Below are 60,948 nucleotides of genomic sequence, written 5' to 3'. Positions count from 1 at the left end.
CTAGTGGCTTTGTTTTGTGTTTTTTTTTTTGTTTTCGTTCATTTAGACATATTTTATGCTGATCATTTTTTTATTATTCAGAGCAAAACGTATTGTATTTATTACATGGGTCACATAGACAGTTTCTGAGCTGCAAACAAAAACAAAGGGAAATGCTTTTATTCTATAACCACAAACAATCAAAACATTCAGAAGAATGAATTTAAATATATATATATATATATATATATATATATATATATATATATATATATATATATATATATATATATATATTATCTTGCTGCAGCTAAAAATAACTGGTTAAAGGTAATACATGTGTCAGGCTTTTGACAGAGAGATGAGGAGATAATAATAATGCGTGAGTCTGATCTGAAAATGAAGAACAATAGCACAATGCATCAGCCCTGCTCTGTTTCATATACACTCAGGCCTCTAGCCAGATTTCTGAATAAATCAATAAGGCTGGGAAGTGACTTTATACAGTTTTAATAAAAAAGAGCCTGCATCTGTGCCATCACTTTATGTATGACTGCAAACCTTTCTGCTAATGCTTTCACATGAGTCGTGACTTTATTTCATTTTTAAAGAGTTTGCTAGTCTTTTTGCGATGTTTGCAATCATTCATATTGTTGGACGAAACAGACACATATTTTGATAAGTCTGTATTAAGGAGTTCAGGATCTGCACTTCAGCTGTAGCTGTCATAGACACATCGTTATATTAGTAAGCAGCAGCACAATCAGGTGCACAGCAGTGTATTATATACCCATCGCAGAATACCTGAAAACAACACAAAAAGGGAAAACAGCTGTAAAAATGATATATTTGACTCTATTCAGCGTGAGCCACAGTGTTAATCAAAATGAAAGAACAGGGTTTCTCTCGTTCTCTTTTCAGTTACCAAATGTTTATTAATAAACAAACATACAAAAGAAACTTGTCTGCGTTTGCTCCACATTTTTACAGTCAGTTGTTGTTTTGTGTCTTCACTGTGACCTGTACTGTTTTGTTAATGCAACACCGAGTGTTTGTTTCCCTTCTCCAAGTCCTCATTTGGGGCCCAGTTTCTGTCCGAAGTCCTTGATGGCGTCAGTTGCTTTTCCGGACGCTGTGTTGATGGCACTCTGAGTCTGTCTGCTGGCCTCGTCTGCAGCTGGAGAGCAAACAGACACAGTCAGAGTGTCGGGTTATTGATGGTAAACACAGGGTCATATTCACAAAGCTCAAGAGGCTACTGCTACTGCTACTTACACCTTCATTACTTCTTGTGGGGCTGTGGATGATTTCATGCATTGTGAATATTGTTAACTGCACAGGGGCTAGCTGGTGCAAAGCTGCCCACAGACTGCACCACTGAAGGCCAGGGTGTTGGGTTACTTGATGATATACACAGGGCTCTATTTGCAAAGTATTTACTGAGTTGATGCTCCAGAGCTTCAGATAGGTAACTCAATGGGTGCATTGAAGAACAACTACTTACGCCTTAGTGGATGATTTCAAACACTGTCAATAATGTTAACTGCACAGCGCTCCAATTCACAAGCCCTGCACCTCTGAAGGTCAAGGTTTTTGAAGCTCATGTCACGAATAACTTTGCTGCTCTCAAATTAGCCCCTCGCAGTGACATAAGGTTTGAGAGTGGGCGTTCAGGATAGGAAATGAAGAGCGCTCATAGGGCAGTGCAGGAATGTAATAAACCTCCACAGTAATGCTAAGTGCATTGTGTGGCTCGTTATCACATTAACCGCATCGGAGGTCCTAAAGTGGCTGCAGTACACCTAAGCAAGCCACTTTTCACTTCCAGTATTCAGGCAGAACAGTGATGCTGCTAAAGCTGTCATGATGGGGAGACACTCACCTGCTTTGGTTGTATCTTTAGAGGACTCTGCTACCTGCTGTACAGCCTCCTGTGCAGCTTGAACTGGAATTGAAATAGACAGTGACTCAGAGAAAGGGAGTTATCTGGTATCTTTATAACCAGGAGTGTGTTATTTGTATTCTATTAATGCTGGACCTACACATGTGGCAGAGCACTCTTTGGAATTCCAGGAATGCTCCGTGCTGCTGTTATAAACTGGGGAGGTTCTTCTGCTGGTTCAAGATTTTAATAATAATTAAAGCAAATATTGCATACTAATTATGTTCTGTATGCAGCTTTAATGACTTGAGACTCTCCAACTGCATAGCAGTCAGTGCCGCTACAGACTTGCTTTGACTGCAACTTCGATGTTTGTCTAAACTGTAACAGACCACTCCACCCCCAGATACAAATGCTCCTGCCCAAATGCAAACGCACGCAGTTTTGCTGCCTGGTACTTAAGCCCATGAATCTGAGACCAGAGAACCTTTACTAACATCAAAACCATATGGGCTTCTTTCAAAGCAAACAGCTCTCCATTGTGTATATCACATCTTCTTTATTTCTGTCCTTTTACTAGAAGCAGGGTCACATTCAAAGCCAAGTTCTCTGAAAATAATAAACAACTCAGGAAAACACCTGCAACTAAAGTTGTCTCTTGTCCTGTTGTCCTGTTACAGTTTTTTTTGTTTTGTCTTTGCACCTGCATCGAAATGTTAGTTTAAATATGTATTCTGCTGTGAAATGTTCCTAATGGTTAATCCTTTAGGTTTGCAAACATTCATAAAAATGTAAATAGAAGCCTTTGGGAAAAGGGTTTGCTTCCAAATGAATCACTGATACTGGAGAACCTGCAGTATTTCAAATACAACAGAGGAAAGTTAGGTTTATGAAGCAATTATCGTGCAGATTTAATTACCATTACTGGCGTAATAATTCTTATGAATTAGCAGCGCTAAAAGGAGTCTAGTGGTACATTACAAGCCCTGGCTTTAAGGATTATCTTCGGGCCAGATCCACGAAGCATTTACTTACTTCAATGCAGTATCTAATTCTATCAGAAGACATACATTCCTCCCACCACATCTTCTCCCCTACATATACCTATGCTCTAACATGAGGGTCCAGGGGACCCGCAATCTGAGAGGACTTGACTCCAGTGGTTCCTATCACATGATCATTAATAGTAATTCATACATTTTTCAAATTTCTTGTGTTGTGTCCTGAACAAACTCATATCGTATTTAACTATAACCGTCACACGAGAAAACATTTGGCTTAAAAAAAAAAAAAGCACACAAGCAGGCATAAAACACAACATTTTTCTTTATTCTTTCATTTACAGATATTTTGCCTTCCTTGACACTCAGACATTTTCCTGTTTATTAGCTCCTGCGTTTGACATGAAGCACAGGTTCAGTTGACACAGCTGTTTCACTCGATATTTCTTGTGAGACACATTTACACCCATTTTTTAATTAGAATCGTGGTTTCGTTACGCACACTCACATATTATTAATATATATATTTTTTTTGTAAATTTTATTTTTTTTTGGTCTAAGGATTCTTCACTGGAATGATTTTACGAACATCTGTAAAGATACAATGTAGAAAACACCAAATAAATAAAGGGGTACATAAAAAAGATAACCCGCACATACAAGCAATGTACAGCTCTACAGGAGTCATGTTTGTATATCGGCATCTCTGAGGTTATTCTTCTTGTTTTTACTAGGAGATAGGAAACATCTAAACCACACACATGTACACCAACACTAGTTTACACACAGCGAGCGCAGGTCTCATTTCATTGGGAGGGAGTCAAGGCAATGAGACCCAGCTAATGCAATTGAACATCAGTTACTAGAACAAGCACATTACACAAAACATGAAGATCCAAATGTATTAGAGAAAGAGCATTTTGTCCTTTTTTTCTTTAAGGAAGAACATATTCATAGATATATTTCTTTTGCACCAGGGGTCACTGTGAGGGTTGGGGTGTTGATATTATTATTATTATGATTATTAACAGTATTATTTTTAGTAGTAGTAGTAGTAGTATTTTTAGTAGTATTGTGCTGTAGCTGGTTGGACTGGCCTGGGAGACCCGGTCAGCTTTATGCTTCTGGTTCATACTCTTGATAATCTTCCTGTAACGATAAAAAGAGAAAAAAAGGATACATTGAGTGAATTATACATAGATACTTCTGGGACATTTACTTTCTTGTTGTTATAAAAGTTTTTTTTTTTTTAATAAAACATGTCTACCTGCATGTTCCCAAGTCAGGCTGTCCTGTGTACTCTTGTAATTCTCCCCTGATACCACAAGAGGGCGATATCAGATGCTAAATGCATACAGCATCACTGCAGAGCAGAGCCTGAATTAACAAGACAGTGCCACCATCAGCCCCTGCTAACGCCCAGTGATTTCTGTCTAACCTGTGCTCATGTGGCAGGATGAAGGGAGCTGTAGGATAGGGAGTAGAGGGGTGGTTATTGCTGTCCTAAGCTCTTGTTACTGTGTGGCATGGTTAGAGCTGTGTTTGTTTTTTTGTTTTTTTTTTTAGTAGGATTCTGTTCACAGACAAGCACAGCGGCTGTACTGTCTCTTATCATTTCCCAGATTGCACTGGGGTGTTTGCATCACACCCACACCCACACACTCAGTAACAGCTGGCTGAGGGACAGTGAGAGAGAGGCATACACACAGAGAGGTGGGGGGTGGAACAACAGGAGGAAGAGAATGCGGGAGAGAGGACCCATTTCAACCTCAAGTACTGTCCGTATACTGTGCTATAACATAGTATACTACAGTATGTCTACAGTTACCTAGTAAACTACACTGTGTTCAGATGGTACTATCAGAGCTAAAGGAGAGTTCCCTCGGCACTCTTTGCTGTCTTATCTGAACATGCCTGTCATTGTAGCTACCCATGAAGAATATGTGTTGATTTTTAAAGCGTCACCAGTATTTACTTTCCACTTTACATTGTGTATATGTGTACGTACACCCTTTTAGTCGTAGTATGCTGAATTATACAGGACAATATCCAGACAACAGAAATCTGCACAGGGCTGCTAAGCCAGATATTCGATAAACCACGGTGGTATCACAAAGGCTGGTTGTGATATAGTGACGTTCTGATGACAAGGGAAAGTGTTTGAGGTGGACACGGTTTACCATGTACTGTGCCTAGCACAGTCTGGCAACAGCTAACCATGGTAAAGAGGGCTGAATGAGTGCTGAACATGTTACCAGTCCATTGCTGAAGCACATTAAAAACGATTTAAATCCTGGACACGCGCTGAGTATGTTACACACAGTGGAGTCAGGGCGGGAGACAGGAATCAAGCCCGACTCCAAAGCCATCGCTCTGCCAATCCTTTGCTAATCCACTCACAGCCCAGTCGGCACTGCCTAGCTCATTGTGTGCTGGGACAGCTGCCCTGCTCGTCTATTGATTTGGATCAGTCAGCCTGTTATTATCCATTCTTGGAAAGGAAGGTTGCTGAGAAATTGCTGGTTACAGAGCATCTGTGAACAGGGATCAGGTGCCTGCTGTCTGCTTGTGAGCACGCGCGTGTTTGAAGCTGTACTCAATAGCAGCCAGCTCAAAAGCAGCTGGTGTATCTTGCAGTAAGTGAATCCTGGTATGTAATGAAAGTCTTTAAGAACTGTGTTTAGTGCAGGATTTCCAATCAAGGTGCTGGAGGGCCATTCCTCACAGGTGAAATGAAATAATCAACTACTTTAGGGTCTGGTTGGAGGGTTATTATTATTGGAACAAAGACCAGGACTGGAATGGCCAACTTTGGCCACCCCTGGTCTAGTACAGCACATGTGGCTCCTACAGAGCGCCAATGCACCACTGTGGTTGTCTGCCTGTGTGCATGTACAGGGATGGAAGAGTAGCAGTTTCACCCATTACAGGTTTTACTAGGAGCTTGATTAGTGCATCGGTAACACGTTCAGGTGTGTCTGATTAAACTCAGGAATTGATCAAGTCTTCTTTCCATCCCTGGTGTAGGAGTTGGGAGTCACCCCCTTCCTCAGTGGACTCACCTGTGGGGCCTCTTCGTAGGTCTCCCTCTCGGGCTCCAGGAGTGACTCTCCCAGGGGCTCCTCTGTCGCCTCCTGCCCCAGCTCCTCAGGCTGTGGAGACACACACACACACACACGCTCAGTAACAGAACACAGAACAGTGCCCCACGCAGGTCGGGGGTGTACACATCAATCATAGGGAGAGCAATCAAATACTAACTCAGGGACATATTTTGTGGTCTGTTAGGCTCACAAAGGGAAACTTGATCAAATGGAGAAATAAATGGCAATGCACAATTACACAATTAATCAGGAGCTAACACAGCCTCTGATAAGATAATTGACGAGAGCCGAGAGGAATCCCAGAATCTGGCAGTCACTATCCCAGCTGTATATAGAGCGCGTGGATGTAATAAGTGCGTTTGAAGTAAACAGGGTGCAAATGAATGTGTATAAATTGTAACATTAACCAGCGTTCTCTTTTAAGAAAATGTGGGTTTGTTCATTCTGTAATGCTCTACGGTATTAAAACACAGCTAGCCCTGTTTTTGGCCCTCCCCATTGAACACTGTAATTGAGAGTACCGTCTTGTAATAAAGCTGCTTTGAACTGATAATAGAGCTCAGCCAGTAGTATAAATCATGATAGCGGGTCTGTGAGATGATACCTACAGTGAGTCAGTGATAATACCCTGGCACCGAGGCAATTGCTAGAGATTACAAAGCCACGCCCTGGTCCGTAATGGGACAGATATGAAGGTGTCATGCGCGTGACATCAAATGGCATCTAAATGGAGCAACAGAGACATCTGGTGGATACACAAGTGTATTGCAACCATTGGAGATTCCTTTATTGGAGTTCAGTGTAAAAAATTACCCCTTTGTAGATCATTCTGATATGCACCCCTCAACCCCTGCACACAAATATGCAAGCATGGAAAGCAATGGTATCACTGGGGCCACCTTACAATCATCTTCGTAACAGTGCTTCATTGTGAATCTGAATCATTCAGACGAATCTGACCGGAGACATATAGAACAAGACTCTCTAATTAAACTCATTTGTCATCAAGAGAGAAGACGTGATTAAGGAAAAGAAAAAGTGCACTGCAGCACAAACCTTATCTCCAACTTCTACATTAACAGATTTGAGCTATTAATCATCTTTGCATGGTACTTAAACAGGTGATATTATTTAAAAACAAACGGCTCTGCAAACTGCAGATGTCTCCCTGACTAAAGCCTATCAAAAGCGTCACAGCTCCTGAGCAGCAGTAGGGTTGTTCTCCACTGCAGCGTGTCCCGCTTTTGCTTGCTTTTGAGTGTGGCTCTGAATCGAGGTCCCTGTGCAGTGCAAGTCACTGTTAATTCCAGGTGAGATCCTGCGAGCCCGTGTCTGGTGCAAGGCTGCGTTCACTGACAGGGGAGCTCTGAAGAGCTTGAGCCTCATTTCCTTGTCTGCTATTTTCAGACCAGCTCTGAGAATAAAAGCTAAAGTATCTTGGGCTATCGGCTTCTTTATTTTTAACCTCAGCTAATCAAATCAATTAGGTCACCTTGACATTGAATGTAACCCTAGGAATCCCAGAGCTTGCCAGATTAGGGTACAAGCATTTCATGTTAGGCAGAGGGCTGGTGCTCCAGAAGGTGGTTTTAATGAGATTTCATGCAGCCAGAAACCAAGGCAGGGAGAAACCCTTTGGAAAGGTCTGTCCTGTGCTAATGAGGGTGAAGTGCAGCAGGCAATACTCTTCCTCGGAGCTTGTAGTGCCCAAGGTCAGCAGTGCTGCCTCGTTATTCTTCTATCTGACTTACAGGAAATATCGAAGACAGTGAAGGGTGTTTACACAGTGTAGTACATGTAGTACAAAACCCAGAGACTTAACCCAATATGTGAATTATGATCTGACTGTGAAATACAGAGGAAGCAACGCAGAACTATTGCTCCACACACGTCTCCATGACTTTCCTTTTCACTTCTGTTATTAACAATGTTGCTACATAGCAATGGTGCAATAAACTAGACCAGTGCAGCTACTTTATCAGTCCCATTGAGAACGACGAGTTTCACTGACAGGTTCTAGTCTGATTACGTTCCAGAATTCTATCTGGATCGGTCTCATACCTTGCCTACGGTTTAAAACACATACTTGTGAATCTTTGTTAAGGTGAGATGACAAGTTCCTGTACTAATTATGAACAGGGTTCAGTGTCAGACATGAACAAACCTGGGTCCCTAAGCACTGAGTGCATCATTATCACGGCTGGCATATGAATGTATTATGGTATTGGATTACATAGAGGTGCCGGGCCAGTGCAGTGTTTCCAAATGCTTCTTTCAAACAACTTCTCAGCATGCTGTACAGGTTAAACTAGTTTGAAAAACTACCACTACAAAACAAAAATACAAAATGAAAATAATGAAGTTGAAGGACTCTAAGCGGGGACAGCTTGGCTGGCTCTTGATTTGGTAAAAGTCTTTTTTAATCTCACCCAGCCTCTCTGCTCTTACTCTCTCTGTTTTATCTGCTAGTCTCCACACGCTGCTCAAATCTCATTTTCTCCAGGCTGAAACCCTTCCTACGCGTCCATGAAGAACACATTCAGTACATAAGCTGTAGAGATGATTTATGAATTGTCACCGCACAATGCCTTATACAACAGGGAGCTGGATTCAAAAGTAACAAAAATACTGCCAAGTAATGTCCTTAAAACCCTAGTTAAAGTGGTCTGGTCTTGTTCGGTCTAGCTGTAAACATAGCTCCGGTCAGCTTGCCACAGCCGCTTCGACTTTCCTGCTTTTAATAATGGGCTAAGTAACGCTAAACCACTGCCACTGTCAAAGGCTACCACTAACTGATTCATTAAGGCTAATCAATTAGCAGAGCTTGTAGACTTTCTTAAGAGAGAGCTGCCAAGGTCACGTTGCCAGAAAGGAGGAGACGTTAGCCACAAGGGGATGTCTGATAATCCCACTGAAATGCATGTTCACTCGAAGTTTCTTGCTGTGTGTCACTAAAAACGTCAGACAACTGTCCGAATTGGCTAACTCTGTGCTTACCTTCATGTCAGTGGGGAATTCGTCCTTCTTTACCAGGCCTGTGGCTGCTGCGATGTTACCTGCTCCAGAGAAAACAGCGCCCCCTAGCTGGGAGGCCTGCTCCTTTGTTTTCTCTGCCACTGTAAGAGAGCACAGGGAGTGTGATACTAATTGGCGATAATGACAAACCCTTACTACATTGACATGCATGCAAGCCACTGCAGACACTTGTAATGAAATGATCTTGAGAATCATGCGCTATTCATAAGTATTCAATATATTCAAAATTACTGTTTCACCGACATGAAATTAATGCAAATTGAGTGTGTCTGGTGCACTCTGCATGACTCACAACTCAATAGTCGCTCTATTGGCAGGGAAGAACCAGAAGCTCAATTAAAGAGCAAAGAACAGAACAAGAAAAGAGGCCATTTTCAAGGCTTTGGGCCCTATTAACAAAACCTAAGTACACTTTGATTAATTTAATAATGTTTAAGGACTATTTTAGTATGCTCTACATTTTATGTGGCACATCCAAGTAACCTCTTTTCAGCTGTTTTAGAGAGGGTAATGAGCTATTAAACGGAATGATTATAAATTCATTTAACAAAAAAAAAAAAAAAAAAAACAGGCCTTAGAAAACATTCCTAAACGCAGTCTTTAAAATTGATCCTGGGTCTAGTTCTTAAGGAAATAACAAACTTATTTGCTGAAACTATGAATTCAGATCTCAGAATCGAAATGCAAAAGCCTCATCGCTATGAAAAAGACGCAGTAGGTTTGCAGTAATACTGAAAAATACCCATGAAAGACATGCATTAACACTGCATTAAAAAAATGACAGTGTTTAATGATGCAATCTGTATTTTTAGGGCTCTCCCCCCAGTTCTGTTACATTAGCAGTGTGCAGCTTTTGCTTTACCTGCAAACCTGTCCTTGCACAGGTCCACTGCTGCAGACATGCTTCACCTCAAAGCTACACCCTCAAGAACCCTCACTGGCATCATACTTTCACAGTCCAAAATCATCAGACTCTCTCCCCCGGGGGTGCGATCAAAGGAAACCCCCCCCCATCAAGAAATGGAACGCTCTGTCACACCCAGGCAGCTCCACTGTGGCTGTGATGCTGGGCACAGCTGTGAGACAGTAATTGTGGAGTTTGTCTCCTTGGAAAGCAACCATATGTAACCCCCCCCCCCCCACACCAAGAAGGTAATCTAAGATGGAGGTGGAGATGGATATTTCAGAATGCGGTAGCTGTCTCATGAGCAGCTGTCCATTATATAAACTGAGAACTTTCCTCCACCAATCAGGAAGGGATCCAGTAATGACCTCTCTCCAGGGTTCTATTGCTTTAGAAAATATCTCCACTTACCGGAAGTGACACCGTGCACCACTCCTTCCTTGGTCATGCTCCCTGAAAACAGAAGAGGACTCTCGATTAGTGAGAAAGCTACAGTGTAGTGTGTAAAACCAAGGGTAGCAGTCTTTCATTTGCTTTGTGACCCATCAAAATGTCACACTACTTTTAAAGTAAACACAACTTCGAATACAGAAGCACCATGCATCATTTATGTGCATTTCCTGCGTAATGAGACACACACCCACGCACGCACACACACACACACACACACACACACACACACAGACGCCGTTATCAGGTTATCTGTATTCCTCCGAGCGGTTTCCAAAGATCGATAAGTCAAAGTGTCCATTTACTACCTGCTGATGCCTGCTGTTAAGCTGTTAACAAGATTTCTGAGATTTTAAAACACACAGCAACAGCAGCGCGGCTTGCAGATGAGAGAATCATTAAACCACAAGGCTGGCTTTATAACACCTTGATGAAATAACCAGAATTATCTAAAGATTGAGAGTAAAGATTCTCATTCAAATTGTTATTTACCAGGGCATTACACAGGTCAGCATACATACAATACATCTTTTCACATCTAGTTTATACCTTGTCTTTGCTTGAAAATGTGGCCTGCATTCTTTACTGTACACAGAGTGAACACACTCAACATAAGGTTCAATATAACATTGCATCATTTTGCTCCATATGGTGGCAGCTGTGGTCCAGGCTGTTCATGCCACAGGACAAGGTTTATTGATCTTCGCTGTGCTCCAGATGAATGAGATCTCTGAAGGAGGGGACCAGACTTTTCTGCAAAGTAGCCATTCCATTTCAGTGCAGATGGCCTACAACTATCTACACTCTCAAAGTGACAGAGTACACAGCTAAACCTGCTCTGAGAATCTCTAGGCTGCCCCTTTAAAAAAAGATGAACCGGTTTAATGTTGGCCATGATGATGTTAATGAGATTTAAGAGGCTAGGATGAGTTGTGACTGATGAAGCAGATCGTACCACTCTGAAAGACAGAAAGGGGGGGGGGGGGGGTGATGCTCACATTAAGACACAAGCTGACAGACTGCATCAGCAAACGGAGGTCACATGCACGCACGCACGCACGCACGCACGCACGCACACACACACACACACACACACGCACGCACAAACACACAGTAGCACAAGCATCCGATTACCAGGTTTTTTTTTTCTTTTCTGGCTGTTCCTTAAATCTTCTTTGAAAATGTTCTTGTTATCTTGTCAACTTGTAACAGACCGTCCTTTGAACGTCACTGCAGTAGCATACTGTGCTCTAGCACTATCTACGGCCATTATAGTGCAATTATAATACAATTCAATTACAGTTGCTGCATTGTAGCTGCACACTGCCCTGGATGGGCTGTCTTATTGTGGATAACTTCTAAAAGGGTGGACAGGAGAAAGATGGAGAAAGGAGAACACTTCAGTAGTATTTTGTTTTTTTGTAGCAGTTTGTAAGGGTGGGGGTTTGCAAATGAGATCTAGGTATTTTAGACCCATAGATAACTCTGTGCTTGCAGAAAGCACACCATTTTCAATTGTCACTTATTAAAATGAATGAAAATATATAGATGGATAAGCCTGTCCAGGGGTGATAAGGAGCTTTGGGATTATCATGTATAATCACATCCTCTTTGATCATTGAATAGATTACGCACAGAATTTTAATATCTGAATAACTATGTTAGTAGCAGCAAGCTTCATGTTGCTAGATAATGTATACAACACATTACAGAAATACAGATTTTTCTTTTTAAACAACATTTTACTGCAGAAGCATCCCAATAGAGGGTTTCATTTTTCCTTTTCTGAGACAAAATCCTTGCAATCAGAAGCTGCGAAAGAAACAAAACCTTATGGAAAGCCCATCTGTCCGCAAACAAACAGACCCCGAGAGGGAGACTGAGAACATAAACAGAGCCTATAGCTCTCCTCTATACCCAGAAACACACATTAAAGCACACCAGTGCCCTGCATCCATCAGTGCTGTCTGACGTCAGGTCTTTATTTACTACGAACGGGGGAGGCTCACCAGCTCCTTCACTGTCACCTTCAAACTGCTGCAGAGGTCACTGCCACACAGCCTGCCTGGCTGCCAGAGAGACTCCGCCCCCCTGTGTGACGCCGAAGCACCACACAGAGAGACTCCGCCCCCCTGTGTGACGCAGAAGCACCAAACAGAGAGACTCCACCCCTTGTGTGGCTGCCAGACTCCGCCCCTCTGTGTGGCTGCCAGAGAGACTCCACCCCGTGTGATACAGAAGCACCAGTCGGATTCACCGAGACAAGATCATGCCATTTTATACAGGTGTACAATAGTTTATCTCAGCTCTCACTCTCTATACACATTTCCTTTATTTAGCATTACTATTCATATCAGCTAAACCAGTCTCTGTCTCTCTAAATATAGGTGAGAATTCATAAATGAAAATGTTATAGATTTCTATTTTAATCAGACCTCTGTTACTGATTGCTGTCCTAGAACTGACCCCACTGGCAGCCGCAGCCTCTATACCTTGGGTACCTGGACACTGTGAACGGCTCAATTGTTTCACATTATAAAGGGGCACTGTCCTTTTATTAGTACCCACCCCAGCCAGAAAAGAAGCCATGCATTAGATTCACCTATCTGGATCTTCCCTGCATCACACCTCACCCCTCCCCCATGAAACAGAGTGGCCCAACAGTAATGATCACATGGAGGTCGAGCTTCCCTATCTATGAAGCTGCGTAAAGAGCTCTGTGAATCTGAAATGAGGAAGGCTGGGGTCGTATCGGAGCATTTTTATCATTCCCAGAGCCAGAACCAGCATGACCACCGCTGACTGAAACGTCTCCAGCTGGATGGCAGCACAGAAAACAGCACTTACCACAAGGAGACTGCCAGAAGAGGGTGTAATAATGGGATGGGCAACACATCATCAGACAAGCAACCAGTATCCAGCCAGATGACATGCCACTGATTAACTCATGATGCATATTTAGAGATATATTGGCAAAAGAGTACATCGGTGTACTGTATACTGTACATGGCGTGTGAATCAATGACATATAAAAACCATGGCTCATAATTCAACACCAGATAATGATCAACAAGTCGGGATAAAAATCACATTCAATCACATGACCTCAACACCGTCTATTTCTAACACTCATGTTTTATTTATGCAATTATTTTGTCTCCGACTCAAAATACTCAGCTTTCGAAGACCCATCGAATAGCTTATCAACGCCTGTCCTATTTATAGATATGCATGCATAAAACGGTATTATAAAGCTTGCCTAACTGTAATTGTGTGGTTTTTCCTACAGACCTTAACATTGTTACTGCACTGAGTTTATAATAACAGCATGGCACTGGTGAAATACACACCCAAATCAAGGAATTTAATGATTCTGAGGAAAGCGGTTAACCTGATCCAGTCTTGTGCATAGTTTAGATAGATAGATAGATAGATAGATAGATAGATAGATAGATAGATAGATAGATAGATAGATAGATAGATAGATAGAGATTGTTATTCTGAGATGCAGTTTATTCAGTTGTAAATTTCTAAACTTTGATCCCTGGCTTGGACTGACTTATCCAAGGATGCACAGTCTGTCAGTGGCTGATTCAAATCAGTTTGTTATGTAGAGCCTGTCTGCCAACCTTGAAATGAACAGTGTTTTGCCAGAGTCTCATCAAACCTTATGCTGCTCATTATAGCCAACCTGAAGCTTCTGAACCAAAAACACAGGTCGCAGATTTTGCAGAAGCATTTGCATAAATGGATGTCGGGGATGGTTCTGTGAAGGGGCACTGCAGACTGTATAAATCTCCTGGCTCTACTTTTAGGACGTGTGCCAGCTATTACACTCTCACTAATCAAATCAAATGCAAGGCCTTAGCGCGTTACCCTTTGGAAGATGCCTCTATTAAAAGCTCTTTACAGTGCCCTGATGAGATTGATTATATGACTTCACTTGGTGTTTACAATCGAGCGCGGGTGAATATTGGCTGACAGCGAACAGTATTGGAAACCTGGGCCGCCCGCATTGACTGGTAAAAAGCATGCCTTCCAATATGGCCAGTTTCAGCTTGAATCTAAACGGTCTGTAGTTTTGATGTGTGGCGCAAGGACTTGTAAGAAAACATTAGTACGTGCACAAGCTTGCAGCTCACATACTGTTTTTATATATTTTCTTGTAAGGATTTTGGTGGGGGAACGAAACGCGAAGCACAACTGAGGATTACTGTAACAGTGCGTTCCCACAATTCCCTGAAAACCCCACCCAGTTGGGTCTTAGAGGATCCAAGTGATTCTGCCTCAGCAACATAAGTAGGTAACCTATTCCACCCCCTCACCACTCTCTATGTGCAGAAGTGTCTCCTCCTCTCTGTACTAAGCCTCTCTCCACTTAATATCCAACTGTGTCCTCGGGTCCTGGTTTCTGTACCGCACTTCAAGTTTTGGTTTGGTTTAACTATGTTAACTCCTTTTCAGATTTTAAAGACTTCAATCAAGTCCCCCTTAATTCTTCTTTGTTCTTTAAACAGATTCGGTTCCTTCAGCCTATCTTCGCAGCTCATTCCATTAAGAAGGCTGTATTAAGCTCTGCTGCTCAGTTTGCTTGACTGCACAAAAATAATGAGGCAGTTGGATGTGACATGCAATACAGGTTATCTATTTACTCTACCTGAGTTAATAGTGAAGCTGGCAGAGTGGGACAGTGATGCTGTTAACACAGGTAGAGTAGGACAGTGATGCTGTTAACACAGGTAGAGTGGGACAGTGATGCTGTTAACACAGGTAGAGTGGGACAGTGATGCTGTTAACTCAGGCAGAGTGGGACAGTGATGCTGTTAACACAGGTAGAGTGGGACAGTGATACTGTTAACTCAGGCAGAGTGGGACAGTGATGCGACAGTTTCTAGGGCAGATGTTTCCAGTAGTGTCTGCACTGAAAATGCCAGGACATGCCTCCACTCATGGGAAAGAAACAGATGCAGTTAAAGGGCATTCACTGCATAATGTAGTCAGGCTGAATTGTAGTTTATTTTAGTATTTCTACATGTCTGCATTTTAACTGCTCTGGAGCTGAAAGTGATGGATCTACTGTATAGATAAAAACAGGATGACCTTTAAAACAGAACTCAGAACATGGAATATTGAGTTGCAAATGCTGAGAGTCTTGTTTTACATTTAATAGGTTTCTTCCTGTTATCATTAAGAACGCTAACATTTTGTCAGTAGAATTACCAGTGATGTGTGTGAATTAAGGTGGCCATGCTACATTATGGTTGCAGCTACCTGAAATATATGCCATTACCTCCTTAAATAGCCACCATATATCTGGAATAAACGAGGGAGGAAGGTGTCAAATGAACTCATACATAACAGGTTTGTTCTACCTGTGGAATAAGCAGATTTCAGCATCATTTGCATATGATTTATTCATCTTCCCATTCGCTCATGTGATACATGAAGCAGGTGTCTGGAGTGGAATGCTCAGCATGTCTCCACCGACAACGAGAAAGATCACACAGAAAGTCAGCAACACTGAAGCGATGGTAATGTGGATACTGAAATCATCTTTAGTGGCTTGTTCACCAAATGCAAAGCAATGCTGACAAAACCCAGCTTAGGGCACATTGTGGGGTGTTGCACTAAACACAAAAGAACATGGTTTCTGCTCATTCTAATGATCTCACTTATTTATTCTATGATTCCCCTTAAGCACTGTCTTAGTGGAATGGACATAAAACCAGTTTCTTTTTCTGCTATTCAATCAAACTGTTTATAACATGTACTGGACAGGGGTGTCCTGTACCTACCAGTTTGAATGAAAATAACAAAGAAAAACCCTGAAAAAACCCACAGGTTACATATGCCATTCATTCATTAGGATCCACTGTATCCCAAACCACCCCCACATGGAAACACACAACTGGCTTAGAGTACTAAGAAAACCAACAGGGAGCCCGCTGTAGCACCAACTAAATTATTTACAGTTCATGCAAACCGGCGACATAAAGGGTGTTCGGATCAAACTGGGTCTTTTGATGAATGTGTATCAATGGATTACAGGTGAATGGGTTTGGGTAATCAGGAGTTTTGGATAATCAAGTTTTGGTCACAGAGAAACCTAGGGACTGTATTTGCCAGTATTTATTACACTTTTAAATGTGTAGTCTCACTCACCCACAAAGGTCACAATCTGTTGAAGCTGTACTGCAAAGCCAATTACACAGCATGCAACATGCATCTGCAGCACCAGCTCCCAGTGGTATAACCCAAGTGTCTTCAGCTGAACTTGTTTTACTGCTGCCATCAAATGAAAGGAAACCCTGTCTCCATTAATTAACAAGCCAGACTTGACTTCCCCTAATGACAGTTCCTTTAAATATACTGATTGGGTCATTTGTGAATGAGTAAAGTAATCTCTTTTCTGTGACTCTGTTTTTTGACCATAGAGAATGCGCCAGGGCTCTCTGCAAGGGTTACTTAATTGGAATCTGCAAGCATGTGACCACAGCAAATGGTTTTCAACAGCAGGGCTCCCAAAAGAGAAAATTACAGCATTTATTCCTGTCACTTCGCTCAAGCCCAGCGAGCTTGCTCAGTCTCTCAGGTTTAACATTCATATAGAAAGGGGGGGGGGGAGTAGCCATGCCAACTAGCTACTCCAGCTCATCTTTGAACAAGCGTTAAACTAGAGACCATGAAAAGAGGACTTATTCCACCCCATAAACCTAGGGAGCTGCACTATACCTTATCCAACACTGTTACAAAGCCTTTACCACTGGAGTAATAACCAAGGATTTGCAGTGGCCTATTCTTGTGTTAAACTGCACTATTGCATCACTGGACTGTACAACCAGCTTTTGATGCAGTTCCAGTTTCAATTGCTTTCTTGTTAAACAATTTAAGTCTCTGTTATTGGTCTACCCATAAAAACATGCATTTTAACAGCCACTAAAGTCATCTGAATGGGATGAATAACTGCAGGGTGCTGGCTGTGTTTTTAACTGTGTTAGGATAAAGAGCGCCACTATTGCCATTGCCATGCAAAAATGATCGCAAAGTGCCTTAGTAATGTTATTATGCAGAGAAACAGCAGATTACAGGACGGTGAAAATGCAGACTTGTTAACAAGATGCTATGAAGACAAAAATAACATTTTTTTGTAACTATATTAACAAAACTGTAAACAGAAATATAAACAGAAAAAAAAAACATTCAAATACAATGGATTTTCTGACACACATTTCTGACCTTCGTTGCCCACCCCACCACGCTCAACCCCACCCAACTCAACCCAACCCCAACCCCCACCCCACCCCGCTCAACCCCAACCCCCGCCCCGCTCAACCCCACCCCACTCCACCCCGCCCAACCCCGCACAACCCCACCCCACCCCGCTTTACCTTTTTCTGCTCAGCTTGCATCTGCTCTCTCCAGCACCAGTAGCCAGCATCTGAGACTGTCTGGCTGACTGGGTCACAGCACCTGCAGGGCTCTTTCATGCTACACATCACTAACCGACAAATGCATGGCGACAGCTACCGAGCAGCTTCCAAACTCCACTACTGCTAATGAAGGCATCCTATACTACTCAGCCATCTTCAATTCCAGCCTCGTGAAACCCCCTGAGGTAGAAGTGCAGTAAAAGCAATACAGTAACCAGCACACCGTAACAGAAGTTGCTCAGCTACACTGCACTCACACTGTGAACACATTGGATACTTATAATCACAATGTGGGCCAAGTCTTATACAGGCGCAAAATACGATGCTGAACAGTCCTCCGTCTTTGCCCTGGCTATTGCAACAGAACCACAACATTAAATATCCACCAAACGTGGCTCTAGGTTGTGTGTGGATACTGTACGTTGTGTGTTTGGTGTCTCTTACTGATTAAGAGATGTCATCTCATACAGTTTGGACGAGAGGTCTGCAAAGCTGGTCGAACTGTGATATGAGATACTCTATACACGACTTATTAAGTTATCAAAAATAGACTAAATTGTATTAGAAACATATAAAGAGAGTATTTTTTTTAAATAAAACATGCAGATCACATTAGCTGTTCTCCATTTCAGAAATGTAGTCTGTATCTGTCATGAATCAAACTTAATATAAATACACGTAAAGCCATAACAAATCACACTGTAATTGAGAACTGCATTCAAACACACCCTGTCTCTCTGTGCTCTCCACTGAGAACTGCATTCAAACACACCCTGTCTCTCTGTGCTCTCCAGTGAGAACTGCATTCAAACACACCCTGTCTCTCTGTGCTCTCCACTGAGAACTGCATTCAAACACACCCTGTCTCTCTGTGCTCTCCACTGAGAACTGCATTCAAACACACCCTGTCTCTCTGTGCTCTCCACTGAGAACTGCATTCAAACACACCCTGTCTCTCTGTGCTCTCCACTGAGAACTGCATTCAAACACACCCTGTCTCTCTTTCTTTTGAAGGTTTTCCTTTAAGTGAATCTGTTCTTGGTTTGTGGAGTCTGTTACCGTCCCACAGCTCTCTAGCTACTGTAAAGGGTTCACATGGAGCCTTTGCGTTGAAACACCATCAATGTCTGCTATTTTGTATTTATGTTTTTATGTAGCATAACTGCTTTGACAACTGGACTGAGGAATAATGTAGGACGCAAGTCAAGCCAATAAACAATCGTTCCATCCAGCCTGGGCATTTCATTCATTTAAACTGTGTTGTATCCGAACGTGAGCGCCGTGTAAATCATAAAAAGACAAGGACCCTTTGTCCAAACTCGAACAGGAACTTGTGTTTCTCTAGTGTGCTTCCAGCCTCTTCCATCTAGAAACGTTAATCTAATACCAGGGTTGATCCTATTTTTAATTCAGATGAATTGAATCGATAACCCTGCTTTTGTTCACTCAAAATGGCTCTCGCTGGAGAATGGGCTGCCTTTCATGTTCAGTTTTTTTTCCAGTGTACACAAACACACAGAAATCCATTAGGGCGTCTTCACTCCGCACCTGGCTCATGTGACTTGATTAGACAGTGTGTAAACAAATTTGCAATGTACAGCCATACTCCAGGACAATGCACTTACTTCACTGTACAGCTTCCTCCTCTGGGCATTTGATTAGACTGCATATATATATCTTCTGAAACGCTGCCAACTGGATCAGCCAGAAACTTACAACACACTGTACTGTATTATAATTGTGTTATCTAAGAGCCATGTTTTATAGGAGACCCTACAAACAACTCAAATATCACTTTCCCATTGTTAGGTTTCACATTAAGATGACTCTGCTACAGTGTTTTAAAAGCATAAAACAGCTGGACTGAACAAACAAGATTGTGCTAAGCCATGAATCTGGTTCTAATAGAGCTCCTTTTTGTATGTACGCCTCCTAGTGGATATCTGCCACTAATGCACCTGCAGAAGGGTAGCTATGATGCATACAATGGAACTTGGGGTATTGTTTCAAGCAATTGGAACCAATAGCAATTTGAAAAGAAATGAAATATCTCAAAAATGCTTGGAGAACACATCATGGTTCTTCATCCGAATGCTTCATTGAGTTTAGGAGGAGATTTTTACAAGTGGATAAATCCAATACCAACAGGCAAAAGTTTACATAGAGGGTGTGCTCAGAAGTTTACGCATGTGTGAGGGGAAGTCATGCATCTGGCAAGCACAGGTTTTCAAACACTGGATTACTTTTGGTCTTACATTTCAGGTCACTTTTCTTTCGGGATATTAGCAAGTCACAAATTGCAACACTTTGCATGCATCTTTAAATTGGACACTACTATACAGACTGGATTTCCTGGAACCGCATTCTACATGATGACATGCAGAGGCGCTGGAAGTCCTCTTGTCCATGTAAACTTAAGGAAAGATTATCCAGCAATACTCGAATTGAGAATTCTACTGCAGTGGCATCAGGGGATCATCCTGGTGTATATATATATATATATACATATATATATATATATATATATATATATATATATATATATATATATATATATATATATATATACACACACACAAATCCACAGACCACCCTCCTCCTAGCCCCACTTTAATGAAATGCATTATCTCTCAGCCAATCACAGCAAAGAACGAGAGAACAGCAGCACACGTGAGGTTCCGCCTATTTTCATGACACAAATGAATGGGCTGTTTCTCTTTTTCCACGGTGCCCTGCCCCTTAAATCGCTGGACCGGTGTTTCAGTCATATCATTCTAACCGTTATTCTGAAGTATGCACATCATTTGCTTCCTCTTACCGACATACATGACCCCCTCCTTTGTTTTTTCAGCCGCCACTGCGACCCCCTCCTTGGTCTTCTCTGCAGCAGCAGCCATCCCTTCTTTAGCCTTGGAAAATCCCTTCATGAAAACATCCATCTTGAGTACTGGGCTGTGATGAGTAGGGAGGAAATCATCATTACAAAACACATAATGAAATCAATAAACCAGTCAATTCGATACACAAAGGAATAATTCCATCCTGAATCCCAGAATTCTAAATAACGCTGCTAATAATAATCCAACGTGACTCCGATATAAAACACACAAATAAATAAACGTTAAAACTGCTTTTTTAAAAATGTAATTTTGATATAGACAAGAAACTAGCTTTTTTTTTAACTTTTTCATTAGCCTTTTTTAATGTGTGTGTGTGTGTAATATATATATATATATATATATATATATATATATATATATATATATATATATATATATATATATATATAATGTGTAGCTTCTCTATCATTATTCTACGAGCCACTCAAACCAGTCGCGCAGAAAACCCGCCCTCCCCAGCACTACTTTCTCATGGAATCAGAAATATAACCTTGCTAGCAAACCAAACGAATGAAGAACTCAAATAAGCATAGCGAGTTTGTACGGGTTAATTATGTGTCCATTGCCCAAATTGTCACCGTTGTAACTAACACAGATCACCGGGGGCACGCCACCTCGGGTGTATTTACCCAACACTGCTTTCCTTTGATTGAATCCACTTGAGGCTGCCCGTATGCCATTGCATTATGAATAAACACCCAACACTCATAATAAACAACCAAACATCTTAATATAAAATAATAATAATAATAAGGTCAATGGATGGTGGAGCAATTGCAATTACATCAAATGGGACGAAGGGCTATCATTGACAGAAATATTAACAACGGTACCGATATACATAACTACAACAGCATGCCACCTGTCTTATATATATATATATATATATATATATATATATATATATATATATATATATATATATATATATATATACACACACATTTTTTTAATTCGTAGATTATGACCTCGTTTTCTATTTTGAGTTTTAAAAAAGTATTTTTCAAGCAATACATCGTGTTATTGTATATATTTAATTTGCTGGCAACACGTATCTTTTTCATTTTGAATACAGGCAAAATAAAAATTGGGCACAACAAGTCAAACCAGTTATTCGCTACTATAACATTAACATTTTTGTTATAACAACAACAACAACAACAACAACAGCAACGTCTTTTAAGATGTATTAAACGCCGCTTTCTTTTCCAGAAAGACACATGTACGGCTTTTGGAACCAATAAATAAAAAGGTAAATAAAATAATAATAATAATAATAATAATAATAATAATAATAATAATAATAATAATAATAATAATAATAATGCACTTACCTTTTTCTTTATTTCTTTTTTTTTAAATAAACAATTTCTTCTTTTACTACAGCAGACTGGAATAACGTCAAAGCTAAATGAAGCTCAGAATACCATCACATACGGGCCTTCCTCTTTTTTTTTGTTAACCAATAGCTATATTCCCTCTCGTGTTTCAGTAAAGAGAATCACAATGATTCTGCCATTGATTTCTCTAAGATATTAGCCTATATATAATGCCACAGTGCGACTGTGCCTGGTTAATATTACAATGAGCTTCTCCCTATAGACTCGCACCCTATAACGAAGCAGGACGACGATTTCATCAGCACGAGTCCAGCAATCAGGCATCGACACTGCAGCTGCTATCCACACCCTCCCTTTATGTTTTTTTTAACACATTTTTCTTACTCTCCAGGAAAATGTGCACAAGCTGTCCCCCTATCTCTCTTTCAAACCCATCCATTTTTAATTCACAGGTTCTTTCTCAGGTATATATATATATATATATATATATATATATATAGAGAGAGAGAGAGAGAGAGAGAGAGAGAGAGAGAGAGAGAGAGAGAGAGAGAGAGAGAGAGAGAGAGAGAGAGAGAGAGAGATACAAATCTATTACTATATTAATTGTAGATTATAAATAGTTGTTCTGTACCCAGTGGCTTTCCATTCTACAGTGGAGCAGTGAGAGAAAGAGAGACAGAAAGCCTATTTATCAATTGCAGGAGCGCAGGGATTAAAGCATTATATAACAGGGGCATCTATTACCTCACGTAATTAGAATAATATAAAGCCAAGGAACACACACAAACACCCCTAACAACCCTGGATACATGAATCATATTATAGCCTTATTTAAAAGGGGTTACCCACCTGAGACGTGACTAATCTCATCTCCTTGGCAGGCTATAGAAATACACCCTCCCACACAGAAGGGAGTGTGTATTTCCCAACACACACGCTGGCAAAGATGCGTTTATACAATGATACTATATAAGATCATATTTTTTATTACAGTTAAAGAGAGTGCGTGTGTGGAGAGAGAGAGAGAGAGAGAGAGAGAGAGAGAGAGAGAGAGAGAGAGAGAGAGAGAGAGAGAGAGAGAGAGAGAGAGAGAGAGAGAGAGAGAGAGAGAGAGAGAGAGAGAGAGAGAGAGGGGGGGGGGGGGGGGGGGGACATCTTGCTCTCCTGTTGTACATTATGATAATCTAGTCAGCTTGCTGAATTTGGTGTATACACACCCTGTTTGTGGAAATAGGAACTTGAGGAGATATTTATTTGGCTTATTTGAACCCAATTCATTAGGAGGTTGGTCATTTAATCCAAACCTGCCTGCTTAGGACCCTCCAGATACACCAGCACTGTAATGAATGTCTATGAACTACTGTACCAGGCACATCCTGCAGATCAAGAGTCCTGTGGGGAACATGAAACTGTATATTTAATTAAACAAGACAACTGTATCTGTCCTGCTCATTGGAGTCACTGAGGTAATCAAGAGCAGGCAAATTATTATTATTATCAGTAGTAGTAGTCATTGTAGTAGTAGTATTAATAATAATAATAATAATAATAATAATAATAATAATAATAATAATAATAATAATAATAATAATAATACAAATTCTAACAATAATATCCTTATTGATTTCTGTTTATCTAATTTTTCACAAGGCAGGCTATTGCTGTTTGAAAATGTATATTTGTGCAGCAGGGAGACGTTAGCAGCACCTACCTAAACATTGTCAGTTCTTGTTGTACCTGCAGTTAACGGTGCTATCTTTAAACAGAAAATCTGACTGACCGACTGCTGACTACAGTAAGTTATTATCGGTACCTCACGGCAAAGCTGTGCTCTGCATTATATCCAGTGTCTCTTTTTAAGCTCAGCTGAAGATAAGTACTGTACTCAATGCTATTATCTTGTGATAGGATCTCTGTTAAAAACCTCTGATGAACACACACACACTGCACACCTACGTACATTTTTCTAGAGGAAATATATTTTTCCGGCTTCACTCCGACAATACTGGTTGGCTTTAATGTGTTTTCTTCTCTAAAAGATCATTTGATTTGATTGCTCTGTGCTATCATGTGGTGCGGCTGTGAGAGCAGGGGTCATCTCCACTGGGGACTCACGAGTGACCTTTGCATGCAGTTGAATCTGTCTCTAAGGCTGAGGCTGTTGACCTTTAACCCTGGGAAAGCGCGACAGACAAAGAAACAGTGAGAATGACTGTGTTCCAGGATTCATCCTTTCATTGGGAACACATTGAGTCACACTGTACAACACGCGCTTCTTCCTGTGAATCTCTGAGCCTCCGATTGCCTTCAAACTATCAGAGAAACGCTGCAGAGGAATTTGAGATTTGTAGCTGTACAAAAGTACCTGTGTGTGACCAGTAGCATCCCTGTATTTGTGTGGGTGCCAGCAAGCAAACACATTCATTTAGATTTTTACGAGTTGAGCAGCAGTCTCCGCTTGCCATTAAAGCATTTTGTTGATGGTTTGTAGGGCTAATGACATCACACAATGACAGAGCTAGTGATGTCATACAGACCTGTGTTTTGAGAACAGAACTTAGCACTGTGGGCGGGGCAACACACTTGCAAAGACAAAGAACCAGGATGAAAACCAGCAAGGTCCTGTGTTGTACATCAGGTTAGGTGATAGAATTAAAACTTACAAGACTTTCACAAGGTTCTGTAGCAATGATTAAAATATACCGATGATGAGCAGTCTCAGTAGATTTCAAACATAAAAGCAACGCACTGCTGTTCCTATGTACAGAGCAGATGCACATCTGATGCATAACAAAGGGGGGCTGCAGCTGCTCCAGTGCCTTTCTTCAGTGTGGTGAAAGACCCTCCTCGGACTAATCAATAGGCTCTCAAATAAAATTACAAATCTTTTTATAATGCATGCTCCGAAACACATATTCAAAGCCACTTGTCAACTTTGTGTTACTGCATCTTATGGGAAGTAATCGACAAAGAGAGCTTAGATCTTTGCCACTCTCAGATGGTCAGTTTGACCTGGGAAGCTCAGCTATGTGACTCTGCTGCCTCAGCCAGCTGTACCAGCTGCTGCTCCACACATTATTTTCTGACAGCTCCCTCTGGTGTTTGTATCAGGTATAACAATGGATCATTTCTATTTTGACCACACTATATTTATCGTCGATAGTTTACATACTGCACAGGCAGAAGTAATTCAAATATATTTGCTCATCATTTCCCACAGGAAAACATTTAGAATAAAACAATCATTCACTAACAATTTTTTATTGTATACAGTTTTTTTTTTAATTTATTATTTTGCTGCACAAAAAAAGGTGTTTGTCTAATAAATTCTGATTGTCTCTTGTTCAGATTTCCGTTGCCAGGACACTATTTAACTGCTGTTCTAAACCTCCTGCATATCCCTTCAGTATCTATAAAACCTACAGTACATGGGTATATTCTGCACACTGCTTCCACGGATGCCTTCAGGTAATAAGGGCAAGGAGGTTAACTACAGTAGATTAAAATAATTGGGGAACGAGAAATTGTTATTGATGGTTCAATACTACTGGGGCATTGGTAGACTAGAACCACATGATATCATTGGTAGAATAGAACCACGTGATATCATTTTCCTAGCGATAACAACAAACGTATTAATGCAACGCGACAACCGTGAATAAAGTCAATCAAAGTGATTTATTAAAGCGTACATTTATCAAACAGTAGCCTCCGTTGATTATTGCCAATACGGAAATACAGTTATTGCAAATATATTCCTAGACGGAATATTCACATAGTTTCAGAATAGGTGTGCGATATCAGCCTGAACTGGGAATAGGAGTGAAGGATGTCCTCTTGAATCTCCCGAATAGCCCGAGAAATGTATCTCGGTTCAGTGTATTGATAGGCTACAGCTCTCACCCTAGGGCGAAGCCCTTGTGTGCACAAAGCTAACTGGTTATTTCTATAGGTGTTGAGCAATGATTTGGTTGTAAAACAGTTGCTATGCTCCCGTCACTCCCCCTCCCCCCCTCATCACTCATCCTTTGTTCTGTTCACTCTGGACTGGTTTTAGCCAGACCAGTGGCTTGTTATTGTCGTCCACTCTGTTCACGAACTTACATAACCCTTATTTCAAACACACACTCTGACCCTTCATTTGTACAATTGCACTAGCTTTCCCATTTCATCTCCGCTCGCAGTTCAATGCCTCTTTAATCAGTGGCAGTGGGAAGCTTTGAAAATTTAATGAGGGCAACTCTTTGAACAATAGGTCAAGCCACCGCAGTGGGGAGTAGAGGCTGTGATAAAGTCGTGCTGCGGCACACACAGCTCACTGTCTCTTCAGAGAAGGGCTGAACAACTATCAGTGTAGAAGGGGGGGGTCAATGGAGAAATCTACACATACCGATTGGTTAGTTTATCATTGTATTTCAAATGAGAATCCAGAATGTTTCAAAGTAGGGATGGATGATGAGTGCTTACCTGTACCTTTGTTTTTAAAAGTTGTCTAAATCTGTAAGCCACTTCATTCTAGAGTCTACCTGTATTCCTATCATTACTTTAAAACAAACAACACAAAACATGACAACATTGCTCCATGCCTGAATTGTAAAAGCGAAGTTAGACTCAAGACTCAGACACTGTAGATTTATTTCATGAATGTTTTATTGCAGAAAATGTAAAGCAGTACAATGATTAGAAGTAGGAATGATTCAGATCCTAAAATGGATCCCACAGCAAACACTGCCAGTAATACACAGACCAGGGGAAGGACATGGTATGGCCACAGTGTAGTAAAACGATAGAGTCACAACATTCACACAAAACAATTAAAAATGTAATGGCTACAAACAATTTACACAAAACAAATTGTTAACAGTTTGAACAACCTACAGCAGATGTACTATTGTACTGAAATGGTGTTTCTGTAAAATTAATAATAATAATAATAATAATAATAATAATAATAATACAACTGTTTACCATTGTTCACTATTTGCTTCACAGTACAGACAGGCATCTATAAGTTACAAGAACTCCTGTGATTCTTTCTGGTCACAAATGGGTATTTGTAGGGGTATGTTAAGAAACACCACCATCAAGAGACCATATAATAAAGCAATGGAAACACATGGGCTTTGTTTATGGTGTTGTTATAGCTATTATAATGGCGATGGATCCTGCATAATTTTGATTTAATCCAGACCACAGTCCCATTATCGTTTACAGAAATTAAGTACGGATACGACTAGAATCTGATGGATAAAATTCTGGTACACAACTTAAAATGGCCCACGTAATTGTATAAATACTTGTATTAATTGCTGTAAGGAAACACTGTAAACAGATTCTTCTAAGATACACTGGTGTTGGATGTTAAATGTACGCACAACGCTGTACATCTTCTCATATAGCATTGCCCACGAGAGAAACCTGCTGGTAGAATGGCAGAAATGCAGCAGCTACTCTCCCAAACCAGATACTGGCTGGTCTGGAAAACAGTATACAGCAGACAGAGAGCCTCTTAGTAAGTAGGTGATTGCCTGAACAAATATTGTAATTACTTTTCAACATTTAAATTTTATGTGACAGTTCTTTTTCTTTCACACAACGTCACAAGAGGAGAGATGCTGTTACTATCTGGGGTGCTTCCGAAAGTCACGTTCCCAGACTGCTGGCTCAGGGTCTCAACTGTTTAGACCGGGGAGTTTACCCTGCGGAAGATTGTACATAGTTCCCATGAAGGCCAGAGTAAAAATATTTGGCAAAGTTAGCGAGGGACCAATGCAAAGTAAATGCTGTGGAAAGGGGGATTAATTCTTCTTAAAATGCTTTAGCAATCCTCCATGACGGACTGCAGACAGCAGGCAAACAAAAAGTCTGGTCCTGAAAGGGTTAAAGGATTATTACCAACATTCAAGAGGCTGGTGTCATTTTGAGACCCAAAGTCAAGAAAATCCAGCAATAGATGTCTTTTTATACAGTGCATGCAAACAAAAGACTTATTTAGAGACCATGTGTATCTTAATGCACAGACTGCATGACTGTTCTTGCCTGCATTGGTTGAGGACATGTGGAGGTGTACAATGCAATACTGTGCAGGAGTCAAGCTTCACACAATGTCTATCCTAGGGGTGTGACTGGGCTCCCTTGCTCTCAAAGAGAACGCAACAGGACGCCTGCTTTAGAGAGGCACCATGCACATTTTAACCCTTTGACATTGGGAACATAGGCATTCAAATAGGTATGGGAACATACCCTGGGCAGTAAAGGGTTAACACAAACGAGAAAAGAAAACAAATCAAGTACTTAGACACTTGATTGGCTCTTTAAAACATTCTTCTTTTTTTTAACCTTTACACAAATAGTACAGGCACTTCCCCAACAACAACCATTTCTCTTATTTACATGCTAACGTAGAATTTAAATACTTGTCAGTCATCAAGTTAAAAAATACAGTGTACAGACTACCCAGCCATTCTCAAAGTTACAGTGGTCCAGACTTAGTATTTCAGAGTTATTGTTCAGTACAGTCCATACTGTAAAGACACAGTAAAACACAAGGCAACCGCATGCCAGAACACAGGCAGAGACTAACTCTTTAGTGAATGTGTTGGGTCTGTCAACACAACTTTTGACACATCTGCTTCTGCCTACACTTAGAATTAAAGAGTGCGAGCGCTAAAATGCAAGAGACAGTTTATAATGTTTCAGAAAAGAATATATATATATATGTTACAAAAAAATTTAAATAATTTTAAAAAGTGCTTCAAATGGTCAAACGGGGTAAGACATTTGACCTAAAAATAGCACTTTGTTGGGTCCAACAGGAGATTGGGGGGGGGACAAATTGAGTTAAAGCACCCCGGTTGTCTCAAGAGCTCTCAGAATCATGTCTAAGTTCCAAGTACATTAGGTACACCAGAGCAAACCAGTAGCATGTCTCTCACCAGTGGGTGTAATGTGCGTTTCTTACATCTACAACATACAGTAGTATGATGCAACACACACACCCTGCTGGTTCATCTGAGATACTGTCTGCTTTTCCACAAATTAAACTGCAATGATGTGGAACAGTTCTAATAGGAACCTGGATGGCTTCACATGAGGTAGATGTGTGAGGACTTGCATGTGTTGAGAGCTGGGGATCGGAACAGCTGCCTGGCTACTTCAGAAAATGAAGATTAAGGTAAAAAGCCACAAGGATTTGAAAAGTTTCAAGCACAAACACAACCCATCTACACTGCGAATGTCCAAGCACAGATTAAAGGCTTTACAGAAAAAATTATTAGTAAAAACCAGAAAAGGTCATATGGATATAAAGAAGAAAAAGAAGGTGGTCTGCCACTCCTCTGATACGTCATGCATTTAATCTGTGGGTTTATATCCACACTGCTACTTATAAAATAAGTAATCAAGACTTATTATAACACTGAGGTCTCAGACTGTTGAACTGTGACCCGAGTGTATTCCTGTGCTCTGTATAAACCGATAAAACACTGGCTGGTTCAGGTCCTTCCGATAAAACTGTTTAAAGCACAATGATGTAGAAGGCGTAATGGCGAACTTTAAGAACAATACCGTACAGCTACACATGCTGTATTTACAGTTTCAATAACAGTAGATTGACAGCTGTCGGCGTTTGCTTGAACTGTCAATACCACGGAATGCAGGCAGTGTAACTTGTACTTCAATATTTTACAGCAGTGTTGAAAACTTGTGCGGTACAACCCAGTGGCTGCTGTATATATATCCATACTGGAATGACTAATCATGCCAATTACAAACCTCAAATTAAAAGCAACCAAATCAAACATTACTCTGAAAGACAATGAGACCAATGCAGATTCACGCAAGACTAAGAGGCAAGACGTGTGTGTTACAAGAAACATATAATACACGCATAGATTAAAAAACATATATTCAAAATGACAAAAACAGCTTTACAATTACTTAGCAATGTATACCACCTGAGCTTTTTACATTATTCACAAGAAGTGATGAAGGTGTTATAATATATATATATATATATATATATATATATATATATATATATATATATTCATTTGTGGGCGTTTTTGGGCAACTGAGCGTTGGGTAAATAGGTACTGATATATATATATATATATGCGTTGTGAGTATGGCCCAGTGAATTAGAATAACCTAGTTGTTTAGTTTCAGTTGTGTAACAGGAGTTTTTCTCCATCAAAAAAAAAAAAAAAAGGAGTTAATTAAACATAAAGATATTGAACATGTCTGCGCTGTTCAAGTTTGTAGACTGCTGTTACTGCTGCATGTCGTCAAGATGGCTGAAATGGCAGCAAAAGCTAGATTTGCAGATCTTAATTGCATATTTGCTAGAGTATATATATATATATATATATATATATATATATATATATATATACACACACACACACATACATACACACCTGCATTATAAACAATCACAGAAAAAAGGATGATTTCTTTTTTTAAATCTAAATGATAAAAAAATACATGTTCACCTTAATCTCTCTGCATGTGGATAATACAGATGTCACAAAAAAATAGATGAGTCAAGTATTCAAGCGTTTCCTTCATCATTGTGTACATTTGCCTATTTGAGTTTCTTATATGTGTCACCTCATAGTACAAACCTAACTATTTCGCTAATATACAGTATAGACATTCTGCCCCTTTTCCTCCTCTGCTGTCCTATACTGTAGAGTATCTAAGGGGCTTACAGGTTTCATCAGCACATGAGTCAGAGGTTGCAGAGCAGCAGTCAGTAACTTATTATACTGACCGCTAATCAAATTGGACCCAAAAACAAACTGCAGGTAGGTATTGATTTTGTTGTTGTTGCAAATAAACGAAAGTCTCACTATACATTACAGGAAACCTGTCATCTCTGGCTCCCTCCACGAATTCCTATTTAAAAGCTTCTTTCGCAGTGCTTGGGTTTCCAGTCGGAGGTTACCTCACCGTCCCCATGCAGCGGATGAGCAGGGGGCAGGGGCTCTAGTCGACGTCAAGCAGACCAAGGAGGGCACCCACTGCCCCAAAGTAGCCCTACAAAACACAATTAGACATTTACACAGACATTCACAGGCCACGTTTAGGGATGGAAACAAGACCCCTATTGCATAGCAGCTTCACCCATTCCAGGTTTTAAAACAAGCCCGATTAGCCATGGTGTGTAGGTAACAAGCTCAGGTGCGTATGATCAAACTCATAGTGAAACCAGGAATGGATCAAACTGCTGTGTAACGGGAGTCGTGTTTCTATGCTTGCAGTTGGTATCAGCTTTTCAGTCCTCATGATACAGCTGTATATAGCCCAGGATAAGGACTGGGAACCACTACACTTTCACCTGATGGCTTATCAGTTGAACCCCATCTCACAACTTTAGCATCCTGGACACCCGAGCGAGAAAGAAGTACAGGGGTTCAGGGAAACAGTAAACGAGACCCCAGCAGTATTCACTCTAGTAATAGCCCCAGTACCTCGTGTTCAAGGAACAGCGCCTCCTGCTGCCCATGTGACCAGTATTTCAGTGCGTCGGACAGGAGCTTCATCGACAGGGTGTTCACACGCAAGAAGTTGCCGACAAAGACCACTCGGTCTATTTTCTAAATGGAAGAAACAAACCATTAGATACTTAACTAACAGGACTCAGCTTCTCCATAAACGGTTTCTTGTGGCTACATCTTGACACCATAACGTATCTAACTGCATCTGAGCTTTTTGCCTGGTGCTACTCTCACAATATCACACATATCAGTGAAGGAAGCAAGAAAAACAATCAAACCCTGGCCCATCCATTCATTCATTCACAATACAATACAAAAGGATGCATGTGTAGAATAGCTATCTTGTTTAGTGTAAAGGGTTGGGATTGTTTACTCAGAAGCAGCTAAACACAAAAATGCCAGTGTTAGTAAAATGCATGTTTCAAATGGAAACCAATGGATTCATGATTGCTACTTAATTGAGGAACCGAGTTCCCTCTCGCCCACAATGAAGTGCTGAACCACCATCATCATTAAGGGCATGCTCACAATGCAGCCCAGTTTTGCAAGACCACACGAGAATATGTGACAGTATAAATGCTGGGCCAAGGAAGCAAGGTGGCCTCTGGATATTCCAGCCCTGGTTACAGTAATAGAACCATTAGAAACAGAACAGCAGAGTCTTTGGAAATTCCGCAATAGAACAGGAACAAGCATATCAAGCAGGCAGAGACAACCCCCAAACCCATTGCCAGAACTTTTCCTCGGGGCGATGTACTGTTATGCTGGCACAGACATTAATGTTGATTTGCAGCTGCACTGAGAAGTGCTCGGTGGGGAATAGGAGTGCTGCTTCCTGAGCTGATGATTGAAGAGAGGGGCAGGGCGGAGATGAGTAGCAGCACTGCTATTCTGAGACACAAGCTTCTTGCTCCTCTGCCGATGCGTTAGAAATCAAGTGATCTGTGTAGCTGGGTATAGGGTTATTTAGACTTAAACCTTTATCCAAACTAAAATAACTACTTTTATTTGGTTTCTGCCTAGTAGATCATGAAGGCACTATCTACATGCTTGTTGAACTTTACCTCAATGAAAACCTGGATGAATTAAACATTTGTTTGCCCTTAATTAACAAGAACCTTGGTGAACAGATGACCATTGGCATTTTAAATAAATTAGGAGCGTTTTTCTATCATGGAGCCTTTACCTTCTTGAGAAGACATGAATATTTTGTATGAAACAGAAACACAATGAGACTGGAGGACTGGAAAGTTATGCAAAATTCCTGACCACCACTGTATCTGTATAGTGGAGGCACAGAGTCGTGAGTAGATGATACCAGGTCTTGTGAACAGGTGCCTCCTCCACTGGTAAGAAGGACGCTCTGCTTGTGCTGCGGCCGGGTGCTGGGTCCCCTTGTTTTCATAGCCCTGTACAATGCTGCTTGATTCTCAACTCACAAGGCAGCACTGTAAAGAAGCCAAAAGCAAGGAGAGGAGGGGTCTCCTCCGCACACTGTAACGCAGGGTCTCCTCCGCACTCTAACGCAGGGTCTCCTCCGCACTCTAACGCAGGGTCTCCTCTGCGCTCTGTAAAGAAGCTACATGTGTGCTTGCCCACCTCGCTCACAGCGCACATCTTTGCTATCCAGCCAATGTTGTTGGTGATGGTCACCAAGGTAGCTCTTGCCAAGTCCTCTTTACTGACGGCCTCTCGCTTCTCTTTGTGGATCATGTTTCCGAAGCTGAAAAGCAGGATTGTAAAAGAGTCTCCTTTATTTTTAGGCTCTTAGCCAAGTTCCCAACAATACAGACAACCGAGATAGTCTTTTCAATAGGAGGGGGTAACAAAGGGTTATAATTATGTGCTCAGAAATATTTCTGCTAAAGATCGCTCTGCCCAGTACAAAAAGGGGACATTTCAAGTGTCTGTTGTTATTTTTGCATTTACTTATGTTTTTATTTAGTTTGAAAATTCTCGGATGGTGAAAATAGAAAGGTCTTTGAAAGGTGGACATAAAATAAATATTCTACAATTTAGCATTTACTGTTTTTCAGGTAAGAATTTACATATTTAGGAACATGTGTTGTATAATAACTCTTAAAGAAAATGATCAGCTTTGAACGTGGCAACGCTATTTTTTTCTGCTTTAATAAATATTATGTTTAAATCATGGAATATCTAAAAACCCAGCCCTAGTTATAAAAACATCACTTTAACTTGTTCACCTGGAAGCCACAGCCCATCCTGGCAGGTCGAACCGTTCATAGTGCCCGCCGTAAATATCCTTCACCAGCTTGTCCGCGCGGGTGCTGTCCCCCTTTGAAGCCATCTCTAGGGCCTCCTCAAAACTGTCACAACCTGTCAGCAAGCTGCACAGGCCCAAGAAAGTCCCTCCTCCTAGACTAGAGAGAGAGAAAGACAAGCACGGTCAGCATTCCCTCCCAGCTTGGGGGGGCTTCTCCAAGGGTTGTGGTCTAGTGGGAAGGGCTTGGAGTTTCTGGCTGTGCTGCCGACTCACACAGAGTAACCCCACGGCAACTCATTCTCCTCCCCAGTCACACCTTCCAACACAAAGAAGCAGAAGAAGAAACGGCAAAACAGAAATGCTACAAACCATGCACTCGTGATGCAAAAGCAACAGAAATGCTACAGTGTTGCATTTTAATAGGCCGCAGCAAACAGTGTGCTCCTGTATCGTTTGTCTGCCTCTGCAATTCTGTACCTGGTTCCAGACACCCTCTTGTAGTTGTCTTTGGAGTACACAGCCAGGATGCTGACCCCCGAGCCAATGTTGACCACCAGCAGGGGGTAGGGGTCCTCCAGGTTATAAGGCATCTTCCGGCACTTCTCCGGTTCCATGGCGTTCTCGTAGTAGTAGCACTCAGCCTGGCCATTGAAACTGGGGGAGTCGATGTAGAGAAGACCTTTAACCAGGCAGTCCAGCTCGTCTTTTTTGTGCAACTGCAGGTTTCCAATCTGGCAGAGAATAGAGGGATCCACAGTGAGACAAGGTTCCAGGTAGGGAGGCTATCCGAGATCGTGGGGAAGTGAGGAAGCATATTAGCGTTGCGCTGTGCACTGCAGCCATAAGGCTGGAGCACCGTGCTCTGAAAGCAACACCAATATGCCCCCTCCCCCTTAAAAAAAGAGCAGGCAGTATGAAAGAATATGCAATCAAACAGGGCTGGATGTTAATCAGTTAAGAAATAAAAACTATTAGGAATGTGCAATCTCCCTCGACCCTACCGTGCGGAACTCCTGCTCAAACTTGTAGGCCCCTCCGCCGGTGGCGCAGAGCACGGTGTGCAGGGTGGAGAAGTTCTTGTCGTGGCCCATCTGGATGAAGGTGGGCAGGTCGTGGGTGGGGAAGCGGATGAAGTGCAGGTTGCCACGGCGCCCCAGCAGGGTGTGGTTCTTGAGCTCCAGGTGGGTGTCGCGGATGCCCGTCGAGCCGTACGCCACGTTGGAGGTCAGGTACTTGCGGATACTCTTCAGGCTCTCTACCTCCTCCTGCTCCTCCTCTGCCGAGATGTCGATGGGCTCGAAGTACACCAGCTTCACCAGCGTCCCGCCGATGTCCATGCCGAACCAGGGGAAGGCTGCAGAGACACAGCCGCAGCTTACCAGGGTTTGCCATGTCTGTCGAATGTGCTTCAGTACCTCTCTTGGCTTTCCAATGTTTATGTATGCTTTACCATGCCTTTGTTATATGTTGCTATGTTTCTACTATGAGAAGCATTTATAAGGGTAGTACTGAATTAATTCACCGTTTACTAGCCCTGGTGAAATTCTTTGACTGTTCAAACCACCACTACTTGAGATGTTATGAAAGATACCAATGCAAAGAAAACCAATGCATAAATTATGTCTGAAATAAATAACACACATTTTACTGTAAAGAAGAGCGTTTGTCTTCTTTCTTTAACATAGTAATTAGATGAGGCACCAGATTTATTTCACTCCCAAGAACATTCGGACATGAAAACACCCATGCTGGTCCCAGCACGGACATTAAAAGAATACATGTGCAGTGCATCATGGTGTAATAACGTTAATTAAACTTTAATCTACAGTGGTGAATGAAAACAATCTTCTGCTTCATACACTTTCTGGGTTTCATCCAAAGGAAACTGTTCTCCCCACCTCACATAAGTGGTTGGTGCCTCTTTTGGGAAACACAAAGGGAAAACACAAAGTTAATCTTAGCCAATACTTTAAGCTAAGCACTGAAACCAGGACAAGAGGACAACAGTATGAAATTAAGCAGACACAGACTTAGGACAGAGGGCAGGAGACACTTCTTTACAGAGATAGGTGAGAGTGTAGAATGGGTTACCTAGTCATGTTGTTGATGCTGAATCTTTGGGCTCCCTTAAGACCCGAGTTGACAAGACTTTGGTGATCAACCAGCTACTAGGAACCAAGCACTTATGGTATCATATGTTTCTATATTCTTATAATTCAACCAAATTAAATTAAGAGTAAACGCAAATAACAAATGGATAAAAAGTGAGAATAAATGGCAATTCAGCTCTTAATGTCTCTGTGTATTAAAATGTTCTCTCCTGGAGAGAAGGAGCCCTTTACTGACCACTGCATTATCACCAAGTGGGTTGGAAGTCCAGACAAACAGTGAATTGTTCAGTGCTTAGCAGCTATTCCATTGCGTGGTTAGCCAACCTGGCTGCTGTTTCATTCTATTTCTGTTAAGGGCTAACTAGAGGTTCTTTACCCCATGCTGTGGAGCACCCTGCATGAAGGCACTACAGTGGGTGCGGTTAACGTTACACAGTCAAGTGCACGATGAGGCACAGTGTTTCAAAGCTCGATTCCTCCCAGTGACCTCGGAAACCTGTGTTAAACCCTTTCATGCTAGCTTTGATGCTTTATTTATTTATTTTTTTTAACAGTTATGCTCCTCACTATAGTAAAGTAACGCCTATAAACAAACTAGTAACGTCATCACTGCCCCCTCCCTTTCTTGTTTTTTTATTTATCGGGTAAGCTGCTGCTGAATCACATCATGGGCTCCAGTTCAGACTACAATGGACTACCTGAAGTCAGACAATGTGACCTGCTACATAGCCACAATGCTTCTGTAGCATATTTGATTGAATGTAAAAAAAAAAAAAAACAACAACACATAAGTGAAAAACACTAAAATGGAAACACTGAGCTACAATGAAGCCTGCAGACACTGTCCAGAACCCCTTCCGACAGGCAGGCTACCAAGAAGAATCCATTAGAGGGGGGCAGCCTGTGCGTCTGCAGCAACCTTTAGGGAAAGTAAACTAACTGGACCACCAATAAGGACTGCTTCCTGATCCAGTGGAGTGCACAGTCAAGAGGATCTTATAGAGGGATGCATCAGTTTGCAGCTCTGGTATAAACCTGGACCAGACAGCATCTGTTTGACTGAGCAGATTGTGTGGGAGAGTCCAGTAGTGACGTCAGCCACAACAGGTGTCCTGATTGTAGACTGTAAGTGTACACTGTCTGCTTACAGAGGAGTGTTATGCTTTTCTCAAGCTGCACAATTGCTGATTAAAAAGCCAGGCCTACTGCAGATAAGGGAAGAAAATTAACTTTCCTAATTTTCAGTGAAATTAGGAACATGTGAATGACATTTTCCATGACAGCAACGTCAGAGCAATTCACATCCTACCACAAACTCCCAAAATAACCGTAATGTCACAGTTATGTGATATATTCTATGCTGAGAAATAGGATTTGATCTAGGAGTCACAATTTCCCCAAACAGATCAATGGCAAATGAAATGTTTCTAATTTCCCTGTACTATTAGGCCCTGTGTCCTTTAGCTTTAGATTTGAGATACAATAGAGGGAAATCAGTCAGTTAGTTGTGCCTGTTGTTGTTGTTATGAATGTCTGTTATGTAGGGCCACAAGGTGTCGCTGCACGCTATGTAAAAAGCTATTGTAAAAATGTAACATTCAGAACTTTAACTCCACTGTTTGCTATAACATTCCAAATCTATATAAAATATTGCTTTGCGGATTTATATGTATATATTTTTACAGTTGAGAATTTTTTGACATAGGTGAGGTGATTCAGTGAAATAGGCAGGCAAGTCTCGCTATCTACTTTATTTCATTATGCAAATTCACATTTGAGGAAACAGTAAACACAAATATCGGCGGGTATATACCCGACTTGCATGCCGAATTCTCCTGCACTGCCATCCCCATTTAAAAAATACCATAAAAGAGAAGGGCAAGACAAATACTTAATTATTGCAAGAAATGTCAAAATCGATTCGCCATTCCCGAAAAACACAAACGGTGACGTGACCGTGACGCTGTTATTTAGGGGATACATTATTAAACTAAAAAGGAGGGGAAAAAATACATCACCCAAACACAACCCGATCAGTCGAATCATTTATTAATCGCGTGTGTCTACAATGTTTAGATCAGACAAGACGGTTTAATAAAATAAATCTTACTTACATGGTTTTTTGGCATCCTTGATTTTCATTTCTTGCGAAGGAGGCTGAATTCTAGAGCTTGCGTGTGTTTGTGTGTGTACTGACTGGCGCTCATTAATTTATAATGCCGTCCTATGTTTAATTTAGCTGCGCGGCATCCGCAAATTCACTCTGCTGGTAGCGCGATAAAAGCACACTGTTACACAAACGAAATAGCACTGAATTATCGTGACAAGACCCAGCAAACCTCCCCCGGCTACAGCAGTTGTACAATAACACTGTCTACGCCGCGACTACGGTCAATTACGTATAAAGAAATATGTATATAAACACCTTCGCCTAGTTTAAGTACTCTAAAACGAGTCTTTAGTAGCAATTTGTTTTAAAAAAATAATAACCTGCCATTAAAAGACAACAAACACAGCTCCACTACATACAAGACAAAGGCACTCAGCTGATAATCATATTGCAACAGCCAATGTATCATACCATACAGTGACACCAGGCTACGCAGAATATGCCCACCTTGTGATGCTATGAGTCCTGGGAAACGTAGTTTAGCGCCCTATAAGCCACGACTGGCAAATTCCACGAAAACAACTACAACACCCAGAATGCATCATAAAGTAAGGAAGTGCATGAGGCGTGGTTCGTTTTTTACGTTGGAATGTGGTATGACGAGTGTTTGTGCTGCTGTGGGGTTTGTGTTAAAATGTATGGTGTAAAGTGCAACACACATTCAATTAGATATCGTCAAGGACGTCCGAGTCGTCTCAACCAATCAAGTTAAAGAAAGAGGCGGAACTTCTATAAGAAATAAAGACCACTGACATAAATAAAAAGCTTATTACTGGAATAGGAAGCAGCGAGGCGTCTAGCTGCATCATGAATTGCATAATTTATCATCAGCAGTCCTCACAGGGTGTACGGAACAGTGCATGCTACTAGTTTTATAGATAATATTAGCGTGATTATGTTATCAATTTGAAGTGTCCTCGTGGCAAAGGCATACTGAAACGTATATCAACATACCAGTACTTTAAACTAGACATGGTGGAAGGGAGGATTTAAAAAAAAGGTTTACCAAATATACGTTATAGAATAAAATCCCTCCCGTTGCTCTGTGGTTGTTAAGAAAACTCAAGGGGCTTGCTTAAATAATCTAATACCTATCCCTGTTTTATCAGTTCATATCCCTGCTCAATCAATCTATTTATGTCTTATTTAATACCAGATCTTTATCCAATAAAGCTGCACCAATTAATGAGCTCATTAAAGATCATAAACTTTTTTTAAATTATTATTCTGAACAGAAACCTGGTTACATGCTGATGAAAGTGTGTCACAGGTAGAGGCATCTCCCCCAAGTTGTACTTTTTTTCAGAAGGCACGCCTTGTAGGGTGGGGTGTGGATTCTGTTCACTGCTTTGATTATAATGTTACACAACAATATTACTGAAAGCTATTCCTCTTTTGAATCATTCGTACTAACCTTAACTTTAACAGGTCAATCACCAGTGAGTACTGTAATTATTTACAGTCGTCCCAAATCCAGCCTACCTTTTACCTCTGCTAAATATGACAGAGTTATTATAGGTGGAGATTTTAATCTACATGTTGATAGTGACTCTGATCCAAAGTCAGTGGAATTCTGAAGGCTCCTAGATTCCCTCAAGGATGTTCAGCATGTTAAAAGGACCTTCTCACAATCGTGGCCGTACTGTAAACCTGGTCATCACTCATGGCTCCTCCTCATTTAGAATCCTCAACTTTTAAATGTGAGGAATTTCTTAATTACTTTCAAAATAAGATTATTCATATTAAGAACCAAATTTCCATGGATAGCTCTCCTTTCAATATGCAGTGTAATCAGATTCGTTTTGCTATGGAATCTTTCTCTCAGATTACAGTATAAGAGCTCAATAAATTGGTAATGCAAATTAATTCTTCTACTTGCTTGTTGGATCCAATTCCAACCACAATTCTAAAAGCAGTTTTCAATGATTTGAGTGCAATGATCTTGGATATAATAATCAGTTCACTGACATCAGGAGCAGTTCCCTCTGCCTTAAAAATGGCCATGGTTAAACCTCTGCTTCAGAAACCAAACCTAGACCCTGCTGCTTTAAACAATTATAGACCTATTTCAAATTTCCCATTTCTAGCTGAGGTTCTAGAAAAAGTAATAGTAAACCAGCTGAATTCATTTCTTGAGGGTAACAAAGTGCTTGAAAAGTTTCAGTGAGGTTTCCGTTCTGCACACAGTACAGAGACTGCGCTAATCAGAGTGGTGAATGATGTTCTGTTAAGGGCAGGCTCTAGCTGTGTGTCTATTCCTGTTCTTTTAGATTTAAGTGATGCATTTGATACTGTGGACCATACTGCTTTAATTGATCATCTCAGAAGCTGGGTTGGCTTGTCCAGTATTGTCTTAAAATGGTTCAAGTCATATCTCACTAACAGACAGCAATTTGTTTCATTAGGAGACTCAGTCTGGATTGTCATGGGTTGCCTGTGTCATTCCCCAAGGCTCTATACTGGGACCCATTCTGTTCTCTTTGTACACGTTACTGCTGGGTGAGAGAATCCGTAAACATGGTGTTAACTTTCACTGCTATGCCGATGACACACACAGCTCTACATCTCTGTAAAACCTGATGATACCCTGGCTGTGTCAGCCTTAGCTGAATGCTTTACTGATGTGAAGAGGTGGAGGTTCCACATTTTATTTACAGTAAAACTCTGTTATTAGGTTCTCTAGGGGTTTTATCTGACTCTGATTCTGAATCGCATATTCGCAATGTCACCAAAGTGTACTTTTTTCCATTTGCGAAACATTGCTAAAATTAGGTCATTTCTGTCATTGTCCTATTATGTTGTCTTCATTCCCCCCAGCGGTCTGTTCCATTGGCTGCAGTGCCCAACATCAGTGTCCCGGTGCCCAGTCCGGTGGAACTCACGTGTGCCTAACTGTTTGTTGTGTTTTTCTGCTGAGGTGTCAGGATCATACAAAAGCACACCAAGCCTCCTTGCTCCGGACAGCATAAATCGCTAGCACATACTGAAAACGTACAGCCATTACAACACCACCAGAGAGCTTTGAAGCATTTCTTGCTGTTTTTAAATACACCACCTGATGGAGACAAAACCAAAGCCTAGCAGTTGTATATACATCAAAGAAACAATGCACGTTTTTGCAGGTTTTTTTTTAAAGGTTAATTTGCTGGGATTCTGTATTAGTATTGTGTTTTACCATTAGTAAGGGACGCCAGACAATGTGCCCACACATAGGCAGATTTAACTAAATCAAAACAAATGATCAATATACTTTTATATGACTAATTTATATATGACTTGTTTGGTGTTTTTCTTCATTTCATTGTAAAAGCAAACTGATTTCTTCTAACAATTATATCCTTTTATCTTTGGAAACACTGTCGCAACCTCACGCTGATAGATATCTCAGTAAACTACACCATGTCTGAATCAAGACACCATCAAGATCAGTATTCAAATCATTGCATTCTTTGGACCCTAAAATAAGCGGTTTATTCATCAATGGTACACCTGAGTACGTTACCAGTTTAAATTGAAGAGCTGATGCCTCTTATATTGCACGCACAAGTCAGTAAGTAACATTGTTTTGGTTACTATAGCGTTACTATCCCAGCTCTGCAAATAGTCTTGTGCGCTTCATACATCTGTGCAGTCCTTTCTTCATTTCAGAAGTGTAGTGACATGTGAATGGCCTTAAAAGTTCCCTGAAGCGAAGAAGCATTATTTCATTATAAAGGGCAGAAGTCTTGTACATTAATATTGCAATCAGCTTAGTTGGAGTACGCTAGAATGGTACTGCTAATGGCATAATTGTATCACTAATGTTATGCTCTTTTTTGCTATGGTGCATGAATCACAAGCATATTAAACATAGCAAGGAAAAACATGTTGAAGCATTATAAATTAGCATGACCTCTCTGCACTTCCTTTCATCAATTCATTTATTTTTTCAAAAACAAAATTCATAATTAATTGGTAAGAACACATGGGACTTTGAACATGGGTATAAATTTACTTGGGGGAAAAAAAGAGCTGAAAGCTTTGGATAAAGTTGACATAATCGTTGTCTTCATGCTCCACACCAGCTCCCTTTCATGAAAAGACCAGGACAACAGTAATATGTTTGAATGTGCTAACCTCAGAGGGTACTGTAAGGTGTACTGTCAAGCTTTCCGTTCATAACCAACAAACACATGCTGTATGATGATGTATTTTGAAACATATGTTGTGCATTGCAGTGTCCTCAACATGAAATAAAAAATACTTTCGTATAAAACAAATATATGAATGTATTGGACTCCAGGAAGGGTATAATCAATTTCAGATAGTCTTTTGTTAATTAAATTACCGTGGAATACGTGCAAGACAGGATCATCCCAGAAGGTGTGCAAGGTGCCCAATGGACTTCTCTTCAATGGACCAGATTCGCACAGCATGTATTCTAGTGCACCCATGCCAGGAACAATTTGTACAGGACGTCTGTCTTTTTGAAGTGCTCTCAAACTAACATAATAGCAGATTTTTTTAACAGCTAGTTTTTCCTTTTAGAATCCAAATGCAAGCTCAAACATTGCACTCGGGAAATGCTAAGTGAATCTAGCCCCATGTGTTTTTTGATCAATTCAAAAGCAGCACTTAATGCAGCAAGAATTGCTTTTGCAACTCCCACCGTGACTTTATTTAGTTTTCAAAGGAGCCCTGACAACTCCAAGGGCGAAAGGTTGTGTTGTTACCTAAATAATGTATCTGGTATATACTGACTGGAGGAATGCTGGGGAGGGATGAGCAGTTTTGTACAGACTTTCTATTTTAAAATAAACCTTTCATTTCCTTGTTTAGTGCTTTGGCATTATACAAGCTGAGCTGAAGAAAAGCTGTTAAAAGTGTGACCAAGTGGAATCTGTCCACATGGAAGGTGTCATCCTTTTTGGTGCCAAATGTAACATGTCAACACTCTCCTTTGGGACAGGTGATAAGAGACAGGGATTAGGAGGTGAGAAGAAGACAACCCATAAGCATGAATCAATCTATCCAAGAGCATTAAGACACTGTAGAGTTTAAAAAGTGGCTAATGTTAATCCCACTGCCTTACAGCTGCTCTAGCGCAGATATATGTGTACTGTAGTCTGTTGACTCAATTAATTGCAGCTCCTCTCCCTTAGACAGGTGGCAATTCAGAGTTTTTTCAAGGACCACCTAATGTCTATAATTTGTATTCTGACTACGTCACCCCAAGGTTTATTGAGGCAAGCGACAGAGACCAGGGTTTAAACTTGTGAAAAAATAAAGAAATTGCTTTCTGTCAAAAATGCTCTTGATACTTAAAAAAACAGCTTTAAGGCAGTGTTCATGAGCAGCAACTATTCTTATCTGTTTTTTTTTCTAATAATAAGCTTAAAGTTAAAATGAAGTCAGTATCTATGTTTAAAGCTCAAAGCCATGACTTCTTTTGCAATCAATGCACATTTCAAGATAATGTGGTTTAAAGCAACTTTGAAGACCATGGTGAGAGGCTTGTGATGCCTAGAGATGTAAATCAGAAAAATGAACTTCTCTAGGCAAAGCTGTGCAGAAGCATGCAGACATTGCTGGAAATAAATCTAAAATACACCTAAAAATAATCCAACAACTAACTACAGACGTATTGAAATCTAAACAGGAGGCATGCATCCATGCTCAGGTTTCTTTTTCAAACTCTAGAAGCATGTTGTGCACCTTTGTGGCACAGGGCGAGTTCAGAGAGAGTCCATGTATTAAAATAACAGGCAGGTACAGTAAGTGCTGCTGATGAGCCGAGAGCTCCGCGGGGAGCCGGTGGAAAGGTGAGCAGAACCACTGTCTTTTACCCAGACACTGCACCCAGAAGCTCCATCTTCGATATAACAGTGTCCCGGGACACACAGGAAAGCAGGTGCTGGACACACACAAACGTACAACTTCAGACACAGACTATGCGATTTCTAATGAAAGATTACCAGTGTTGCATGGTCTCTTTCACAATCAGACAACCACAGCCCTAAACTAATTGAACTGTTTCAGCAGTGTCTTATACAGAAAACATACAAAATGGGCATATTTTAAAATATTAGCAAATTAGATTAGTTTACTGTCCTGCTGTTTTGAGCAGAATTCTCATTCCTAGACCTGTATAGAGACCCACAGTATTATTATTATTATTATTATTATTATTATTATTATTATTATTATTATTAGTAGTAGTAGTAGTAGTAGTAGCAGTACTACAATATAACTACTAGTACTGATTATAAGGTTATATAAAGGTTTACATTAAGTGTGTCTCTCTATTACACTGTAATAGCACAGTAATTACAGAGCTTGTTGTGTAGTTACAGTGCAGCTACAAGAGTTTTAGGAAGTATGCACTGAAGGGTGCCAAGTCGTTCAGCAGTGGCTCGTTGTTAAACTCATCACCAGGGCCTGCAATCTGCATCAATCACACTTCAGAGGATCAATTGCATGGCAGCTGCCAGGCCTTGGCTTGGTTTTCATGTCAGGGTTTGTGATCCTCTCTCATTGTCCTTCCTCTTTGTTTATGATGAAGGAGCTGAAGCCACATCCGCAGTCGTTTTCAGCTGGGAGAGACAATGAGGACGGCAAGTAGCTTGACTGAATTACAGGTTCTGCTGCAGTGCAATTAAAATGACAAAGAGCTGCAGGGAGAGGGTGTGTCTGAAATGTTCCCAGTCACATGATTTAGGAAACAGCAGTGTGCGGCAGTACAGAGTTCAGTTACACTTAAACATGTTGATGTCCTTAAACCACTTAGAATAGGAGTTTTATAGGAATGTTTCTTCTTCTTCTTCTTCTTCTTCTTCTTCTTCTTCTTCTTCTTCTTCTTCTGTATTGCATGTTGTACCCCAGCGATGGAGCTTTGTGTTTGCATGGATGCTTCTATAAAATATTATGAATTATGAATGAGAAATCAACCAAGAAATCACTGGTAAGGTGGTTGTGGTAACTTATTGCAGGGATGAGACAGTATATTATTTTCCAAATTATTTGCAACTCCAGTCAATAAAAAAAATAAAAAAACAAACAAACAAAAAAACTCAGAGACACTGCACATTTTCTTTTCTCCACTAGATGACACTGTTTCATCAATGTCCAAGCCGCAGGTTTTGGCTAATGAATATTATTTTGAACCAAGTGTTTTGCATACTGGCATTTTAAAAGATTATGACTTATGAATTATGAAGACACAGAATTATAATAATGAATTAAATGACAATAAGTATCTGTGTAGTATGAAGGGAGAGCAATAGCTGACTATTTTAAGCATGGGTAGTGCGTATTACCTGATTGATATGAAAATTAGGTGAAGTTTTTGTAAAACATCCATTTGTCCTATAGTATAAACACCACAATACGACTTGCCAGAATTTACTACTTCCTTTTTCCCATAGCATAAAGAAGGGTGGCAATTTCTGACAGAGTGACACATTTCGACATCTGTAATTGTCCAAAATTACTACAGGTAACAAATTCTGACAGAGAGGCATATTCTGTCTGCACACTGACATTTGCAACGACAATGCCTCTGTATCTCTCTTTATCAGCAGACTTTTGCAGGGTGTCATCCTATATCAGGAAGCTTATGAATTACACCATAAATCAGGGAAATAACACAGGTCTTAAAGTAGCGCTTTTAATGAGATCTTCTACTAACCTGTTCTGGGATTGAGGTGGTGACCCAGAGAGAATTTTAGGGCTCCATATCATGCAGCCAACCCACTGTGCCACCCAGCCTCCCCAAGCTTGTTCAACCGCTGGGTATAAACGGTGGATGAGTCAACAGGGTTTAAAGTGTTGCACTGGATGCTGAGATAAGATAACACAAACAAGACGGCGAGTTCAGCGTTTCCCCTGGTCAGAGCTGTTCGGCTGTGATTTGCTCTAAACTGCCCCAAAGGCAGTAACACTGTAGAAACTGTCCCTTCCCATCTATTCAACCATTAGTGCTCACGGACAGGCCATGGGGGAGGGGGGAGGTAACTCATTTTTACTGCAGCTATGTGTTGGAAGGTTTCTGCTTCCCCTGCGCTGCTTTCTCGTCAGTTTCTATCCTCGTTATCTATACAACCATTACCATCACCGGCCAAACGGAGGGGAGCAGGGAGGAAAACAGCCATGACAGCTTTGCCTGACGGGGCTCTCAATCTCTGAGCAGAGCCGCAGGCAGTGCCTGCTTCGCTTTTCACCAACTAATTAGTCAGGTTCTTAGACTCGGCTCCCCCGAAAAACGAATAAAGTGTTCAATTAAATGGCTTGAAAACATTTTCTTACCACTCACTAGCATAGCATTTTATTTACAAGTCCCTTATTTTTCTTCTGTACATTTTCAGACATCTTTCACTACTTTACTTTTACTACTTGTAAATTCCTTTTGTTGTCCTTCCGCACCACAGATCCATTATAACTGCAGTAGGTACTGTATTAAACTACACAAGTTCTTACTTTTTTAGTATGCTGATAAATTGACCCCTTCCCCCCAATTTTCATCAGCAGCTCGTCTGTGAGACCGCCCTTATCGAAGGACCCTCATTGACCCGCACAGTGCTAGTAACCATCACAGCCTCTCAGAATCACAATCAGCCTAATTACATGCATGGATGTGTGATAAACCCACTGATACACTGAAACCCACAGGTGTACTGTAGCTCCTAAAGAATCTTCAGTGAAGCTGTACTTTGCATCTTGCCAGGGCAGCACCAGCCTGCACTCTTCTACAAGAGACACATTTATTATGCAGGCCATTTGAAGCTGCTAATTTATTTTCCACATTAAAAGTATTTTAATGCTGAAATCCCCCTTGTATGAACAAAGCTGTTAATGTGAGACACAGTCACACTGAGGACTTACATTATTAATATCTACTCAAACGCTTGGGTTCCCTGGAGAATCTAACCTGGTTTTCAGTAGCTGTCAACAGACTCTCATTCATCTCTGCCTTCTGGTAAGGTAAACAACCTGTCAGGATCTGAGACTCACTACTGTCAGAAGCACTGCTACATTTGAAAGGAGTTTACATTGTTAAAACAAAGAAGGGGAGGAAGTCCAATGCAGACAAATCACGCCGCGTTTAATTGCTTGAAGAGCATGGTGTGAAATGTCCCTGGGATCTGCAGCCCACATAAGCAGCAACTTGGGATGTGTGTGAAATAGATAAACAAACTGATGTAATCTTAACTTATGTATTCTTCCTGTTGTAAAGATCAAAGATTTAGTATAATAGTATAATGTGGCTTCAATACAGCTAGTAGAATGATACAAAGCGAATCTTAACAAGAAGAAGAAGAAGAAGAAGAAGAAGAAGAAGAAGAAGAAGAAGAAGAAGAAGAAGAATACATTATTTAAAATAACTTTCATGTTTCACACCCGTACCAGGTTACTCTTTAATGGTATATTACTCCTGAGGATGTTTCAGCCAATCACAGTGCATGTGTGGCTTGCTGTATTCCAAGATTCTTCGCATGATAAACCCCATTTACCACAATACATTTATACCAATTAAAACTTTCAATATTCTTTATCTCTTGCAAATAGTCCTCAGCTGTATCACCGATTGAACTGGAAAGACTGACTTTCAGCCCCTGCAATTCAGAGAAGTTCAGAAACTGCTCGGTAACTGCATTCATTCACTTGCAGCAGTGTTTCTCAGTGCAACATCCCAACACCCCCCTGAAGGTGGGGCTGAGCACCAAAACAGCAACATCTGCATACAATATATATTCTAGAAATACATGTTTTAAATTCATTTTGTAACCTCACTGGGATATTGCAATTGCAATATACTGTACATGCTGGTATTTCTATGCATGCTTATTTGAATTTGCTGTTGTGTAATATATTTTCCCGCCCTGAGAAAGCCCTGTATATCACTGTCTTGTGTTAGTCCCCAGTGCATGCTGGCCATGCATAGCTTGCCTGTGCCAGGCTAATGTCCCTGCTCCTTTGAAGCGGAGGGATAGTGTGTGGCTGCCATTTCTTATTCCCGTTCCAGTCACTTACTAAATGGGCTGTGAAATACAGAGCTGCATTATGCAAACTGTGTGTTATTCTAAGAGATGGAACCTCCTTTGCTACTTTTGTTGATTCTAGAACTAATCGTATTGCCCCAAAGACCAATTAATTTGACTTTCTAGTTGCATTAATTGAGAAGACGTGGCTTGCAGGTTGCGTTGTGCAAACAAACAAAATAAATAAGAAAAGGAAACACAGGCTGGGGAACAACAATAACGATTGTGATCATTCCTGGAAGAAGCATATTCCCTGGCTTGGCTCTTGTTTGCACACATGCTTAAAGCACTCTTGAGAGCAGCCAGGAATGACAGGTGAAAACTCTTCTAACTGAACCCCAGAGGTGTGAATGACCCCAGAGAATCATTTCTATTATGACATCCCGTCTAATCTTGAGTTTAACACTGCTGGGAAACTCCATGTACTCACTGTAAAGCCAGTATGTGTTCCAATTCCCCTCTTCATCACATCAGCAGCATTGTTATTCATTCTCACTAAGGGTGATTTACACTCCTTTGAATCAATGTATAAAAACAACCATGTCCAGTCTACTGCATATCTGAACAATTCCAACACCACACAAGTGTATTTTAATCAGAGGGTGACCATAAACAGACAGTTTGCAATAGAAAACCGAAACATGGATGACTAAGGGAATGAGCTTTCTATGTAGTCCCAGGTGATACACATACTGCATGTGTATGCTCATCTAGGACCGTTTTTTTAATTTGGGGGCCTTCACTATAAAAGCTGGGCTGATGTGAAGAAGTCTCATGGCTACACAGATAAAATGACAGTCCAAGCATTGACAAATTACCGCGGGCTTCTGAACAAGCCACCCCCCACCAAAACCCTTCCTGAGCAAGAAAAGCTGCAGCATGTTTGATAAAACTCATGGTTACTGTGATGCTCTCTGACAAGAGAAACAAGACAAACTAATATAAGGATTATTATGGGACAGCTGTGCAAAGCTTAGACTGTATGCAGCACCGCGCGGCTTGTCAATACAAGGAAGCATGTTGCATGCTAATGACATAAGGTCTCTAACTGAGTCACTGCCTTCTTGTACTTGTTTTCTCAATTGGTTTTGGTAATCCATCAACCATCATAATCTAACAAGTGCATTCAAACAAATAGGTGCGGTAGTATCAAGGCTTGCTGGCACAGCCCTACAGCATTGCCTCGTGTGCTCATGCAAATTGGATTTGTTGGTGCCCCAGAAGACCTTAATAATTGCATGTAATAAGTGCAGTGTGAGCATAGCCAATCATAAAAAATGTACTTCAGAATTTTTATTTTACTAAGATTTGCAATTAAATGGAATATGCATGCATATGCATACATACATAGATGCACACACAAATACATAACATATATCAATGCATATATAGATACAAACATATACACACACATACATACATACATACTGTACATACTGTACATATGTACACACATACATAAATGCGTAAGAAAACAACAAACAAGCTGACAGTAAAGACTGTCCATTACTGTTTGAGCACAACAAGGATTTATTTGACTACCATTAGGTGGCAATGTTGCTTCTCTCGAAACACAGCAGACAAGACAGCTTACAAAGTTGCAGGAAAAAAGTAACAGAGAAACAACAAGATATGCATGGAAAATGTAAAGGCTATCTGAGAGGAGATTTCTGAAGAGGCATCTAACTGCTCTGTCGCTGTGGCTCACCGTGAGTTTTTCTTTCAAAGCCCATCCTGTACATTTGAAAACCACTATAGACTAAAAGTAAGACTTGCCACCTTCCTTTATATCAAGGCCAGGACAGCATGGATCCTGCAGAACACACAGTACTGGACATCTGTGCTGTCGTCTAGGGTCTGTCTCTACAGCGCCAATCATTTCACAATGCCAGGGACGTTGTAAGGCTATTGTGTATCCAAAATGTGAGTAGTACTAAACATTATCAAAATATTGCTATTAGTATTAGCAACCTAATAGTAATTTGCTATTTTATATTAGTATTTATCAGGCATTTCGAGGTGCTGTAATTCCTAATTATTCCCAATAAACTAACACGGTCTAACACAGAGAGGTCTAACACAGACAGGAATCAATGATGGAGAGAAGACCACGCAGAGGGATGAGTCACTGTGTTCTCTGTATATTCTATGCATAATTAACCATTTGCTCCTGCTGATAGATTTAATTAAGTCATTTATTTTTGTTTCATGAGTAAGAAAAGTCTCAATGGACACGCACACTAATAGGCGAGGAGTCAGACCCGAGACTTACTCATCAATTGATTGCTGAAACATGCATATCTATCGTCGACAGAGAGGTAAAAACAGGACAAGGTGTTTTAGTTCCCATTCAAAACAGATGTTTCAGTGGCTCATGTGGCCTTCTTCAGTGTTACATTAATATAGAACAACATGACTACTACTGTATATCTTACAGTTATTAAACAGCATGCACAGTACATAACAATGTGAATAATTAGTAAAGCACTCAGCAAGGACAATTATTGAAAAATCTAATAACAGCCTTTGGGGAGCTAACTGAATTCAAAGCCTGACAAAGTCATTATTGTGACATATACTGCTAGAAGCAGTCACTGAAATATGGTAAAGAAATATGCTTTGGAACTCCCACATGCTATATTCCATTCATAATGGAACATTTCAATACATCCCTTATAAAAGATTACCATAGTAATAGCCAAAGGCTGGTAAATGATGGTAAATGCATAGTATAAACATTAAAAACAACATAGGGAAACTGCAACATTACCATGCAAGTTTACTGTGGTTAGCTTTTATAAGGGATGACCCTGTAGCCCAACAGTGGCAGAATGTATCAGGGGATTCAGGGAGTCAGTGCCTTGAAACACTGGTAAGTAGCATTGTCACAGTTAATTGCCAACCAGAGAAGATAACGTTATTTGTATCCTACCCATTAATGTATGTCAGAATGACCCTACAGGGAAAGCTATTGATAAAGAAACCTATTCACGTCAATATTCCATCATGAATTTCCAGTACATGATGTCTCTCTCCTGCAGAGCTGCCTGGTGCTCTGTGCTTCAAGCAATCCCCTCAGATGCTTTGTGCTTGTGTGTGTGTGTGTGTGTGTGTGTGTGTGTGTGTGTGTGTGTGTGAGTGCTTTAAACATTTCTCTTTTAGCAGGTGGGATTGTAACCGGCTGTCACTGCAGCTCTCTTTGCTTTAAAGGGATGCAGCTTTGAAAGGATTTCCAGGTTCAAAGTTCACATTTACCCCAGCTAAAATTCTGAGTAGACCTGTGTGCATCAAAGCCTGTGCAACACAGCTGTGCTTCCCGTGGCGATACTTCAGAAAATCAGCCTTCAGGGAGTCTTTTCAGAAGCAATGTTTGTTGGATTATAATGGTCAAAGCAAAAATAACAATAGGGAATCACCCAGAACACAAATAACAGGACATCAATCAGCTGATCCATTATGTATTCGGAAACTGCAGAAACATCCCTTAAGGTGTTACATATGCAGTGGAAAACATATATTGAAAAATACTTTATGAATAAATGTATGACTGGGCACAAGCGTTCTAAGAGCTGCTAAATGATGAATAGAGTAAGCCTTCTTGCCACTTCTTTCAATGTGACTGTATTGAAGTAGTGTTTGAAAGTTTGACTGCTTGATGAATGCAGAGCCTCGTAAATCTTCTGGAAGGGCAGATGTTCTATATTCTGTGTTGTGTGCTGTGCACTTATATTCAATTCTTTATAAAAAGCAGCCCCTGTCCCAGGAGTAAATAAGATGAATCACCTAACAAGCCACAGCGGCATTGGGGTCTACTGAGACGACGCAAAGGGAGTTTTAAGTAAAGGTCTGTTCAGGAGTGGATTGAATGAACAGTCAGTATCCCTTTGCATGATATCTCTAGATGCAACCGCCACAGATGACAGAGCTGTAGCTACACTGTAATACAACAACATTGCATAATCGGATCAATAACTTCAATCCTCGCAGTTGCAGAACTGTGCACATATAGTAAATATCAGTAAAGACAGTGAAGGAACTAAACATAGTTAATGCTCCTGCATTTTGAAATGTCTCCATATGTTTGACTACCATGGGCAGTCACCCTTAATAATGAAGATCTTTAAGTGTTTATTGCAAGATTGAAAGTTTGAGGTCAGCTTTTTTTTCTCCTGCACGCCTCTACTGAGTCATTGGGCTCTGTTAGAGATGTCAGTTCCCATGGTCTGGCTGGTTATGCATTGCATTAGCTCACAGCTTTGACTGATACGATTTCCTAAATGGGAACGCAGGGCGAGATTCAAACCTGGCAGGGCTTTAGAAATATTAGTAGTTATGGATGGAATACCTACGACTTTATGAATGCAATGTAAAGGTATATTAAAAAAAGCTTAATATAGCCCATTGTTATTCCTTAATGTGTGTTTAATATTGGTTTAGATGCTGCGCAAGCTCTCTTATTGAGTTTGAACGGCACTGCTATTCTTTGTGTGGGTGTGTGTGTGCGTTTGTGAACACATATGCACAGCAGCAGGAAAAAACAGAAACAAGTCACATAATAACAGTAGGCATCAAACTGCTGCAGACATAGCACTAATCTGAGCAACACTATGGTTGTATAACAAGTGCTATTTGTCACTGCTACAGCACACCAGCAATTGTAACAACATCTATAGCGATAGGATAAACTAGAGTCTCAGTGTGTGCACATATCATGAATTCTGGGATTAAAAACACAACTTGGTACTGTTTATTTATAGTGACTTGAAAACATTTGACTGCAGAAAAAGCATTTCATTAGTTACCATTCTCTGCTGTTTAGTTTTCACCAGGGGATCTCAGCAGGAAGGCTGCCAGCAAGCATGGTTTTTAAAGGCAGCCATTAGTTTTAAAACACAGGTTGAGGAATAGAAATGGGTTTTATCGAGCAGTACAGCAGGTGCTGAAGCTCAGTATGCTAGCCAAGTTTATAGAAAACTGGAACGCAGGAACGGGTTCAGAGTTTCAGGATACAGTTTGACCTTGAGTGGAAAAAACAAGCCAGCGTTTCCCTGAAAAATGAATGGAAATGATTGATTTGAAGACAGCGCGAGGGAGATGGGAATTTTAGATTTTGACAGCTGCATTGCCACCTGGGTACAGCGTGCCCTTTTGACTGTACACAAACATCTGGGCTGAGACTAATTAAAGGCACCTAATTACTCGCGCATCACAAGCTGGCTTGGGTCAGCCCTGAGGCAACAAATGATCTTAATACCCGTTGCAAATGGCAAACTGTTAGCAGGAGTGGATGCTGCAGAAGCACGCTATTCTGTTTCTAGGTGTTTGTTTCTGATTGATAGTATGAAATAAATGTCTATTGTTATATACAGTAAATATACTTATAAATATAAAGCTCTATATAGAACTGTGTTATAATAGTTTTAAAAAATCCTTCACATATGGACACAGTCAGAATTTTCAATTACATTTCCTATAGTTTAAATGCTTCTTTATTTTCCTTAGAAAGATAAAACAAAAAGTTGTTTGACTATATATGACTTTCACGTGATGTGATTGGCTCTTGTAATGCTGACATTTGCATATCAGCTGTATATGTGTATGTATATGTATATATATACATATACATATACATATACATATGCATATATATATATACATATAACAGTAAAAATGGTTAATCATGACTGTAATGCATTTTACTAGGGGAGCTGAATACTGTCACTTAAACAGTAATTGAGCTGAATACAAGTAGATTGAATAGAACATTAACCTTACATCCTCATTGCTTACTCCATGGCTCTGCAGATAAAAGGTGACAGATTGCCAGATTCAATTACAGTTTTAGATAAGATGAATAATGGGGCATGCTGTGTGGTTTAGAACCAAGCGGCAACTCTTGTGCTGATACAGGTCATATGGTTTTTAAAAGACGTGCTCATCCCTCGAGGCAGGGCAGCTCCAGCAGAGTTTACTTCAGTCTCCTTTCCTATGACATTGAAATCATCCCTCGATTTCCATTTGTAATGACTGTGACATGCAGCGGTACATGCGTCCGCCTAGCTTGCTCTGAGAGACACTCAGCTGCCTGCTCTAGTGTTGGGCTCGTTGCTTTAGAGGACAGCGAGGCAGAGCGTGTCATTCACAGACCCCTAGAGACGACACCCTGCTCATTTCCCCTGTGACATCTGCTAACCACTGCTTCTGCAAATGCAGCACCAATCAATTGGCTATGGTCCCAGGCTTGTGATTGCATTAATCGTCCTTTTGTTTGGCCCTGTTAAACTGTTTTTTCAAATTTGGGATTTGCAGGTTTCATTTGTACCGAAAACAGGAGGATGACGTTCTTTCTAATGGCATTAAAAAATAAATAGAGAACAGTGGAAATGAAAGATTATTTGCTAATTAACATGTACTGGCAGCACATTCGCTGGGATTAGCTGTGCTGTATTAAAACTGTGGTTGCGTAATTATAATGCATGAACATGTATAACACAAATCTGCACTGTTTGGGGGCATTACGTCACCCCTTTCTTTGATGCAGTTCCTCCATACTGAGAGATTCTTGGGAGTGTGAGATTAGGGCAGGGAGAAATGTGCTTTTACAAGTTACCCATTAAAGCCTGCTTGTTTGATGAGATGTGAAATCATAGTGCTAGGGCTGTAAAACCATGAGATCCATTTGATTCACTGAATTTGCAATATAGTTCTGATTCCTTTAATGCTTTTTTTTTTTTTTTTGCTGAATCACAATGACATTTCATCTGTTATTTGTACTGCATTGAAATTGCTTTATTTAGCTGCTGAACTTTCAAACCTCCCTCAAAACACATACAAAACTTCAGCTCCACAGTGACAGCCGCTGAAAACCCGCATTTTAAAATGACAACTTTAAAACTGCTCTGGCTTTAACCGAGGGACCCCTGTTCGGTTAGTTTGGGTCACAGATTTTAATTTGTTCTAATCTATACAATGACACTAACCATGACAATTCGATTTCAAATCCTGCACATTACCCTGTTGGATTTTTCTGCTGAGAGTCAGATGTAATTACTGAACAATGTCCCAACAGAATAACTCAGTTGAAATGACCCGCTTGAGGGATGCAATCTGGATTATGAATATCTAACTGGGCACTTGTGTGGAGGGCTGTGATGGGATTTTAAACAAGGATCTGGAAAGGAGTTTTTTCATGATATTGTATGATCAGGAATGACACATGACTTTCACATGCATACCTGATCCACATTCATGAGTTCCAGTTGTATACTGCATAACTGTAAAACCCAACATTGTACAGTTTAATGTTGCCTAATCAACCATTTGGGTATTCATAAAGTTGTGGCACTTTGTATGCCATATAGCGAATGCAATTAAGACTTTTTTTCACCTTTCTGTGTAATGCAATCAAACTGTAACCCAATGAAACGCTCCTTTGCACTGTAGTTTGCAAGCACCCCCTCATTACTGGTCTTTCTGCTCCTGATGCCACACTAGTGTTATTCTTTTCTGTTTTTGTAGCTAATTGGTATGATTTGACATGACAGAGCAGGTGTTTGGAACCATTTAAACAGAAGCTAGATTGCCATCAGCATATTCAAATCACATTAGCATTTGAATGTGGAGGGAAGACATTAGGCACATTTTTAACCCAATCTAAAATTTACGAGCGAGCCCCTTTAATGCTGCTAACGAAATATTAACATACTCACTTAATTTTTGCGTTCAATACTGTTAATAGCTTTTCATAAACGCTTCCAAGTGAAGGACGGGTTTTTGATAAAAGATGTTGAAGTGATAAGTTTTTTATTTATTAAAGCACACAGGATACATTTTGGACTCAAAATTTTCTGTAACTTCAATTCTACTCCCTGACGACCCTGAGAAAACTCTTCCTAAGAGTGGCATTTCCAGAGGTGAAAGAGTTAATGAAATGTGCATCCACTACTTAGTTGACACAGCTAATAGCAGAAGCTAAGGACACATGATTAATTTAGTGCTCTTCACAGATACAGCTGCCTTTGTTCTATCCATATGCCGTGCTATTTTATTTTACTTGAAATAACTATCATGCAAAATGTTGCCAGTCCAAGGCCAAGGTCATCAAACATTCTGATCAGCAACCAGTTCTGAACAGCTCAGCCCATATCAGCTGGTTTGTTTCTACAAGCTGAAAAGGTTCAGATCTTCAATAACTAGATAACAGAGAAAGGAGATGAATGCAGCAGAAAATACATGGATATATATATATTGAACCCAATTCACAGCATTGAACAGAGTATGCTGAATCCATGTTGATTTGCATGATGTCTGCTTAATCCTCAAATGGGGCGGATTCAGAACAGATATTGTAAGTAAATGGTAATGGATCCCTCCCCTTGATCCTATTTCAGCCTCGTAAACCCAGCTGCTAGTGACTATACTTCACCTCACTCTGTGAAAGCCTTGTTTTGATCGCTCAAGCTTTCCTAGGTGACTATTCTCTTTCTCTGTTTAGTTGTATACATTAAAACTGCTTCTCGTAAAGCGATGAGCTCTAAGCAAACAGGGACACACGGCTGTAATGTGTTATTGTCACACCCTTTCTGCAGACTATTTTGGAGGTTGGAGACGTTCTTCTCTGATTGATAAGAGAAGTCCCCCACAATTTTTTTCCCCACTGCTGAGTGACTGAGAAGGCGAGAGAGAAATCTGCATGCTGATCAAGCTTTGGCTTCATCCAGTTTCAACTTCCAGTCACCGAGCGTAGACCCTGTCGAGAGCAGTGTGTTATTTATTCAGGAGCAATATACGTTTTTTTTTTTTTTTTTTTTGTTTTTACTTAAAGCACCACTAAAAGGTTTGGTGCTTAAGTTATAAATCCACGGGGCTTACATAGCAGCTCATGTATTTAATCACAGCAGAGAGAGGAATGGAAAACACTTGAGGGAAATTGTTTTATCCTTCATACCTTATCCGATTTTCAGTGATCTGGATATAAAAATCAATTCTGCAGACATCTGGAAAACAGTTATTTTACTCCAACAATGAATAATTGTCAAATTTGACTGTAATTATGATGCATTCCAGTAATACATAAGCAATAACGTGCATGAAAAAACATTATTTCTGTATATCAGAGAGCAATTATCCTCCAGTTAGGGCGTGACGAAAGTTTAAAAGGGAGGCACTTGAAAACACAAGCAGGCTGCTAGCTTTATTGTACGCTTCACATAAAATAATCATTGAGAAGCCATTAGAAGGGGATTTCAAAATAAACTGTCAGTAGAGACTTAAACAGAGGGAGCAAATTGCACTGCGTTAAGCAGTGTCTTTGTTGCATGATTCCACAGAAACCTCTTGCTTTGGTAGATGCTTCTGAGTGTACTTTTAGCCACTGGCTACTTATTGGATTGCAGCACTTAAACAAATCGTAAGAGAACTTTGATGTGAACATCTGAGCCCAAGTCAATCTGTCCAAGAGGTATACAACAATTTGAATGGTGTTAAACTAGTTGTATTAGACGAGCAGGAAAGGACAAGTGCAATAAAGAGCAATTCAACTAGCACGGAGAGCAATTTCTTGCCAGTTTTATGCCATTAAAATGATTTTGTTTGCCTTTGTGCTTCCAATAGCCCCTGTTCCCTTACGCATAAAGAGGTCTATCAAGCTGCAGAACAAGCGAACGCTGTGGGGTTTAATCTGGGGCAAGGAAAACAAACAGGGAAGTGGTCATTGTGTTAATTGCTTGGCAATCCCTTCAAAGGAAGTGTAATGAGTAAACTTTGGATTTTTGCTATGAACCAACAGGCAACATAATGAAATACAGTATGCAGCTGGTGCTTTCAGGATCAATAGACTCTTCTCCTGTCAGCAATTGCAAAGCTAAAAAAAGACATTCAAATGGGCTCTTAGCAAGAACAAGGTACTTAAAAATAATAATACTATTTTATAAGTAGGGCTCTTTGTTTTTTATTTTTGATCACATGATGTCCCTTCAAAGTTATTTTGAGCCGACTCTGAATCACACTCTAGGATAAATGTTGATTGTAAAACAAGATAACTTCATTTTTTTTCTCTCTTGTAACTTCAATGTCGCTCTGATTTAGTTTCAATGATAACAATGTACAAAAAAAGGCAAATCTCATTTTTAATTCAAACCAAACACAAAAAGCAAGAGAAGTTAAATGGATTTAATGAAATCGTAATCAAGAGAAAACTGCTATTTGCAAAACAGTTTATAACATTTTTTGCAACAAGTCATTAAGATTTGAAATCGGGGAAAATCAGTTTCCTTTAATTAACTTTGAAGGGGCATCACGTGATCAGAAAGCAAAACCTGAAAAACGAAGAGGCCTTATTATGAGATAAGCATGGGAACAGCACTGTTTGAAAGGCAGATATCAGTGCCTATACATATCTATGTAAAGGAAGATAGATGGACAGTAAGATGATAGAAATATTAAAATCCAACTACATTGTGTTTGAAGACGTTAACATGCTCATTTCCAACTTTGAGAAAACAGACTGAATCATCACACAAGGGAACACGTTGAAAAGATTTGGATAGCCCATAAAAATTAGGTTTGTTGTCCTGTTTGCATGCAACCAGTCCTGTGAGATGCAAACCGTTTAATAGAGCGATGGGGATTACTGATGCGTCGATATTTAAATTTTACCTCGGAAAACTGTTCCGAGTTATCAACTTCGAGTGGATTACATGGACACGCTACACTAAACAACTGCTTCTCTGTGCCTTGAAGAAGTTGAGCTTGCAGTGTATTAGGATTGCCAGATGTGCCACGGTCCCTTTAACACACATCATTGCTCAGTTTTAATAAGTCTCAATGGGAACAGCTTGGAAAGCAGACAGGAATTAACACTGGTGTTAAAATGTGTTCGGGGCCACCACAGCTCCCTGCTTAATAAAGCTGGCTAATCCACCGATGCCTGACAGAAAATATCAACATAGAGACACACTCGTCACTGAGACTCCCTTCAATGGGGTGGACCAACCTGCTGCCTTTCTGACTGAATCTTAGAGCTACTGCACCAGAATAGCAAATAGCAAGGCTTGATCCATCACAGGAAATGTGAACATGACCTTGCGGTGTTGTCAAAAAGCAAACCCAGGCTAGGACTTATGTTAATGAAGTCAACCACTCAAGCAACAGCACCCTGATTGGAGGACGTTACTGTAGGGTTAGGGTAAGGCCAGGGTAAGGGTAAGAGTTAGGGTAAGGTCAATCATTGATAAGGTCAACCACTAATTGAATGCGTGATTTCTGTTAGCGATTAGAAACATATTGCCTTCAGGAGGCTGTGTGGTCCAGTGGTTAAAGAAACAGGCTTGTAACCAGGAGGTCCTCGGTTCAAATCCCACCTCAGCCACTGACTCATTGTGTGACCCTGAGCAAGTCACTTAACCTCCTTGTGCTCCGTCTTTCGGGTGAGACGTAATTGTAAGTGACTCTGCAGCTGATGCATAGTTCACACACTCTAGTCTCTGTAAGTCGCCTTGGATAAAGGCGTCTGCTAAATAAACAAATAATAATAATTTATGTCTTAATCCAAATTAAACCTGTCATCTTATGACTTTTTTTACTGATTAACTAATTTGTATGATGCGTGTCTCTTGAATAATGTACACCTCTTTTTAATCTTACTTGCACAAAAACACTGTCGTATTTTATATAGAAACACTGTTACCCAAGTATGCTACACACTTCCTACCTAACACGCAGCCTGTATATAGCACCTGAATTCTTCAAAAATGTGTAAAAGAATGGGTGTTATACTCTAACAATTACAGTAAAATCTCTGCATACCAAGGGTGAAAATAATGATAAAGCTTAAAACTCTGGGGTGCAATATACAAAACTAAATTGAGCACAGGGGCTTTTATAAAGATGGTTCTCTGTGTTTTTATAGTCTATGAAAAAGAGCAAGGAATTGGTAATGCACCTCAGACATGCAGGATACAATAATAATAGATCACAGACAAACGGACCAGACCTTTACAACTGAATAGTGAAGGAGCGCTACGAAAATATTATTATATGCTGTAAATGAAAACAAGCACAACAAGAAAGTGAGTTATATAAAAAAATAAATAAAAGAAAGTTTAGACTGGTTTTTGACACAACACCAGCACGTTGGTCTTATTCTTTTAAAGAGAATTCAATTTCTTGCCAGCTGTAAATACACACGCTTTTTCTCAACTAATGGATGGTTAATTGTGTTTTTTGGCCTTCACACAATCTTGGATTTAACTCAAAGCGTATCTGCTTCTCTGAATCCCTTGAAATTGTTAAGAGTATTACAGCGAAGAAAAGAAAAGTTTTGTCTCTTGTCCTCGGTGGATTTCTTACAGAAAGGTCACTGATAGCGCAGATTTGACATTTTTATTGTTGCTATAGTTTCCTGGCTCACACTGGGAGTGACCTCTGCTACAATATCTATACAATAATGGTCTACACCCTATCACATATTGGTCTAAATATTCAGTCTTGAAGAAAGATATTACTAACGAAAACTATTCCAGAAACATGCTGGAGAGACATTCATTCTTTCATTCTTTCTTTCTTTCTTTCTTTCTTTCTTTCTTTCTTTCTTAAGAAGGCCATTTGCCTATGTGGTAGAGCCAAGGTCCTGCACCTGTATATGTTGTTATTTAGTTTGTCAAATACACATTTTCAGAATGTGGCCGGGTGCCAGTTCTTTTGTCCATTTTTATTTTCTTTTTTAAACTAAAATGAGCCCCAGAACAAAGCGTCTGGCTCCTCTTATACCATGTTGCCAGGGCTGATTGACAATCAATCCATCAGTGGGCTCCTGGCCACATTCTGCACATTCGGCAGAGATGGGATTTGAACCATGCACCAAGGGGCAGCTCTCCAGTGGCATTGTGAGAGCTCAGAG

General features: G+C 40.5%; 2 protein-coding genes across 2 annotated transcripts; both read right to left on the bottom strand.

The window, feature by feature from the left end:
- Window positions 1-3,169: 3,169 nt before the first annotated feature.
- On the bottom strand, window positions 3,170-22,327 carry LOC131699490 (beta-synuclein-like). Its single transcript, XM_058996425.1, has 6 exons — window positions 22,021-22,327; window positions 20,605-20,738; window positions 10,318-10,359; window positions 8,964-9,082; window positions 5,925-6,014; window positions 3,170-4,011 (listed from the first exon to the last, which is right to left on the bottom strand). Exons 2-6 carry the CDS (start codon window positions 20,723-20,725, stop codon window positions 3,979-3,981), a joined length of 405 nt encoding a protein of 134 aa, XP_058852408.1. The 5' UTR covers window positions 20,726-20,738; window positions 22,021-22,327; the 3' UTR covers window positions 3,170-3,978.
- A 4,331-nt stretch (window positions 22,328-26,658) lies between these two features.
- LOC131699489 (pantothenate kinase 3-like) lies at window positions 26,659-38,483 on the bottom strand. Its single transcript, XM_058996424.1, has 7 exons — window positions 37,979-38,483; window positions 34,755-35,107; window positions 34,231-34,484; window positions 33,734-33,910; window positions 33,126-33,249; window positions 31,500-31,625; window positions 26,659-31,065 (listed from the first exon to the last, which is right to left on the bottom strand). The coding sequence occupies exons 1-7, from the start codon at window positions 38,004-38,006 to the stop codon at window positions 31,015-31,017; spliced, it is 1,113 nt and encodes a 370-aa protein (XP_058852407.1). The 5' UTR covers window positions 38,007-38,483; the 3' UTR covers window positions 26,659-31,014.
- Between the last annotated feature and the right edge of the window lie 22,465 nt (window positions 38,484-60,948).

Source organism: Acipenser ruthenus, chromosome 22 (assembly GCF_902713425.1).
Source record: "Acipenser ruthenus chromosome 22, fAciRut3.2 maternal haplotype, whole genome shotgun sequence".
Taxonomy (NCBI): domain Eukaryota; kingdom Metazoa; phylum Chordata; class Actinopteri; order Acipenseriformes; family Acipenseridae; genus Acipenser; species Acipenser ruthenus.
Note: the sequence above shows the minus strand (reverse complement) of the source record. Positions and strands in the feature narration are given on the sequence as shown.

Excerpts from the sequence above, each read along its gene's own strand:
- LOC131699490 (XM_058996425.1), bottom strand. The coding sequence starts at position 20,725 with ATGGATGTTTTCATGAAGGGATTTTCCAAGGCTAAAGAAGGGATGGCT. Across the intron at positions 9,083-10,317 it reads GGTGCACGGTGTCACTTCCG|TGGCAGAGAAAACAAAGGAG; the intron begins GTAAGTGGAGAT and ends GCTCTCTTACAG. Across the intron at positions 6,015-8,963 it reads AATTCCCCACTGACATGAAG|CCTGAGGAGCTGGGGCAGGA; the intron begins GTAAGCACAGAG and ends GTGTCTCCACAG.
- LOC131699489 (XM_058996424.1), bottom strand. The coding sequence starts at position 38,006 with ATGAAAATCAAGGATGCCAAAAAACCAT. Across the intron at positions 34,485-34,754 it reads TTGAGCAGGAGTTCCGCACG|ATTGGAAACCTGCAGTTGCA; the intron begins GTAGGGTCGAGG and ends ATTCTCTGCCAG. Across the intron at positions 31,066-31,499 it reads CGCTGTTCCTTGAACACGAG|GGCTACTTTGGGGCAGTGGG; the intron begins GTACTGGGGCTA and ends TGTGTTTTGTAG.